At 34.0% G+C, this 72089-nt stretch overlaps 1 long non-coding RNA gene across 1 annotated transcript; it reads right to left on the reverse strand.

Moving 5' to 3' along the window:
* Positions 1-7554: 7554 nt before the first annotated feature.
* Positions 7555-34925, reverse strand: LOC149548177 (uncharacterized). Its single transcript, XR_016353999.1, has 2 exons — positions 34112-34925; positions 7555-7861 (listed from the first exon to the last, which is right to left on the reverse strand). It is a non-coding gene; the product is annotated as an uncharacterized LOC149548177 (long non-coding RNA).
* Between the last annotated feature and the right edge of the window lie 37164 nt (positions 34926-72089).

Below are 72089 nucleotides of genomic sequence, written 5' to 3' on the forward strand. Positions count from 1 at the left end.
ACCATGTAATAGAAGACTAGAATCTCTACAATTCTCAAACTCGTCAATAAAAATAGTCATTTGACCTTCGAAAGAAGAACCAAGAAAAATTTCCAACAATATCTTTTGAATCAATTTCTTAGTGGGTACTTCCTTTAATTCCTTAACACTAGTGTCTTTCTTTACAAAAAATTTATCCAATAAATTGTACCCAAAGTAAGAGAAATTAAAACTTACTATTTTCTGAAACTTCTTAAGGATGCCTTCAAACCTTCATCACCAGCTTGCATCTTAGCTTCTCTTGCATGTTCAATTATGAAAATACCCATTTTTCCCATAGCTATTATTTTTTATTTATTTTGCATTTATGATCCATAACTTTTCACACATACATTCGCTTCATAAATTGCCCAACTTGTCACATCATCCAAGTTATTTAAGTTATTTAATAATTTATCCTCTTAAAACCTTAATGAAACTCTTTTTCACTTTTTCATACCTTCATCTCAGGATCATTTCCAAAGTTACAATTTTTGGAACTTTGCAAGGCTTCTTCAAATGTTTTTTCTGAAATTACAAATTCATATCTCATCTTTTTAGTCGTAAGCAAAATTGTGATTTTGTGAACCTTTGAAAAGTTATAATTTGAAGTAGTGAAGTCATCACTTTTTCCCAAGCCTTATACTTTGAACCCTTTTGAAGAGCTGATATTTTCTTTTTTGCTTACACCATAATTTCTTCTCTCTGAAATGGTAAAAATATATCAAATCATTATCTATTGGACAAATATTTTTTCTAGGCTCCATTAGTGGTTCTTTCAGGGGACATATATCTACTTGAGGCGTGATGAGATCCTAGTTATCTTCTAGAGGAGAAAACCATGATTTTCAATTTCTACCTCTATCAAAAAATTTGTGTTGTAAGTATTGTTTGCAAGAAATAACACCCCTTTTAACATCAACTTCAAATTGTTTCCTGTGTACAATCTCACATTCTTTATTTTGGCTATCTTTCTTGGTGTAATGATCTTTCATCATAATGATTTATGTTTGACCTTGATCTTCAATCCTGAAGCAATTGGGATGCCTAGTTTTATGTGTGTGTAGATGGTGCTATTCTAGGCTGTCGCTATTTGAATTATTTCAATCATACACTAGATCACCAATCTATGAAATTTTTTTATCATCCTTTTCATTATCAAAGATTATTTCATCATATATTAGATCAATTATTTGTGGAAAGATAGCATCATTTTCTAGGACAATCTTTTGATATTTTGCCTCTAGCAACATTGAAATTTTATCTTTGTAAATGGTTTCATTTTCCTTTCCCATGAATTGATCTCCTTCCTATGTGTGTTTACATTGAGAATCATCTATGCTATCTTATTCATGGTCTTAGTCTTCTATGATATCCTTTTGAAAAGTCTACAAGAACCAATTTTCCATTGCACCAAGGATGAGATACTTCCAGAAGCCAAAGGTTCATATTCATTCCTTGCATCATCTCTTAATGATTTAACAATAAGTATCATTATGACAACCTTTTTGTATATCTGATTCTTATTTATAAATGTATACAATGTATTTAAATGGTTAACTATTGGTTGTTGCCATCTTCCATAAAGCTCTGGTATATTATTAGTCAAAGTTGAACATGAGTTGTAAATGAATTTTCTTAGGTCTAATGGTTTAATACCATTAGGTATTAATAATTTCCTTTGTGATGTCTACATAATTTTTTAAAATCTCTTTTCATTACTGAATGATTTGAATGAAGTCACCAACTTTAAGGAAAGTATTAATGGGACTTTTGGGCTCTTCCTTCCAGAAGAATGCACTTTGAAAAAAAGTTCTTACTTCTTCTCTGTCCTAGTCTATGAAACTTAAAAATCTGGGTATCTTCACAAATTGAGTTGTAAAATACTCTCCCTAGTAGAATCGCCAATCTGTTCATTCTCAAAATTGTTTGTTGAATTCCTACAAACCTTGCCTTCTTGATGCTAGGAAATCAACATAATTTTGGTCAATCAAGAAGACTAGATTATGACTATTACTCAATATCCACACTTTAGGCTCTATAAAACCTAGGTGGTTGTACCTATATTAGTATTCCTTAAGGAAAGTTAAAAGATTAATAATGCAGACTTTATAACTAATACTCTTGAGATGGAAAGTAATTCTCAAGGAGAAATCAAAATGTGTAAATGTTTTAAGTGTGAATGAGTTATTGCAAATAAAATTCTGCAATACTTGTGGATATAATTTCACCGATCTACAGCTGTAGACATCAATTTATAATAAGTATTAATGTTATAATTCTGTCAGATAAATTATATTATACATATGAGATATATAATATATGAAAAATATTATATATGGAATAATTAACTTATATTAAGAGTGATATATATATATATATATATATTTTATTATATAATCATTATAATATATTGAGGATATATTAATTGTGTTATAACTATAACTAATATAAGTTAATATATTAAAGAGACATGTCTCTTCAAGAGGCATGCCTCTTTATATCACATATATATTCATTTGTATAGTAATTTGGAAAACACATAAAACATATAGATGTGCTATTACAAGTTACGAAACAAATTAATCAATCCTATTTCATCAATATGGTATCAGAGCATATTCGAACCTCCAAGAATCTGAATGTTTTTGGATGAATTCCTATTGGAGAACGATCTAGAAATTACAAAATATTGGATCAGTTGAGTGCTTTTCTATTAAATTTGACTTCAAGTTCATGAATTGAGCTATAGCGCCTTTACATTACATATCATGCAAGGGAATTCATTATTGGATGAAAATTACGAAACATATTTCATAAAGCTTTGAACACCCTATTTTTCCACACCAAAAACAACAAAAGTATGAGATATTGTATAGGCTCCTGGGGCAAAAAAAAGTATTGCCCTAATTTCTTGAACAAAAAGATCTCAAAGAACAACATTAAATGCAAATGATCAGCGTCAAGCCAAATTGCAGACTCTACATTGATTCCACATCATTTGTGTTGAATATGGAAGTAATGAAACAAAGTATTGTTTCAGATTGATGATGTTGTTTAACAAGGTGTTGTGAGCTGATATGGTGTGCTACAATTGTAGGATAAGGCATCGTGGGTCAAACTCTATAGATGAGACTATTAAATTAAATTGTGAAATGTGGAAGTATGGGTAACAAAAGTTCAGTGCCAAACTCCTCTACTATTGTTAGCATCCACCTTTCTCCACATGAATGAGAATTTTATAAGTAGGTTGCATCCTTGGAGTGCCACCTCTACAAGTTGTGTTCATAATGGAGTTGTTAAAACAAACTTTGGGATGCCTATCAACACACAGACAAGGAGTCTTGTTCCACAAAATAGTTCAAAGGTTTGTCATCCCATGAAATTCAGATACTGCTACCAAATGCAACTGACAAATTCTGAAACTTCTTTTTCACCATATGCACTGCCTGTGGAACCAAAGTAAAGGTTCATTTGTTTGTAATGACAACACAAAAATGAAAAGAAACACAAAATATAAAGAGTGAAATGTCCTTGAATGACCCTTGAAATAGTAACAAATAAGGCACACTAGTTACCATATATGTGAGCCATAACCAGGGTATGAACAATGTGGTGTGGTAAGATGGTTTAAATTTTTTAAAACAAGTAGATGCAATTGGCATGTCCAATGCTAGAGCACTACATGTCAAGCCAACATTTTCCCTCTTGTAAGATGAGTTGATCTTATGCACTAGGAGTCTAAAGAATAATAGCCAAAGGTATGTGAATGGGTCAATGCCTCTTAAATGAGTTTGGGAAGAGTGATGAAATAGTACATTGATCAGGGAAATAGAGTATCGATTGATATATCAGAAGTGATGTATGTATAGATTGGGTGTGTCAAATCAGGAACATTAATACTTATGACTCTTGAAATTTAAATGGCTATCTTAGATAGAGATGTTAAGGAAAATCTATAATTAAAGAGAAGAAAATATTGTGAAAATTACTGGGAGATGTGTGAGTATTAATTCATTTAATATTTTAGTTTGGGAGAAGCATTTTCCAACAAAGATTTCAAACAAGGTTAAACATGTTAGCATGAGAGTGTCATTCTGGAAAAACGTTTTATGATACTATATCAGCTATACTATGGACAAAGCATAAAGGACTACAAGGTTGGAATGAAGAATGGTTGTAATAAAAAATCATCAGGAGATCTGACACAACCAACAGTCTCATATATAGATCCATATGTTGATCGGATGGAGAAATATGAATATTCAACTATAATTTGGAGATTGTTTGTTATCCATTGAAAACTATGTAATTTTAGCATCTAATTTTAGTAGCAGAAGGCATCATAAAATTTTATTATAATTTCTTGCAATCATCAAAATTCTCTAGTTGCCTCAAACCTAGAACGAGCATTATTGCATTATATCAATCAAAGATATGTGTAAACTATTGGTAGAATCACTTTTAGAGTATCCCTTGGAAATCATTATTGATGACTATTTCCTTAAGTGATCTATCATCTTTTGAGATTGGTCATAGTCAAAGAATTTGAATACCTTGAACATTGGTTTGTGAACTGTTATTAGCCTTTTAACCGCCTAGCACCATGCTTTCCATGTGTCTCACTAATATATAAGGACATAAGTCAGAGTTGTGTGTGTTTCTGTAAATGGGCAACCTAATAGAAACTAGAATTACTGTTGTGGATGAGTTCATCAGCCAGGAAGTTGCTCCATATAGGTGCCCACTCTAAACCACTATTGAGATGATGGATTGCTGGAATGCATGATATGATGTTAAGATAATTGATAGAGAGAAAAAAATACATAACTGCATATGAATCAAAGTAAAATGCTTGGTAGCTATTGAGATCAAAGAAATTCTTACGATAAAGGGATCTCCAATGAGAGGGAGTAGACTGTGATGAGATTTTGTGCACATATCAAAATGGTCAGTTTGTTCCTTGGAAGATGTAATAAGAAATTATGAGACTGTCATACATGTACACCCACCTTCAGTGATACTGATCAATGATTCAATGAATGTCGTGATGAGAGAAGTGCCATTAGATGCTTCATTTGTAAGGCATCTAGAGTGTTATGGTGGACTTAGGAAGCAACCCTTATGGAATATCATGATAATGTAGGAGGTTCCAAGTTTGAGATGTCTTTCAAATTTGACTATGCTTAAGCTATACAAATATGTTATATGTAAACTGCCAAATGTTGCATTTTGGAAGACAAAGTTCAAAAGTTTTTCCCATTTATCAGAAGTTGTGAGAGATTAGTTTTTTTTCATCCAATCCACATTAATGATGTGAAAGGGCTTCTATAGATGGAGGGCTGCTCTTTATTACAAGAATTTAAACCAAGTTGTTTTGCCACAATTGATTATTTGATGATGTAAGAGTGGAAATTTTACATTGTGGGGGGAGATATAAACCAATGTTCTATTCCCATTTTTATGTATATATATAAAAAAATGTTTCATTCTCATTGTTTGGCAAATGATTATACAGAGGCATTTTCTGACTTGATGGATATGGACCTTCATGTGCAGATAAGTATTTCTCATCTTTCAGTATTACACTTATCTACTCTTTGTAGTCGCTCTCTTATTTGTACTTCTATATGTGATATAAAGAGTCATTTGCCTTAATCTTTTCCTTTGTCTCTGAGGATTTCCTTGTAGGAAAGAAGATTGGAACATTAGGCATGCTACCAATATTGTACAAACTCAATCTTATGATAGTAGCTCCAAAGAAGCTATGATTCATTAATCATCTGATGATTATGTTGAATAATGTGAGGCTCTTGAAGAAAATATCCTTGATGATTATGATTATGAGAGGGAGTCTAACAATTCATTAGAGGTAGCCTTGGAGAAAGAGAGTGAGTAGAAAATAAATGCTTAAATCAAACTTTTGACGATCTTGGTCAAGAAGGAGTAGACCTTGTTGATGAATTCTCCACTAGTTAGAAACTATAACAGCTAAAGGACTATGATTCATGGGATAAAGTCTCATGTATGTAGGCTAGAAGGCCTTATGCTATCAGGATACCCATTGAACTAGGGAAGCATGACATGACTTGCTACCAAGAGGTTAGGATGACAAAAAATTCAGAGGAAGTCTGACACTTCATCGGATAGAACCTTGTGCTAAGAGGTTAGAAAAGTTGATATTAGACTAAGAGGGAGAAACCTTATGGTGAATGTTGTGACAACACCACATGATAGTATTCGTGGAGACTTCATGTGAACCTTTGATGTCATACATGTATGAGTCTATCCCTTGTGTACGTCATGAAGAAATGACAACTTCTAAATTATTATTACTTGTATTAGGAGAAGTTATTGAAAGGGGACGACCTTACAATTACTTGTATCATGATATACATTTTGTGTAAATGTTGAAATAAATCATGTAAGGCTTTATCTTATAAATCAACAACTAGGCATTAGATGTTATTAATTTAAGTATCTACAAGTTGTTTGTGTAGATATATTTTAGGTACTTGGTGAATATCATTTAGTTGGTGTTCTGATAGACCATTACTCAGCGTACTTGGTGAATATCATTTGATTGATATTTTGATAGGCCAATGCTCATGTTACCTAATATGATATCAAATAGTAATTGGTGAATATCATATGTTGATATTCTGATAGGCCAATACTTATATGATATCATAAATTGGAAATCTTCTAATCAAAGATTTCCTACATGATTATTTTTGAAATATTACCTATGGTGTAATATCTATATGTTTTATCCTTTTTCATTAAGAGGGAGTGTTAATGTTATAATTCTGTCAGATAAATTATATTATATATATGAGATATATAATATATGACAAATATTATATATGGAATAATTAACTTATATTAAGAGTGATATATATATATATATATATATATATATATATATATAATCATTATAATATATTGAGGAAATATTAATTGTTTTATAACTATAACTAATATAAGTTAATATATTAAAGAGACATGTCTCCTCAAGAGGCATGCCTCTTTATATCACATATATATTCATTTGTATGGTAACTCGAAAAACACATAAAACATCAATAAGTGCTATTACAAGTTACAAAACAAATTAATCAATCCTATTTCATCAACAATGAGTATACAGAGACCAGTCCTTATTCCATTTGGGAAGTATTGAATCAATCCCCACATAATCTTATCTTCAAACCTCAAAAAAAAAGTGTGCACCCCATCAACCATTGGACAAATAAGAAATAATTGCAATCCTTAGTCTAAATGCATATAAACTCCAATCAAAGGAGACCATTTAGAGAGATACCATAACTCAGTATAAAAATATCTAATAAATCAAATTCATGCATTAATATGATGCATAAACACAATAGTATAATCTCAAGGGAAAATGAAGAACATGGGTAATTAGGAAACCATATGTCATCATAGATATAGATGAATAATCATTATATTAACTTCATTCATAAGGAAATATAGTAGAGCGGTTTCATTACACATCCAAAAAAAGTTTCTGCATAAAATGGAAATTACTTCATATTGTTTCTTCTTTAAAGCATTATCATATATCATATATATCTTATATCATGTCTTGAAATTGTTTCTTCTTCAATAGGGGTCTTGGTACCTTTTTTCATAAAAATGAAAAGGTGCAACATAGCTTCAAACTCGTTCACAAATATAACTAACTACTAACTCAAAGCATAACTGCATAATACTTGAAAATATAAAAAATTTCTTAAGTCTCTTTCATCTCTTCAATAGCCATGACTTCTTCGAGACCATCTTCAGGAACCTTCGGGTAGACCTCGATCCACTTGGAAATCTGGACATGTGTGAGCCATACAAAGTTTTGGACTATTGGAGAAAAAGCTTGTAAATCAACCAATCTCTTCATCGAGAAATTTTGAAATATGTTAAAAACTTTGTAAATCTTTCCTCTATAACAATCATTTTGTTCAATACCCTATGGAGGAAATCTATTTGAAAACTATGTTCCTCCCTAAACTTGGTTATTAATGCTTGGGGAAATATTACAAATCTATGTCTCCATTCTTCTAATTTTTTTATTTTATCCTCTCCATTCTTGATGATGGGAAAACAAGGATGATCAACATAAATCTCTTAACTAGGTGACTTCTAATAGGGTTTGTTGGTTCCCAAAAAATTCTAGATTAGAGATTTAATAGATTTGTCAATTCTCCAATAAGATTCCTCAATTAGTTCTAGCCGATGAAAATGAATAACTTCAATTCCCCTGAACTTTAGGCTTTTCTACAACTAGGTAGGTAAAGCTTCACTTTGGACCTGATCACCTTGCACAAATATTTTATATAGAAAATTTAGTCTCTCTGTGTTATTCAGTTGGAAAAATCCTCAAACTCGATCAATATAAAGTTGTTTGTTTTCTTGAAATAGTTGAATGTTTATGTAATGTTATCAATAATTGATTAGATACTTGCAAGAAGGAAGTATATAGATTTATAACTTGAACTATAAATCAAATAACTATGTTTCAATGATTTAAAAGTCTGGTGCCTTTTTTTATTTGGGCAATAGATTCAACTACAATCAAGATTTTTATTTTTATTTATCAGTAAAAAGCTGAAGCCATTAATTTATATATATAATTTAATTACAAGAATCCTTCATTCAAACAGGCATTGTTAGGAAAGAATAGAGAAGAAAACCTTCAATGTTTCTCGAGACCATAGTCCTATATTATTACTTGAGTAAAAGGGGCATACCCAAGTTTACAAAGTCTCAATAGCAGTATTCTTGATACCTTTAATACAAATAAGTGTAATACAAGTAGTTTTTATAAATAGCTGCCTATCATTTTGAAATTATTGGTTGAAGGTAATACTTGGCTTTTCTTCAACATGGAATCATTCTTAGGAAAGAACATCATCTTCCATATATAAATACATCAAATGAAATGAGTGTTCTAGCAAGATTGCTCATGGTTGGTACTTCAATATTTCCTTGAATATAAGTTGCAGACTGAAAGGGATATGGAACTTTGCTAAAAAGATCATGTTAGGACATCAAGAAAACATGTACAAATAAACCATATTCAAGCTAGGGTGTAAAAGACTTCCTTTTTTGACCTCTTTTATCTTTCCAGTCCATTTCCTTAGTTGTGATTCTGCCTTGTAGGTTATAAATGAGAAATAAAACATTCTTCATAAAATATTCTACCATAATATATTTATATAACTGAACAAATAATTTTACAAAGATCAAGAAATATTAGTTAAAGTTAGGAGTGGATGCTAGAAATAGTAAGAGTTACCATCTCCCTAAAACACAAAAAGGGACAATATTCAATCTAAGAGAGATTATCACTTAAATTGTAAACCTAAAGCCTTAGATCCTAGTTAGAGGTCTATCTATAAATAAAAAGCAACAAACATCTTTGCTAAACTATCTAATCTAAATCTTCATTAAGTGCTTCCCTCAACTCTTGGACAACATCTTCCATTTCTTTGTCCTCTAATACCTCTTCCTCATTGAGATAACCATCAACTCAGTTCAGATTGGTAGGGTAAAAGACTCCATGATAATGAGCTAAGAAGCTCAAGTTCCTCTCAAAAAATGGGACGGGTGGCCCAGAAATCTTCTTCATCCTCTATGAAGATGATTTGATATGTGGGCACCTATGCTCCTCTAATGTAGATAATCTCATAGTCGATAGCCTTTGGAATAGTAAAATCATTCCTTATATTCCAAAGAGCCTCGTCAAGACCAACTTGAATGCTCGGGATGAAAGACTTGGCATAGAGCTCCACAATCAAATCATTATCACTGTAAACATAATAGGCTATGGATGCAAACATTGCCATTGTGTCACAATTTGATCTCAAATAGTTTGGGCAGTTTATGAATTGATAACCCAAAATCCTCATGACTGTTTGGATGATCACATTATCATTTTTCTTCAACATCAGCCTTAACCGGTCAACCTTGATTATCTCGTAAAAAGCCATAAGGTTAAAATTACAATAGAGTTTAATGGGGGTGTCCATACTTTTCTAATAGTCATGAGGTCTTGCCAAATTGGTGTACTGATCTGTGACTTTATCAGTTATCAATGTTACCTATCAAAAATGTTACCCGATAAGGCTACATGTTCGTATGAGAATCAAATCAAACAAGAGGCAACAAGAGAAAAATAAATAAGAGGTTTGAAAAAGGTCTCAGATTTGGGGTTAAGAAAAAGGAAGTGACATTGATAATATGTGAAAAGAAGACAAGTCAAATCAAGGGAGAGTCGAATGAATCTAACAGTATCTTCGTAGTACATTAAGATCATCATACCCTTTGTTAGCAAGTGAATATACTAGGGTATTACATGTTGAAATTATGTTCAAGTTTGTTTATTAGTGACTCACACTTAGTCAATTGGTTAAACTATTATCAAGCTTATCTTACAGTTTGTTGTGTTAATCGAGTAATCTAGGCTCTACCGAGTTCTATAGTTGCTACTGAGTTCCAGAATTAGTATTCAGTTCACATCGAGCAGTATCTACTGAGTTGATTAGTGATAGTGCAAACTAAGCTTCACAGTTGTTACCGAGTTGCACAGTATCAACTGTGGTCTTGAGTGTCTACTGAGTTCGCAGTGTCAATGATGTGAATCTAGTGTTGACCAAGCCAAGGAGGGTCAACCAAGTGATTCAGTTTATACTGAGCTCATAGTGTTAGTGTTGACTGAGCCATTGAGTGTCAACCAAGTGATTCAGTTATGTTGAGTTTTGCAATGTTCACCAAGTCACTAGTGTTCACTGAGTTCATATTACTATGAAGTGATTAGTATGAACTAAGCTTCTATGTATACCAAGGGCATGATGATGCCGAGTGTTGACAATGGTTGTCGAGTATTAGAACCTCATTGATTTTGTCTTCAAAACCTGAGTACCAATAGTTGGGTTGACTTTGTGATTCCTATTGGTAATCTATGTTGTAGGTGACTTTGATGAATTGTGTTTTGGATTGATATATATGTAATATATTGTATCATATCCAAATACCATGTAAGAAGTAATAATGCAAATATAGAGAGCAAACGTGCGAAGTAAAAATGCTACAAGTAGTATAAGAAGCAGAAAAGATTTATCTATTACAACAAGGTGATCATTATATTTCAAAAGAATCTCAACCAACAAATCAAAGTTGCAGATTAGAGATCAGCCACTGGTTCATCCTAACAGGTGTATCAGTTAGATCCTTTAACAAGGTAGACTTAACAATCTTTTATAAATCTTTTTACCAAGTTCATACTTCATTGTATGTTTTGTAAATCCTTTCACAAGGTGGATCTAGTAGTCCTTATTGCTCCTAACAAGGAAGATCATCGAAAGTGATCAATTGTAAGCCTTAACCGGCCAACTTTATACTACAGTACTAAAGCTTGTGGATATCACCCCCACCCCAATTTTACTTTCTATTTGGAAGGTTTTTGGGTCACCATATCTTGTGTCAAAGTGTTATGAATATTTTACTACTTTTAATTGTTCATGCATGTAATTAGATCAGAATATATATGAAAGATTAATTGGTGAAATAAGATTAAGTTTTATTCATTCATGATTCACCCCTCCCCTCTCAGTAACCTAGTCTATCCTATATTTCCAAAAATTGGTATCAAAGCTATTGTGGTTCTCAGAGAAAAAGTTTAACAACTTGAACAAAGATTAGAGGCAATGGAGGTATACAGGCTAGATAAGGCTATTGATAATGAAAAGTTGGATTTGGAATTGGCTATTGGGAAACTAACGAAAGCAAAGTAGCAACTCTCTCAATCATTGAAAGAAGAAAAGATTTTGCACTACAAATAAAGGACAATCTTTACACTAAAGAAAGAATTGAAGACATCTATCTAGAAAGAAATTTAGATGAAGTTGATGAAGTAATCAAAGATCTATTAGAAAAGAATTTCAATCTTCAAGAAGTTAGAAAGCTAAAAAGAGAATAATAAATCTAGTCAGTAAGATTATGTGAAGTCATAGAAGAAAAAGACAAAGCCAAAGAAGAGATAGAAGGAAAGAACTATGAAATTCAGCATATATCCCTTCAACAGACATACTTCATTGATTAGCTCACTAATGCAAATGAAGAAATCATGAATCTAAGGTCAAAGAATAAAAGATTGCAAAATGATCTAAACATTAAAAAGAAAACAAATGAGAGGATGATGAAATCTCAAGCACACATGAATCAGTTGAATGAGAAAAGCCAATACAGACAGAAAGGCGAAGCAGGAATAGGATACATAGAAGAAGGTGAATCATCCAAGCAAGGAGCTCAAAAGAATCAAAGGCCTAATTGCAATCATTGTAATAAGTTAGGTCATACATCAAACAAATGTTGGAGTAATGGTAAAGCAAAATTCAATGGAAAGTGTTACAATTGCAATAAGGTAAATGTCACAAGTGCAATAAACAAGGACACAAATCTTCTAAATGCAAAACCAAGATATTGAACTTAGTAGAATAGATTATGAAAGCTATATTTGGATGCGACTACAACACTTGGTGTAGATGCCACAATTGTGGAGAATTTGGACACATTGGAGCAAATTGTGTGAAAAATCACATGAGGACAAGAGACACCACTAGAAGATGTTTTATTTGTACAGAACTTGGACATTTTTCCAATTACTAAATGAACACTAGAAGGATTGAAGATGAAAATAAAGCCAAAGATGACAATATCAGAAAGAAGATGAGGCAACAATGGATTCCAAAATCTTTTGAGAATGCAAGTATGACTCATGAAGCAAATGTCACTCAAGAATTGGGTGACTCAAGTCAACTTGATCTCCCACAGGAATGACTGGAATTGAGACTCTAAAGTAGACATCTTAAATTAGTTCCAACCAGCTAGAAAGAAAGATCCATATCAGCATTCAAGATGCAAAGGGATCACTGAGTGATTGCGGAAAATCAAGACCTTACTAAGCTAGGTCAGGTTGCAAGACACCATCGAGTAAGGTTGGGATATACTAAAACATTGTGTGGACATGAAGATATGAATGACACTACCAAGCATTAAGGTTGAACCAAGTGGAAGATAGTCTGTAACCGAATGAGTGATCCTACCAAGCATTTATGGTGAATGAAAAGTGAAAATTTGTTAAAAGGAAGGAAATCAAATTCATTTTTCACCGTGAATTTTTGAACAGCTATTTGCAAGGGAAATTTATGTGCTTCCAAGTGATCTGTGTGTTTGTTGTTGAAGATTTTCATGTTTTCTTAAACTCTATTGAGCATGGCATCTTCTAGCAGCAAAACCAAAAAAGGATCCAAGATGTTGGTTTGTGGAATTAAATGGAAGGCACCAGACTTCAAGTCGAGTCCGGCAATTGCAAAAGCGCTTGACCCAACTAGATCTCAACCATAAATTCCACCCAAGGTAGTACTTGTTAACGATATCGGTTCACATTTTTATTGTTTGATCCAAGAAATTGGAACCCTATAGATGGATGAATCTTTGAACAAGTTATGTGTTAATGGTGTGTTGAAACTTGAGCATCAACATTTGCAGACAAATGGTTTGACACACATTCTACATATGCCCTAAGATTTTCAAATTAAATGGATCAGGTTTGTTCTCAGTCATGTTCACAATGGGCAATTATGATTAGAGCAGCCCATTCAAATCACAAAGAAAATGATTGATAGAATCACAGGGCTCCCAATGTTGAACAAAGCCAAGACTACCAAAACCCTAAGTCGAGTAGAACTAGAAAACAAGACTCTTGCCAAATGGGATGGAAGAGGAATGAAGATCAGCAGTGTAACTGACATGGAGCTGAAATTTGGAATTCATTCGATCACCCACAAGATCTATAGCTCTAGTCATCTCAACAATGTGTTGTGTAAGGTAGTTGATCTAGCTCTCAAGGTACTAAAGAACAACTTGTCTTTTTGACCTTGCCGAGCTAATGCTAAATCAACTCAACAAGAATATGGAGAGCATCAGAACTTCAAAGAACAATCCATGTAAGTTTGGTTCACTCTTAACTTGTTTATTCTTCTATGTGTAAAAGTTTTTCCCTTCTAAAGACTTAGTTGTATGGAGAAAAGATGTATCAGTATTATACCAAATTAATGAATATATAGCAGAGATGAGAGAGAACTTTGTCAGTATCATGGAAAATTATTTTGACTAATTCAAGAAAAAGATGAATAATAGATATAGAATTCCAAAGAAACTTATAGAAGATTACAAGGATGATGTTTGTTTCATGGTGGATTGTGACAAAGTGTTCATTCAAGAAGTCAAACCTAGAGTGGTGTGGGTTAAGCCTCTAAGCTATGAGGTTAACATTGATGACACCAAAGATCTCATTGAGGAACTATTGAATAAAACTATGGATCCCAAGGCCACATATTTTGGTACTTATGATAAATCCAAAGCTAGAATAGAACTTGAAATCAAGCTTCCTCAAGCAGTTAGCAAAGGAAAAAAGAGGATAGCAAAGCTGAGACAAGAAAGTTCTACTCTCATGTTGACTGAAGGAAAAGGAGATGATGTAGAAAAAGATGAAACAAAGGATGAAGTAGAAGAAACAAAGTCTAAAGAAGAAGAGCTAATTAGGAAGAAAGGTAAGGTTATCATAACCAGACCTACCAAGTCATCTACTGTAGTATTCACTACAAAAGCATCAAGGTCTAGAAAGAAACTAGAAATAGGTGAGGAGGATGCCGTGGAAGTCATTTTCAAAAGGCCTGCACCTACATTTCAAGAAAAAATAAAGGAAATAGGAGGAGCTAGAATGGAAAACTTCAAATTCCTCAGATATGAAACAAGGAATGTAGATGAGAAGAAGCAAATTGAGGACATGTTGATGCCAAAATTGGTTAAATGGAAATACTCTCTTAATCAACTTGTACAATAAATTCCCAATGTGCTTAAGCAAGTGATCAAGCCAAGATGGGAAAATGCTAAAAAGACTACAAAAGATATATTTGAACAGACTCTAAGGCAACTCATGTGAAGTCTTAGTAACAAAGAGGTGAAAGATTCCATGAAGAAAAATGAGGAGAAGCTCACTCTGAAGTTCAATACATGTTTTGTGCTAATGAAAGACATAGAATCCATAGTGAAGACAACTAGTACCACATGGAAGAACATTTACAAACTTCATCAACCAGATGATTTTGTTGTTCATGTTAGTGATAAGCAAGATGAGCAAGACATCAAGGAAGATGATGAAGATGATGTGTAAATTCAAGATGATGTAAATCTAGATGATGAGGAGCAAGAACAGGAAGCTACAGAGGAGAATCACCCTAAGATTCAAAGTATTGAGGAAACCGACCCAGAGAAGATTGCAACAGCAGTAATGGCCTCATTTCCTCATTCTCCAAGTAAAGCTCTAATGCCATCAAGCTCAGAGAAAGTTTTCTTCGAGTTGGTTGTGGCAACCATTGCAACACCATGCAGCCAACCAATCCTTGCACTTGCTCAGCAAAGTACCATATTGGCTAAAGTGATCATTGTAATCACCTAAAAATGGTCATCTAGACTATTAGCCCCCTTTTCAACATTTTGGCTAAATTAATTTAATCACTTACCTAAGCCAAATTGCTAATAATCAATTTATTTGATTATAACCTATAGTTTGACTATGCTATCCTAAGTTCATTATTTGATTAAAAGAACATGTCCCCTTTTAATTAAATAAAAGACCCCATTCTTCTAACCCACTTAAAGTGCACACATAAAGTCCTTTTTCTATTTTGCAATTAAAAGAAAAGGCTTTGTGACTTTTGTCTTATATGACAAGTCAACTTATATTCTATTGGTTGACTTGTGTGTGCACATGGATCACTCCTCTTTTTGAATTCTACCGTTGATCATCCACCATCTTCATCTTGATCTCCACTGTCCATACATCTTTAAAAGGGAGAGATTTTTCCCCCTCAAAGAATCCATCTTTTGAACATTGTTATGCTGCAGGTTTTCTAACAGGTTTCTTTGGAGCTTTGTGGAGAACTTCTATTTCTTGTCTACATTCTCTCATCCATGACATCATGGCATTCTAGCTTAGCTTAGCTTTCATTTTTGCATGTAGCTTAATCTCACATAGCTTAATATTTGGATTGTAACACTCTCATCCATGCTTAGAATAGCTGCACTTTTCATAGTCATTGTAGTTTAATCTTTAGTTGCATTGCATTCTTGAGGAACTCCTTGGGACATTTGCATTCTTGCATCTTGTCTTTGGAACCTCCCATTGCATGGTTTACTAGCAAGAAGAGTATCTCTAAGGCTCATCTGAGAGCCTTCTTATTCTTGAAATATACTCTTTTGCACTCCATGGATAGGGAACTCTAAGCCGGCATCCAAGCATTCCAAACTCATTGAATCGTTTGGATAGAAGGGTTTAGAGTGTGACACAAATCGAGTGTACATTTTTGGCGCCCACCGTGGGGCTTGAATCAAGTTCTAACTCCATTTGCTTTCATTTTTTATCTCTGGTTTTTTACAGTAGCATATTGGATCTAATCAAGTGCTTTTGTAGAATTATCACTTTGGTTTTAATGCCAACTCATAAGTAGATTGGTTTGAAGGCCAAAAATCTAGTTGGTTTAAAGATTTGATCATATCTTTTAAACCGCTTGGATTTTGGTTCTGAAATTTTTTTTGAAAATTGGGTATGTCTTCAAAATGTTTCAGTCCTATTTTCAGAGCATTTTGATGTGATTTGCGAAAGTTATGATATTTTCTTGTTTTTTCATAAAAAAGTCGTTTTTGGTCGCACATCAGCGTTTTTTTCAGAAAAACTTACATTTCTAAAAAGAGTTTTAAATTTTAATGGGGGTTCTTTCTTTGTGTTTTGAATTTTGAGGTCATATTAAGGATCAAAAACTCAATTTGAGAAATTTGGCCTATTTTGACAAAATCAATCTCTAGAGCGCAAATGAAGATATTTTTTTAAATTTCTTGCATTTTTGAAAAACTCTCTAATTTTTAATAGGGGTCTCTTCTTTTCATTTTTATTTTTGGATACGAAATCATAGCAAACAAGTCCAATCTTGTTGACTAGGTCAAAACCAAAGAGTAAAAATGAGAGCATTTGTGATTAACTTGCACTTTCTTTGCATGTACTTGGTTGGAAGATAAATTGAATTTTTGAGGCAACTATCCACTTTTTATTGCATATTTTTATGTTATTTCACACTAACTTTTGGTGCTAACAAGTTGTGATTATAGGTTGCCATCCTTATGAAAAAAAATTGAAACATTGCATAAAAAGAACACATGTCAAAGCTTCAAATGCACAAGGGCTACTAACATTGTTTGCAGGGCTGCCCAAAGCATAAAAACCCAAAATTTCTTATTTTTTTGTTTTCATGTGTGGCATTGACTAATTTTTCATTTTTCATAGGCACATAAAACTTGTGATTGGAGTCTTTTGGTAATAGGAGAGTATGCTCTTCACCCTTGTGGTGAATCAGAAATCTTGACTTACCATTTGGTTTCAAAAGAAAGAGGCAACTAAATCTTCTTGTTGTGTTTTGGAGAAAATAATTGGAATAGGAGAGTATGCTCTTCACCCTTGTGGTGAATCAAAAATCTTGACTTCCAAAAGTTGATCCACTCTTTGTGTAGTTTAGAATCCTTTAGAGGGCCTACTCTCGGACAACCTGAGAGGAACGACCCAAGTGGGGACAAGAAAATTACCCAGCTCTTCCAACCCACTATAAACTCAAGGCTATCAAGGACACAAAACCTTGGTAGACGTAGTGTTTATCTTCACCTAGTGTGATCGCTTATGGGATTTCGACCATAGGGAGATCACTAGGCAAGAATACTTAAGGTACTCTTGTGATCGCGAGATCGGTTACTCATTGCAAGGTGAGGTGTCTCGTAATTGGGAGCAAGAGGAACACTATGAACAGAAGCCCTATCTAAACACTCTAAGTTAGTAACTACCCTTTTTAGCCACTCAACTTCTTGGTGCAAGGATCGATCCTAGTGGACTACTTGGATCACCCCAAGATTTTACACTCACCATCTGTGTTCCCTTGGTTATGCTTATGGCATTTCTATGACAAAGCCAATATCTCTTGTGGGAAACCACTTGGTGTGAGGCAAAGGAGCATCAAGCATGGGCCAAGTTGTTGAGTAATGAACTATGTCCTTTAGGTAAATATTGCTTTATGTGTTCTCGAATGTGGTATACCTGTGAAAATCTTTTGAACATACACATGACGATAATTCTAAGAAATTCTTTTGAGACCTCAGATATGCTTGTATCATGCAAGGTTGCTTTGTCCCTTGCTTGATTGTTTGAAGACTACTCCATGTGTCACTATCTTGCTTGGAAAGAAATTGTTTTTGAACATCAAACTTGCTATGCTATCAACTATTGTGAAACTTTTTCAACCAAGTCAAAATGTCAAGTGCAAACATTTTCTTGTGTTACTTACTAAGGGAGGTTTCATCATTTGGCTGTGATTCGTTATGTCTCTAGTGCTTAAACATGCTTAAAGTAGCTCTTTGGTCTTAGTGCTCTTGGTCTTTCTATCTTCATGGTCTATGTCCACTTGCTAATTATCCTTTTGCTAAAATGGTTACCTTGATTTCTTGACTACACTCTTGGGTTGGGAAAGTTGTTCACTTGTCATCCTGCTTGCTCTATTTATTTGGCTATTTGGGCATCTTGCCTAGCTATTGACTTGAGTCATTCATGTCATAAGTTTCTTGGACATATTGTTTGACAAGTTGCTTTAATCTCTCTCTACTATCTTGGCAAGTGAACACTCTACCTCCTATAGTTTCAACATCAAGTTATCTTCTAGGCTCTTTTATGCTTGGCTTTGCATCTAAAACTATGGGATCTAAACCTTGTGCTACCAAACTTCAATTGAATCTAGATGATCATGATATCCTCCATGTCACTAAAGAGTTTCAAGATCTATATGCACAATACAAAGAACTAGAAGAGACAAATGATCTTTCTTACCTTCATCTCTCTAAGCGCATGATGGAAATGAAGTCTAAACTTGAGAAAAGGTTAGAGGAGAAGATTGCATCATTACATGAATCTTCCTTAAGGTCTTTACATGCATGTAAGTCACCTTCTTTGAGGTCATCCTCTTCTTCTAGGTCTACATACTCTACTTCAAGACATCAAATGTCTTCATCTTCTAGATCTAAAGACCTCTTTAGAGGACAAGCAAGTGATACCTACTTTGAGCCTATGCCAAAATTTCATGATGGACCTATCTTTGACAAAGATAATGATGAAGACATGAACGCATGCTATTCACTTGAGAAAAAACAAGAAGATCCTAGACATATTTTTGAGAGGACTTTTACTCCCTTGGAACATTCTTATGATGACATTTTGCAAACACTTCTTGAAACTAAGCTCATCATGTTGCCTAAGTCTAGCTCCTATGGAAATCCTTTCTTGGATGCTTATTGCGCTTATCATCAATCTAATGACCATGCTACTTTTGATTGTATAGAGCTGAAATATAAAATCCAAGATCTCATTGATGATGAGATTGTTGATCTTGGAACCTCTAGTGACTCATGTGCTGAGGATACTTTTCTTGAGCAAGATTACATTAATGAACCTATGTCTAGTAGCAGCTCTATTACATCTTCCACTTCTTCCAACACTCGTGCATCTCCCAACACTTCAAATCTTTCCAACATGCCTCCATCAAATAAAGAACCTAATGCTTTCCACATAGACTATGTGTATCCTCAAGGGCTACCTCTAAAAGAAACTCAAGCTAACCTTCACTTGGCTGCAAACCTTTTCCATGCTACTAATCCTAAACATCCTCAACCTTCATGCACTACTATGCCTAATCCAAGCACTACTCCACTCACTCTTCATTCTCCCTTGTCCTTAGAAGTGGCTCCATGTCAAGAGGGCTCTCAAAATGAAAAAGTTATAAATGTTAAAAAAGGTCAAGATCAAGCACCCTTTCATCTCCTTCAAAATGTCACTCCTCCATATCCTATATCTTGTCCACCCCTCAAGTATGATGAAGATACCACTTCCATTATCTCGCTTGAGCTTACTGAAAATTATGAGAAAAGTTCTCTTCATATGCTATCCAAAGCTACTTGTCAAGATCAAAGCATCCCCTCATGTTCTACTTCTCCACATCCACTTCAAAATTGTGCTCAAGCTTCAAGTGCTCCTATTAAAAATGGTGTTCCTATCAAAGGTACTCATGAGTCTATTGATGGCTTTGACCACGTTTCTCACTCTAAAGATGTTGATATCCCTTTTCACTATCCATTTGCATCTCCTAAGTCTATCCTTGGTCCTTATCCATCTAAGCTAAAGCATTCAAACCTTCCATCCATATTGGGGCCTCACGTTCCTTCATCTCCTACACTTTCCACTTCTAGCTCTCCCATCATACCTCAAGATCAACAAAGACACTCATCCTTGATGACTTTTCACCCATCTATCCATCTAAACCAGTCATATCAGCCTTATTCATCCACAAATCTCAAATCCTTTGGAAGTGAGAATAAACATAAGAATCCATTGAAAAATGAAGATCACTATGTCCCATCTAATCGACATGTGAATACTAAGAAGGAGAAAGCACAAAAGAGATTGCAACGGTCCACTATTAAAAAAGCTAAATCAAAGAAAATATGGGTTCCTAAACCCATTATTGAAGAAATGTGTTTTGAAGTATCCAAAGCAAAATCTAAAGCTATATGGATTCCCAAGTCTCTTTTAAAAGACTTGAATATTGAAAATACTTCAAAGTTGACATTCAAGCTTCCAAAGGCTTCCATTCCATCTTCTTCCAAAAATCTTTCTAAAAATATTCCAAAGCCTTCCACTCCACTTTTTTTCAAATCTTTTCTACCACCTCATACATCTAAATCTCAAGCTATTTCATCCATGATTCCTCCATCATTCCAATACCCTTCAAGATGTGTCTCAATGTTGATCTTGTCCAATATTTCAGCTACCCTCATGAAATCCTCTAAAGCTTACACTTACTTTCTATACATGAACTCTTATCCTCAATATATTCTTCCTATTACCATTTCTCTTTCATCACCCTATCAACATCTTTGAGCATACCTTTCTATGGTATTGTCTTGTCATGACTTATCTTTCCTATAGGAGCACTATCTACATTCAAAAAGCTTGAGCTCTTTCTAAAAATTCAAAAAAAGAAAAAAAAAATGAAAATGTGCCTTGGTGAAAACCACTTCTTGTGGCACCTTGGTAGCAAAAGTAAAGAGAAATAAATCCATCCTATGATGAAAACTACTTCTTGTGGCACCTTGGATAAGTACCATGATGAAAACCTGGCAAACAGGCATCATGCGTAATTCTTTCATCATCCATCTATCCCCTCTTCTCTCTTTGATCTTGACAATGTTGAGCTATCTTTGCATATTGGTTATCTTATCCATGATATTTTCTATTGTGCTCTCTCATTCACTCATAGCCTCTATCTTGAGCTTTATTCTTATTGCTCTATCCCATTGCTGTACTATCTAGTTGACCCCTTGGTCTTGATCATAATAAATGAAACATGGTTCTCATAGGTCTCTTGACATGTCTACTCTTTTGGACTACATGCTTCATGCTATCTCACTTGTTGGCTTCACTACTTATCCTACATGCTATCTTGCCCATTTCCTCCATTGCTTATCCAAAACATGCTTCATATGACTATTTCACCTCTTTCCCTAGCTTGGGTACTCTTGAGGAGTCAATCCTTGAGGATCACTTTTACTTGCTTCATACTTTTTTCTTATCCATCTTTGCTTATCCACTGGCTCGTTGCTCCATCATATCCTATACCTTGCTAGAAATTGGGAGAAAATGATGTGATCTTCCTTGAGAACTAGTAATCTCTAAAACCTTCTAAAAAATCTAAAAAATCATATATGATCCTGAAAAAATTCCTAAAAATTAAAAAATGTCTAAAAAACAAAAACAAAAAAAAAAGAGTCCTGAAAAAATCTGTCAAGTGGTGAAAACCTGGAAATAGGCGCTACTTGACACCCTTGCACCTATGTCTATCAATCTCAATCATCCACTTCACTACACATTTCCTAGCTTGGAATTGTTTCTTGTCCTCATCTTGGGGGCATAGTTACTTAGCCTATTGAGGTATTCTTGTGCATTAGGGTTTCTTTGACAACTCACAAAATAGTGTTTCTCAACACTTCCCCCACTTTGACATCAAGTGTTTTTCAACACTTTACAGATAGTTTACCTACGGTCTCCGATGTCGCGATATTTCTCACTATCAGAATCAAGTCTAGAAGAAATGGCCAAGTGACTTACACACACGCACTTTAACATTTAAATGACTGGGCTATGCTGATATTTATCTACTTTGTGTGCTGTCTATGATGATTTCTTTGCCATGTGTTCCCTCCCTAATAGTCTTTCGAGGATGTCATTGACTAGAAGACTGGGGCCATGGGGCATGTCTTCTTGATTTTTGCTTGTGGGTATACTTTGTTTGTCTATAGTGTTTTAAGCATTTATGCTGGTCCTATTCAACACGTTGACTTACAAATGTATCATCCTTGACTATTTTGCAAGACCGCACTCAGGGTTTATCCTGGTGCTTATGCCTTGATACAGGTGTAATCTTGCTAAATTAAACTTAGGGAATCTAATCACGTAGTTATCTTGACTTACATGTCTCTGATGCTTAGATTGGATTTCCACATACCTATCTGATATCGATCATATTCATATCCTCATAGTTATACTAGTGATGGTTGTATGATCTCATGATGTCCCTAATAAATGCTCAATGATGAAATTAAGAGTCTAAATGTTATGCGCTTCTTGCTAGTAAACCACTTTGTATATTAGCTTGCATTTTAGGTTCATTTTCTAGCTTAGTCTTGCATTCTTGCATATGGGGAGAGCTCTCTCTTCATCTTTTTGTGGACATATCAGCTAACTCCTTTCATATATTTCTTTACTTTCTTCTTGTTCATGTCTTTTCACCTTCTTAATCTTTCGCTTCATCTCTTTTCTATCTTGTCATCACATTATATAAAGTTTTGACCTCTTAAATAATTTTGACGTCCTAGATTCATTTTCAGGATCGAAATCCAAATTTGAGTTCATCTTGATGATCAAAATTGTCTTTTAAAATTCTACTTTCTTCTGAGCAGTTAGCTGACCTTTTGAGGTCTAATCTCTGAATCATCACTGGGGCATCTTCATTTCTTCATGTCTTCATCATTTCCATACTTCATATCTACTTAAATTCACTATTTCATGTCTAAAATCACCTTTCTACTCATTTCGACCTTATTTTTATGTTATATCCTTCAAGGTCAACTCTAGTCAAACTAGGGCATTTTATCAATTTTTTTTATATAGTCATTCTTGGGTTCTAATCATCTATCTGTCATCTTGGACATTGCTATATTCTAATTTTCTCATTTCTAGCCAGTTTTTGCATCCCCTTACCTCATTTACATTTCGATCCCGAGGGGGCAAAAATACTCTATCACTGCTTAGGAGCATTTGTTTGATCTTCTCACTTGCTCTCACTCTATCTGCTTTTCTAAGTGTTAGTATTCTTATTGAATTTTGACATCATCTCTTCCTAGTGTTCAGTACTACTACTATCAGGCTGTACATTCAGGACTTGCTATCTATTTCTGCATTTCACTCTTCGAAATTAGACATCTATATCTATCATCACCTACTTGGCTTCAATTTTCTTTGACATAATGTGTTCCCAGATCAATCACGCATTAGTCAAAGAGGGGCAAATGTAATCACCTAAAAATGGTCATCTAGACTATTAGCCCCCTTTTCAAAATTTTGGCTAAATTAATTTAATCACTTACCTAAGCCAAATTGCTAATAATCAATTTATTTGATTATAACCTATAGTTTAACTACGCTATCCTAAGTTCATTATTTGATTAAAAGAACATGTCCCCTTTTAATTAAATAAAAGATCCCATTCTTCTAACCCACTTAAAGTGCACACATAAAGTCCTTTTTCTATTTTGCAATTAAAAGAAAAGGCTTTGTGACTTTTGTCTTATATGACAAGTCAACTTATATTCTATTAGTTGACTTGTGTGTGCACATGGATCACTCCTCTTTTTGAATTCCACCATTGATCATCCACCATCTTCATCTTGATCTCCACCATCTGTACATCTTTAAAAGGGAGAGAGCTTTCCCCCTCAAAGAATCCATCTTTTGAACATTGTTATGCTGCAGGTTTTCTAACAGGTTTCTTTGGAGCTTTGTGGAGAACTTCTATTTCTTGTCTACATTCTCTCATCCATGGCATCATGGCATTCTAGCTTAGCTTAGCTTTCATTTTTACATGTAGCTTAATCTCACATAGCTTAATGTTTGGATTGTAACACTCTCATCCATGCTTAGAATAGCTGCACTTTTCATATTCATTGTAGTTTAATCTTTAGTTGCATTGCATTCTTGAGGAACTCCTTGGGACATTTGCATTCTTGCATCTTGTCTTTGGAACCTCCCATTGCATGAATTACTAGCAAGAAGAGTATCTCTAAGGCTCATCTAAGAGCCTTCTTATTCTTAAAATATAGTCTCTTGCACTCCATGGATAGGGAGCTCTAAGCCGGCATCCAAGCATTCCAAACTCATGGAATCGTTTGGATAGAAGGGTTTAGAGTGTAACACAAATCGAGTGTACAATCATCACTTCATCTACCAAGCAACTAGTGCCTCCACCATCATCAAATTTGGCTACACAACAACTAGGTATTTCTACTGTTAGTGTAATATCTACTTTTTTGCTAGCCCTTCTATTTCTACTCTTGTTACAATTCCAAGTGTGCAAATAACAAGTACAAGGACAATTGAGATCAAGCCTCAACCGAGTACAAAAGTTTATAATAAGGATAAAGGTAAAGAAGAAGACATTGACCTTGATGAGGATATAGTTATCCCAAATTGGGATATCTCTACTCTGAATTTTGATCAAATGAACATAATGGGTGAATTATTGTAAAAGAGAGCTAAATAACAAAAGATTAGAGAAGAGAAAAGTAGAGAAACCAAGTGCTTGAAGATGTGAAAAACATACTCGTGGATGCACTAAGCACCCAAGTTGATAGTACACAACCTATTTTGGTTCAATTAGCAGAAGTTGTCCAAAAATTCAATGAAGATTGAAATGGACAAGAAAAGTTGTTACAAAGCGCAGAGAGGAAATTTGAGAACAATGTATTGGAGCAAGTTGCACATAAAATTGCAATAGATTGAGTAGAATTGTCTACTATTCTCACCTCATTGGAAACCTCTACAAATAATGTTACTTCATAATTCAACAAGTTGTGTGATAAATTTCTCTTCACTGAAAGAATCAAAGATAAATTATCTAAGATAGATGCAGACTTGAAGGCAAGTGCACACTAGTTGTCATTTGACCTGAGCTACAATTCTTCTCACTACAAGATTAAATTTTTGACAAATCTATAGGTAGAATTATTAAGGGAAGAAGCCAGGATCAGGGCTACACTTGTAGACATCCAAGGCATGATTCTTTCGAACATGGATGTGTTACAGAAATACATGGCACATGCCAAAATTCTCATCCATGACAATAACTTCTCCATAGCTGAACACATGATGGAGTTATCAGCAGAAGCACAGATTGCATGTCATGCAAGCAAAGTGTTACAAGAAAATTGGGACAAGACTATGGCATTGATTTTGAAGGTAAATTCTAACTTTTTGTCACATTTTGGGATTAACATGTAGTATACACCTTTGGCATTTATGTCAAAAGGGGGACAAGATGTGATATATATATATATATATATATATATAGCGGGGAGAAATATGTATATATATTGAGGAGAAGTATAATATGTGATATATTTATGGAAGAGAAACATAATATTATACAAATACATGTACATATAATCAAAAACATCTTTTACTAACTCAATTTTGAAAAATCTCAAAAACACAGTATGTTACCAAGTTGAAGACATAGGATGGAGACAAAAGAATGTTTTGGACTTGAAATTTTGAGAATTTAGTTTTGGATTGATAAGTGTTTTTGTCACTAATGCCAAAGGGGGAGATTATTGACACTATGATCATGTTTGTTTATTAGTGACTCACACTTAGTCATTTGATTAAACAACTACCGAGCTTATCTTACAGTTTGTTGTGTTAATCGAGTAATCCAAGTTCTACCAAGTTCTATAGTTTCTACCGAGTTCTAGAATCAATATTCAGTTCATGTCGAGCAATATCTATCGAGTTGATCAGTAATAGTTCAAACCAAGCTTCACAGTTGTTACCAAGTTGCATAGTATCAATTGTGGTCTCCAGTGTCTATCAAGCTCATAGTGTCAATGATGTGAATCTAGTGTTGACTGAGCCAAGGAGGGTCAACCAAGTGATTCAGTTTATGCCAAGCTCGTAGTGTTAGTGTTGACCGAGCCATTGAGTGTTAACCAAGTGATTCAGTTTATATGCCGAGTTTCACAGTGTTCACCCAATCATCAGTGTTGACCAAGTTAAGACTACGTTGAAGTGATTAGTATGAACCAAGCTTCTACGTCTACCGAGGGCATAAAAATGTTGAGTGTTGACAATAATTGTTGAGTATCAGAACCTTGTTGCTCGTTTGTCTTCAGAACCTGAGTATCAATAGTTGAGCCAAATTTGTGATTCTTATTGGTAATCTATGTTGTAGCTGACTTTGATGAAGTGTGTTTTGGATTGGTATATATGTAATGTATTGTATCATATCCAAATACCATGTAAGAATTAATGGTGTAAATATAGAGAGAGAAAAAGTGCAAAGTAAAAAGGCTACAACAGTATAAGGAGCGCAAAAAGATTTATCTATCATAGCAAGATGATCATTACATTTCAAAGGAATATAACTAGTAAATCAAAGTTGTAGATAAGTGATCAGCCACTAGTTCATCCTAACAGGTGTATCAGTTAAATCCTTTAACAAGGTAGACTTAACAGTCTTTTGCAAATCTCTTTACCGAGTGCATACTTCATTGTATGTTTTGTAAGTCCTTTCACAAGATGGATCTAGTAGTCTTTATTGCTCCTAATAGGGCAGATCATCAAAAGTGATCAATTGTAAGCCTTAATCATCCAACTTTATACTACAGTACTAAAGCTTGTGGGTATCATCCCCACCCTAGTTTTACTTTCTATTTGGAAGGTTTCTAGATCACTATATCTTGTGTCAAAGTGTTATGAATGCTTTACTACTTTCAATCTTTCATGCATGTAATTAGATCAAAAAATATATGAAGGATCTTGATTCACCCCTCCCCTCTGAATAACCTAATCTATCCTATATTTCCAACAACTACCCTCCCTAAAAAAAAGGTTGAAGGTCACATTTTCAAGTTTCGTAATAAGGTTGAGGGAAAGGCTAAGGAAACTAGTCAATTTCTAGTTAGGGGTAGATCTATTAAATAAAGCATTGATGATGATTGAAGAATCACCTTCTATGGCTACTTTTCAAAAATTTAAGTAGATACAAAGCCATAGACCTTCCACCAAGGCTTTGAACTCTGCTACATTATTTTTGGTTGGTTCAATATGTAAAGATATTTCTACTAATGTTTTTTTCCCAAATTGTCCCTAATGCAACATCCAATTCCAACAGGGCCTAGATTGCCTTTAGAAGCCCCATCAAAATTGAGTTTAACCCATCCATCTTCTAGGGGGTCTAGACACAATTTTTCCCCATGGACTAACTTGAGCTTTCTCCTTTACCAATGAAGGGTGGAATTCTAAGTCCAATTCACCTATTTCTTATGGAACCATCCCATGATGTCATTTTAACACTACTATGATTTTATTTTCTATTTAGGGTTTCAATTGTCAATGCGTCTATTTTAAGGATAACTTGAGTAGTAGGCATTTCCTAATTCTTGAAGATCTATCTATTTCTCTCCTTCCATATCTCCCAAATGATAATTGAGGGTGAGATAATTCATAGTCCTTCGAAGATGTTATTATAATGGAATCTAGGCCATGCTAACAAGTGTTTTAACATTGATTCTTGTGAAACCATGGATATGCCCATTCTTTTATAAAACCATGTCCAAATTCTGTGGGAAAATTTGTAGTGTAGAAGGATATGGTTTGGATCCTCTTCTACTTCCTTGCATAAGGGGCATCTTGATGGGCCCTCATACCCAATCATTTTGAATTTTTTTGTAGTTAGAATTTTATTCTATAAGGCTGCCATGAAAAGGTTCCTGGTTTTGGAAAGCATAATGGATGCCAACAAAGATAAGTCGGTAGTAGTTTCAAAGTATGCATATTATGTTTGGATAAGTAACTGTAACCATCTTTTGAGTTATATTCTCCAGTCTAAGATCTAGTCCATATAAATTATTTTTTGGAGGATGATAGCGTAAAGGATCTTGTAGCTAGGGTTGACTCTAAGATTGAAAGTTCTTCTAAGGGAATGTTAAAGTTTCTAAGGCTTTTCCATTGCCACCCTTTAGTTGTGGAGGTGCCCTCTTCCCAATAATCTAGTAAGAGAGTTCTTATTGCTTTAGTTAAGATAGCCATAGCTTGGGATAGCCTTGGGATTTTACATAGGGGTGGGAATCCTTCCCAAGAGTTTCTCCAAAATTTAACTTCCTTTCCATTGGATACCTACCATGTTACTTTGTTGAAAATTATGTGTCAGCATTTTAGCATAAAATTCCAAACCCCTAAGCCTTGAGGGGGGTATTTGGTTATGAGGATACTAAGGGGATCCATGGAGGTTGGATATTTATTTGAAAGAGTCCTAATCCATGATAAGTTTGGATTACGAATCATTCTCCAAATTAGTTTTTCTCCAAAGGCTTGAGCTTGGAGCTTAATGTTTTGAATGCCAAAACCACCTTCCTCCTTAGTTTGACAAATCTTGTTTCAAGCCATTACATTAAATTTCTTTTTGTTATCTAATCCTTTCATGAAAAATTCTTTGAGGATTTTGTTTAACAAATTCTCTGCACTGGTTGGAAGGTTTTGCATAGATAATTGGTAGATGAGCATACTGGTCAAGATTGATTTGAGCATAGTAATTCTCCCTGCTAGAGAGATTCATTTCCCTTTCCATGATTGAATTTTCTTTTTAATTTTACCCAAGAGGGGTTCCCAAAGTTTAGCAGGTTTAGAGAGGTAGTTTAATTGGAATCCCAAATATCTACAAGATAGGGATCCTATTTTAATATTAAGGATCCAGCTAATCTTCTTTTGTGTTTCTTCCTTTGTGTTAAAGAAGAAGGTTTCCAATTTTCCCTTGTTAATATCTTGACCAAATACCTTAATATAATCTATTAGTGTGGTATTTACAATATTAGCTTCCATTACACTAGCTTCTCTGTAGAGTAGGGTGTCATCAAAAAATTGTTGGTGAGTTTCAGGATTATTGTTATTGGAGATCTTTAGACCTTTAAGGAATGATTATAACTTTTGATGTTTGAGGTATCTTCCGAGGGCTTCTAAGAGCAGGATAAATAGGAAGGGTGAGATTGTGTCCCCTTGCCTTATCCCTCTAGAGGGGAAAGAAACCTTCCAAAGTTCCATTAATTCATACACAAAATTTTGATGTAGATATACATTAAAAAATTAGGTTAATCCAAGGCTTTGCAAATCCAAAAGTCTGCAGGCATTTGCAAAGGAATCTTCAATTGACTTTGTCGTAGGCCTTACTAATATCTAGTTTAATTAGCATCCTTAGATTATTACTTAATTTCATTGAATGTATGGTTTCCTAGGCAATAATCATTCCATCATAGATTGATCTTCCTTGGACAAATCCAGAGTGATCTTCACTAATCAAGAGGGGAAGAAACTATTGGAGTGATGATGCTAAAGTCTTAGTTAAGAGTTTGTAGAGAGTATTGCAAAGAGCTATAGGTTTGAAATCTTTAAAACTAGTATATGGGTCAGTTTTACAGATGAGCACTAGAAATATGTGATTAATTTCTTTAAGGATACCTCCGGAGTTTCTAATACTCTTAAGGGCTTCCATGATTTCATCTCCCATGAAATGCCATCATTTTTTAAAAAAGAAGGTTGGGAAGCCATCAAATCGTGGGGCTTTATCTAGATTCATTTTAAATAGAACCTTCACTACGTCTTCATTTGAAATTTTGTTGAGTAGAATCATGTTTTCCTTATTGTTAATAATCTTAGGGATTGTTTTCAAAAACTTAGATTGGTCCAGACAGGATGATTCTTCATTTAGGATTGCCTCAAAATATTCAAGGGCTTCCTTGGCGATGTCCTCTTTTTCTTCTAGAATTTTCCCCTCTTGTGAGTGAATTTTAGTTATGCAATTGATCAATCTTTTGGCCTTGGTGCAGTTATGAAAGAATTCAGTATTCTTGTCTCCTTCCTTTAGCCATGATTCTCTGGATTTTTGTCTCCAGTAGATTTCTTCTTTTGCAAGAATATCTTCTAGTTTTGATCTTAGACTTTTTTCCCGAGTATATAGATTCTCATCTATACCCTTGCTCATTACAATTTGATTAATATTCATTAAGGCTTCTTCAGTTTCTATTTTAAGGTCAAAAATGTTGCCAAAGTGGTGTTCATTCCACTATATTAGGTTAATTTTGATCAATTTAAGTTTCTATACTATTCTATACATCTTGGAACCCTCCACTTTGATTGTGGTCCACCATTCTTTCAATAGGTCCAGAAGTTTTTAATCTTTGAACCACATTTGCTCCACTCTGAAGGGATTCTTCTTTGAGGTGGTTTTCGTTTCTACTTTTAGAGAAATAGGGAAGTGGTTAGAGTGAGAGTATGAAATTGTTTTAGAAATAATTAGGGATACTATTGTTGGGAAGGGACCAAAAGTGATAAATCTATCTAGTTTTTCTGCAACCTAGGAGATTCCCTAACTTCTACTATTCCAGGTGAAGGCATTATCTTTAGAGGGGACCTCATTTAATTCAGTTGTTTGGATTCAGTTATTAAAGTTAGTTGTTTCTTGTAGTAATTTAGATGCTCCTCCTAGTTTCTCCTGTAGAGTTTTCATGCCATTTAAGTCCCCCGCAATATAAGAGAAGAAATTTTCTTGTTGAATATGAAGATTGATATCTTTCCATACTACTTTTTTGTCTGATTTGGCAGTTGGTCCATAGACATTAATCAAATTAAAGGTTAAGGAATTACTCCAATCAAGAACTTTCACACTTAACCATTTTTTTTCTATTCGTAAGAGTTCAACATGGTAAATTTTTGGGTTCCAAATGATTGCCAAGCCACCTGAAGCTCCTTCTAAAGGTGCTCATATGATCTTCCTAAATCCAATTTTTTCCCTAATCTTTTCTATTTCTAAGTAGCTTAAATTTTTTTCTTGAATTAATAAAATATTTGGTTTATATTTGTTAATGTAGTTATTTAAAAGTTGCTTCTTGCTAGGGGAGTTGAGGCCGCTAACATTCCATGATAGTATTTTCATACCTTTTTGGGAAGGTGCTTCCCCTTCCCTGCATCATAGATATCTGTGATCTTTGTTTGTCCTTCTGTTGTGGCAATTTTTCTCCTTAATTCCTTGTGATATTTTCTACCTCTTTTCATGTGTTACTTTGTTACATTTGGAGTTATTAAGGCTTGTTCTATATGTTTTATGCCTCTTGTCTATGTTTCCTATTCAAAAACTTCAACATCTCTTGTTAGGTCTTCAAAGGTGTAGTCATTTCCTCCAAGTTCCAATAATTTTTGGACTAGTTCAGCTTTATGTTTGTCCAACTCTTCCTCGTCTGCCTCTTCGTTGAATATATCATTGGTTCTTCTATTAATTATTCTAAGTAATCTATTTTGTCTTTTGCTTCCTCTGATATCTCATCTTCCTGTAGAATTTCCTCTAACCTTATCTCTGTTTGATCAATTTCTTGTTGAATGCCCCTTACTCTATTTTTTCCTTTTACTTCCACATTCATTTGTTCAAGTGTTTGCCAAAGTTCTGTTAGCTTTCTAGTTTTATTAGTTGGTTTCAATAGATTGTCTTATGTTTCCATTACTGTTATTTTTTTATTGTACAGTTCCTTATTTGGGAAAATGTTAGAGGCTTCCTTTCCTTTGTTCAATGGGTCTATTACTGAGAATAACCAGACATTCTCAGTTTTCTCTGTAGTTGGAGGGATTTCCATGTTGTTAGTAGTTTCCTTTATTGGCTTCGCCTATTGAATTTGATTGTGAACCTCTTCTTGTTGGGTTCTTTTTAACTATCTTTTTTTACTCTTATTATGTGCTCTCTTCTGGTGGTTTCTAATTTTTGATAAAAAAATATTCATCATTTTTCCTTACTCTTATCTCTTCTTGGGGTTTTCATTGAACTAATACTATTTGATCAATAGTATCATTGATCTTAAGTGTGGTTTCCTCATTGAGCTACTTTATGCTAGAGATGTTATCTTTAATTTCTACAATTTCCTCATTCATTTCTCCATTTTCTCCCTTCAAGAGCAAGGCTTGTTTGTCTAGGATATTGAGTAATTCAATGGGCCTATTACTGAGAATAACTAGACATTCTTTGTTTTCTCTATAGTTGGAGGGATTTCCATGTTGTTAGTAGTTTCCTTTGTCGGCTTTGCCGTTGAATTTGATTGTGAACCTCTTCTTGTTGGGTTCTTTTTAACTACCTATTTTTTACTCTTCTTATGTGTTCTCTTCTGGTGGTTTCTAATTTTTGATAAAAAAATATTCATCATTTTTCCTTGCTCTCATCTCTTCTTGGGGTTTTCATTGAACTAATTCTATTTGATCAATAGTATCATTGATCTTAAGTGTGGTTTCCTCATTGTGCTACTTTATGCTAGAGATGCTATCTTTAATTTCTACAATATCCTCATTCATTTCTCCATTTTCTCCCTTCAAGAGCAAGGCTTGTTTGTCTAGGATATTGAGTAATTCAATGGGTCTATTACTGAGAATAACCAGACATTCTCTGTTTTCTCTATAGTTGGAGGGATTTCCATGTTGTTAGTAGTTTCCTTTGTCGGCTTCACCTGTTGAATTTGATTGTGAACCTCTTCTTGTTGGGTTCTTTTTAACTACCTTTTTTAACTCTTCTTATGTGCTCTCTTCCGATGGTTTCTAAATTTTGATAAAAAAATATTCATCATTTTTCCTTGCTCTTATCTCTTCTTGGGGTTTTCGTTGAACTAATACTATTTGATCAATAGTATCATTGATCTTAAGTGTGGTTTCCTCATTGAGCTACTTTATGCTAGAGATGCTATCTTTATTTTCTACTATTTCCTCATTCATTTCTCCATTTTCTCCCTTCAAGAGCAAGGCTTGTTTGTCTAGGATATTGAGTAATTCAATACATTCTTTGTATCTCTGTTGAGTGATTTGATTTAAATCTTCCCCTGCTATAATTTTGGGATTCTTCTTCATACTCTTAAGAACACTCTTAAGGATTTCTAGTTCTGTTATTTCCCCTTCTTCCGACACATCCTTGTTTGTAGAAATAATAGAGCTTAGAACTCTTGATGTTTTGTGCAATTGGCTGACCTTATTCCTTTTATGGGGATTGTATTGCATTTAAGTTGCTAATCCTGAATATTATTCCTCTGTATCAGTTTCCAACCTGATTTCTTCAAAGTCTGAGGAGTAAGTTGCTACTTTCTTCTTATCTGTAAGGAGTAATATGTGTTTGATTTCCCCTTGATAAACTAAGTAATTGATACTATATACAGACCTATTTTTTATAATTTTGATATTGTCCTAATGATAAAGGCATGGTTTGAGGTTAACCAGGAGTTTTACTGAGTTGGAACCATTATGATGAGGTTCAAAACCCTTAAGACCTCCTAAGGATTCTCGGATTTGGATGAATATTTTAAGGTCACATAATTCAACAGGATAATTGTTTAATGTTATCCATACTAACACATTTAAAGATGTAATTGATTTTTTATTACAGTTGGGTACCATTTTAAGAAATTTTAAATTTAAGCTATGTCGCTTCACATAATTGAGAAGCTTTTTCAATAAAGATTGCCTATTTCCAAAATCTTTTCAATTTAAGAAACTTAAATAATCAGAGAGAAAAGTGATACCTACCTGTTCATTATCCATGGATTTCTAGAACTATATGAGTTGACTTCGGTCCAATCCAGATAGCATAAACTCCATTATTTTTGTAGTTAAACCATCAATCCTCTGTCACCTTGTTACTGATGATGATAGTGGTTAACTCATTTTCCTCCTTTCTTTTCTATTTGGTGCGGTTTCGGGATTGCTTTGTTTGGTTCTTGATAGGCAAAGTTCCCAAATTGGGAAGGTAAAGTTCCCGAATTGGAATAAGGGTTTAAATGGGGGATTATCCTGTTGAAGATATGATGGGACGAGTTTATAGGGCCAAGGTTTTACTGGGATATTGTTTTCCTCTGAGACTTTGGGGGGTTTGGGGTTGAGAGGAATGGCGGAAGGTTCTGCAGGGTACGTGGGATATTCAATTTCTTTGGGCTACGGAGAGTAGGAAGAGTGAGAGGGGTATTTGTTACCTCCTTCAAAGAAAGGATTGTGTATTTTTTCTTTCCAAAGAATGCTACTTGCTTCTCCCTTCTCTCTCTGTCTCTTTCTTCACTGGTCCTTACCTCTTTTCCGTGGAAATCTAAATCTAAATCTAAATTTTTTTTGTAGGTCAGAGATTCATGGTGATGGGTTTTCGCTATGACTCTCTTTCCACCCTGATCGTTGGATGTTACTTTGGCTTGATTTTTGACTGGTTTTACAGATTGGTCATAAATGCCCCGCCTTTCGCATCGAGGGTTTGTTGCCAAATGTCTTTCATTTTTATTTCTGCTTGCGCATATTTTGTTGAATTCATCATTTTTTCTGATTTGAATTCTCTTCTTACATTATAATAATTTACAATCAAGATTATTATAATTAACCTTAGAGAAAATATCATCAATTGCTTCTCTGCTCTACAAAAGGTAAATCCAAAAGGAATTTAGTTTCTTAGGTGGGAAGTCCGATTAGCGAGGAAACCTATATATTTTTCACACTATCTTTATTTGTTGAGCAAAGAATGTAGAGACAAAATCTAATAAATAATTCAATAATTGCTTCACTAATCGAAGGACAAATCTTAATCACAATTTTAACCTCTTTGCCTTTTAAGAAAACATGAGCAAAGATTTTTTATTTTTCATTAAACAATAAATTTAAATTTATACTACAAATAAATTTTTGTAATTCATATTTCTCCTTACAAATAAATATATATAATTTTTCATTTAGCTTCTCAATATGTCTTATTATTATTAGTTTTTCCAACTTGTCACTTATTTATACCTTTCTTTATTTAGAATTATGACTTTTCATTCAATAATATTTCCTTTTAATTTAATCACACCTGAACTTCTATATTTTTGGCCATGATAATATTATTTGAAGTCATTTGTACATTAAATACCATTTCCAAATAAATATGGGTAGGAATATTATAGACACTATTAGAATGGGGTTGTCATTGCACCAAAACATTGATCTATCAATGCTCGATACAACCATTCAACTACCACTCAACTTATAGTACACAGGAGACGGTTAAGTCCTTGTCATGAATCCTGAGGGGAGTGATGAACAAATTTCTAACAATTTCCTCCTCAACATTACTCGAGGGTTTAAGGATTTGAACCTATGACCAAGCTTTAATACCACTTGTTAGAGTGGGGTTGTCGTTGCACCAAAAGACTAATTTGTCAATGCCTGATTCAACCACTAAACTTATAGTAAATAGGGGGTAGTTAAGCCCTTGTCACAAATCCTGAGAGGAGCGATGAATTTATTTTTTTATCAGACACTTCTTATATCTTTCTTGATAATTTATTGAGTTTGGTTTAAACACAATATTCATTCTTAACCAAACTCGTTTGCACCTTAGCTACAAGAAACTTATTTGCAATATAAAGATAGGTGTATTGACATGGATATCAGAATGACCTATATTCTTATACTTCAAAATCGAACATCTTCTCAACATATATTCATCTCCTTGTTGGAATAGAATCCCAGGCAATGTTCTAAACTATAATCAAATAGCGACATTAAATTTACACCTGTGCTCCATATTGCACGACATCGAAAAGGAAGTCTCTATTAACGAGCACATTCATCAAAATATGGCACATATTCTAATTCATTTCAACATTTAGTACTTCACATAACACTTTCTTTGGTTTGCCGATGCACATAGAGGTGTAATCTTGGGCTTCCAATAGCACCATGCCCAGATAGAGAAAAACATGCTTTCTTGATCATTTCAAATATAGAGAAAAACTTTTTGTAGTCAAGAGATACCTTTTATTGAGCTAGTTCCATGTATTATGACATCTTCTCTTTGTTTCACTGTGTGTATTGTTAGAAGTTCAAATGATAACTCTTCAAGTGGAATATACAAGTCTAGTGTGTGAGTGAAGGATAACTCTCAACATCTTTATGGTGCGTTCATATCCTATGTTTATATATTCATATATACTGGGCTGCCTGTATATGTATTTCTTTGTCTTATACAAGTTTAATTGTCTTTGTAGATTCTACATTGTTCTTCTTTATTGTTGCCACTCTTTTAAAAAATAATGACATTCTTTATTCATTGGGAACCAGAGTCATGCTTGAATCACATGAGCACAACATTCTCAATTTTTCATCAGTTCATCAATGACCCTTTTGGACAATGTTTTGACTCTCATTTCTTAGCAAATGTTTTTTATCCTTTCATTTGATCTTTTAAATTTAATATCTTGGTATGGAAAGATTCTTCAACAAACATTTTCAAACATCCATGGTTGTAGGCCTATTCAAAATTATCTCAATGGTCCCAGTGAATTATAGTCTCAAATTCTGATAATATAGCACAATTCTGAACCTTCAAAGCCTTATGTGTCATTTTACTTGCAATGCACAATGAGTCAACCACAAATCATCTCCAACACTTCTACTATCCATGGTAGTAAAAAAATTAACATCGTGTGCAAGTGTGATCACATGTGTGTGTACGTGTGTAGTGCCTGCCCCTAAGTTGCATTTCAGTCATCCTTGCCAAACTCTTTTAGGCCAGTTTTATACTTGATATTTAGTAGCATTACTTTCAGATTTTAGAATATTATTTCAGACTTAGTTGATTATATGATGAGATTACTTGGTACTCTATATTTCATGCATGTATGATGATTATTCAATGTTTTCAGTTATCGATGATGATTAGTTAGATGGTTTACTATCACATGTGCTTTCTTATGGATACTTACCCCATACTGCATGTGTATGGTGTGCGTGTTTGTTTTCTTTATGTATGGTGTTTCTGAAGTGGTTAAGGAAGGGAATCGTAGTCACCTGCTAGTCGGGATCTACACGATGCACCACTTCCTGCCATTGTCTGTTTAGCTTAGAATATTGTGTTTGTACATGCGTGGATTTTATGCAGGTTGCAGGTACCGGGTATCGACTTCCCTGAATTGCCAGGATGAGCATACCTTATCGCATTATCTCAATGGTAAGAGAGGGGAGATTAACTCTTAAGTCCAAATCATAAACCCTTTAGCCAATTGTCCTAATTGATAATTAGGACAAGTATATGAGTTACGTACCCTCTGAATGCATCAAATGATGTTATTTCGTGATTATAACCCTTTGTTGCTTTAGTATGTGTTTTGCTATGTTGGGTTTTCGTATGTTGTCTTTATGAGTCTTTGGTATATTTTTCTATTAATTAAGTTTAATTAAAAGATTAACTAATGATTTAATTTAATGAAAAATTAATATAATATATTTTTAATTAATTGAGAAATTAACTAAATAAAAAGAATTAAAATTTGGAGATAAAAGTTTAAGGATAAATTTGGAACATGATAATATTAATTTAATTTAATAATAATAAATTTAGAGTTCATTTTTAAATAAATGCTAAATATTATTGTTATTTAATTTAATTAAATATTTTATCAATTAAGTTTCTAAAATAAATTAAAAGTTGAAAGATATTAAATTATTAAAGTTTCTAGATTGCATGATGCGAGCATGAGTTGAAAATAAAAGAAATTAATTAAAAGATAAAATAAGTGGAAATAATAATGTTATTTTAATTTCATAAAGTGCGCATGGGTTCAAAAGCAATAAAGATTAAAAATAGAAGTCAAGAGGGAAACTAAATTAAGTTATTTAATAATTCATTTAATGTACATAAAAGATAAAGCAAAGATTAATACAAGTTAATTTTAGAGTTAACTCAGTTGAGCAAGGAGTCCTCTCGGGTGAACACACAATTAATGCCCTGATTTGAGGAGAAAACTCCTTATCACAACTTGGCGGGGGGGGGGGTTCACTTTTCCGAAGAGCGCAAATTTGGGAAAGAATTGTGGAGACAGGAATTTTGGGACACATTTTTTGGCAGCGAATTTTAGAAGGAGAATTTTAGGAAAGTTTTTTCAGAGGAAAGTTATTGAGAGGAGCGAATTCTCTCATAGTTTTTCGAAGTTTTCGAATTAGCATGAGGATCAGGTAGGGTCTTGTGATCACTGATTAATTACGCATTTTTCCTACTTCTTGTCTTCTTCGTGCCTGTAGATTTTCTGTGATGAAAGTTTAAACATTCCAATATTGAAAATTAATAGATGCTTGTTAATTAATCTTCTGTACACGTAGGGATTAGAAAAGAGGTCAGAAAAATCTCGAGCTTCTAAATCAAAGAACATAGAATTTAAACAAGAAGGGTTGAATCTAAGACTGAAATTCTAAAATTGAATGGTTGGAATCCATATTATTTTCATTGATAGTGATGGAAATTTAAATTATATATATATATATAAATGCTATTGAGAAAAAAAAATGTCTTAAGTAATATATATATAGAGTAATTGTTCAAAAAATAAAATAAAAACGTTATAGTGTATTGAAAAAAAAACATTTTAAAAAAAAAAAAATAAAAAAAATATGTAATAATTAATTATTAATGGGGAGGGGCGGATTAAACCACCCCCTACGCCCCGTCGTCACCTGTCTATGTGTACAACAAGCGACTGCTAACGCAGTCATACCTGTTGATGCAAGACGACTGCGACAGCAATCCCTACGTCGCAGTTAAGACCGCAGGATAGCGATTAAAATCGCTTGTCTATATATTTTTTCTTTAAAAAAAACTAATGTATGCCATTTCAAAACAATTTAATTCGGTGGTGATTTAAATTTTTTATAATATAAATTGCATTTAATTTTTATAAGTTTTAATTAAATTTTAATTTATGTTATTAATATTTTTTATTATTATAATTTTATAATATTTTACAATTTGATAAATCAATAATAAATGTTATATATATAAATAAAATTTTTAATCAATTTAATTAAATATGTTTCAAATAATATTTTATTGAGAATAGATGATTATATTGAGGATTAAAATATTAATTTTAATAAAATCATAGTTATTTTATTTAAAATTATTAATGGTTAGTCTTTATATTTTAATAAAATAATAGTTATTTTATTTAAAATTATTAATGGTTAGTCTTTATAATTTAATAAAATAGAGATCATTCCAGATTAATTAGGAAAATTGACCTTTGATCTGAGAGTAACTTTATATTTATGATTAAATAATCGGATTAAACTATAAGGGTAATAGTGAGGAACCTTTGCATTAGAAATGTACATTGAATCACAAATTGAAACTTCAACTTAAACCCCATTGTGTAATTTGAAATCAAACCCAAATTATGAACTATATTATTTTGTTTATGTTATCCGTGATTGGGGTTTGGGTGGTCTTGGAGTGTTGACCAGTTTAGGTTGTTACCAAAGGCTTGAGGGTTATGCGATTATGATGGTATGATGATTTGTTCTCGATCTTTCTAAACCCAACCATGGTGATGTGTTGATATGCTCTATGATGGATGTGTTTACTGGTTGTTATTGCTTTGCAGCTTCTTGAGAGGACTGAGGTGTTTTAAGTGATTTGTTCTTGATGATGTCATGCTGTGACATGTTTTGACTTGACCATTTTGGAGTCTTCGATCAGTATCGTGATTTATTTTGGAATACTTTCTAGTTGCTCATTGAGAACCATTGGATATTGTGACTTATCAATGATGCCTTCAGTTGTTGATAGAGAACTTTTTTTTGTGATCATTATGATTATGATTTGATGCTTTCCAGTCACTTGTATAGGACTGAGGTGATTATGTGATTTGTGATTTCATGAGCCTAGGGTAGGTTATCTATGTGTAGTGTCAGGAAGTGGCTTGCAATGAGGGACGGGAGACCCGAAGTGGCTCTGGGGATGACTCATTGTAAGTTGTTTGTTTTAATAAGTGAAAACATCTCACCTAAATACTGACTTAAATGAACCTAATAAGATAATTGTATGTTCTCTCCCATGCCTTGAGTGCTAGTACAGACTAGGATGGGGTAGAGAGAACGCTTGGTTGCAACCTTGCATTCCATAGTATGCCTCGTCAATACGAGAGGATACTAATGGCCATAGGATTACTGGGGACCCGAGATTCCTGAGGGATTGCTTGGGTAACTTCCAATGTGATTCATGTGATGACACTTTCCCACTTGCATAGTAGGTTTTCTACACACCTTTGTGTGCCTCTGGGTCTAGATGTCGATCTATGTGTTGGAACCTTTGAGTTAGTATACTTTTAGGATTTTCCAAACTTAGAGAGTACTTGTGTTTTGTGTTTTGGTATCCTATTTGGGACTTGAGACTATCTCCTCAGCGCGGTGGGAGTGGACCATTTAGGTTCCACATGGTCGGGTGGTAGCGCTTTTTACTCTTACCATTGAGATCCGTCTGTGATCACCGTGGCTGGAGCTTTCTTGGTTGGCATTTACTTTCATTCTGTTCATGGATCGTTATGATGGATGGTTAGATTTTATGATGAATGTTTTATCATTATTGATGTATGGTGTATCATGTATGGTGGATGGTTTCATTTATTTTACTATACTTTGGATCATGGATTTGAGGACGATGTATCTTTATTGTTACATATGTATATTCTTTTAAGCCTTTCATACCCTGTGACATGTACAGTGGATGATTGAGCATTCTGAATTAATTTGCCAAGTGGCATTCGGGAAAAATGTATATTATATGGACATTGGACTTTCTAATTATTCTTTCATGTGGATGTGGTAGTTGTTAGACTTAGAATTAATTAAATTTAAATGTGACTCAATGTCTTGGGATCCTTAAGGAATGTAACCTGTTATGAATGTTTGTGGATGATTACTTGTTATTGCTTCCGCTACTATATGTTTGATGTGTATGTTATACTTTCTTACTTTTAAAAAAAAAAAATGTTTAGCAAACTTAGTAAAACTTTAGGTTAATTCTTTTGGATCCCTTGGCAGGGCATTACATCTAGTATCAGAGCCAGGTTTTCTACATTGGGAGCTCTGGGTATATTGGAACGCCACTAGTGTTAACTAGTTGAACAAAAATGAAAAAACTTTAAACTATTATGTGTATCTCTTTCAAACTGAAACTTGAAACTAGTTGAACTAAAACATGATGTAAACTATTAGTTGCATATTTTTCATACTTCAACACTTAGACTTCAAAACTGAAATTATACGTAAACTAAAACTATAGGAAAACTAAAAATTGAAACTATTCTATTTGCAAAACATGTGTCTTTTATCTATGTTTTTCAGTAGTATGTTTCATGGTTATTATAGTATCTTGTATCTTGTTATAGGATGGTATCTAGGATGAGGTCTTCCATTAGAGGTCATGGTAGGGGTCATGGCCGAGGTAGAGCTATTAGTGTCCATGAGTCTGTCCACGAGGACCTTAATCAGGAAGAGAATAGGGAAGAGCATGTCAGTGAGCATCATGAAGAGAACCATAGAGAGGAGCATGCTGACTCAGAGGAGGTTGATATGAGACAAATGATGTGAACCATCATTGATCACCTACCTCCTGTGCATGATCAGGATAGAGCACATCAGGCAGGACATGAGCATAGACCTAGGTCTAGGAGCCCTCCAAGGGATCGACATAGATCCATTGTATCTTCACAGATGAAGGACCTTCAAAGGTCCAAGGTCAAGCCCTTTAATAGGCAGGGTTCTGGATATGTAGCTGAGCAATGGCTTATTGCTCTAGATAGGATTTTTTCTATGCAGGACTTTGACAGTAATGTCAAAGCGAGGTTTGCTATCACCAACCTAGAGTTCTTTGGGGCCACTTGGTGGACAATCGAGGAAAAGAAGTTGGGCTTAACCATGAACAGTGTCACATGGGAGTTATTCTTAGAGAGCCTCCATGAGCGATTCCTACCAGAGGAATGGAAGCAGCATAGAGCAGATGAGTTCCATAACCTGAGACAGTACACTATGACTGTTATAGAGTATGAGTGCAAGTTCTTTGAACTCATTCCCTTTTCAGGATTCAATGAAAACCCAACACAGTTGACACAACATTTCATCAGAGGTTTGAACAACCATTTAATTGGGGGTGTTAAGGTGTTTGAACCTAAAACCCTCAAGGATGCAGTACATCGAGCCATCCTTGTAGAGCAGAGTGTGAACTTAGGACATGGGGGTTTTGTAGGAGCACCTTCAGCATCAGGATCGAAGGGTGGTCAGGGAGCAGGTGGCAATAGGAAAGCTCCTTCTAGGGGTAATCAGCGGTAGGAAAGAACTTATCCTCCAGCACAGAATGGTGGTGGTGGTTCCAATTCTCATCGCAAGAAGCCCAACCAGTATGATCAATCATCTCTGAGTGTTCAGTCTTATCCTAGTGGGGGTAGTTTTCAGTAGTCTAGTGCACCTAGAGTTTAGAGGAGCTTTGATGGAGAGTGTTTCACATGTGGTCAATGTGGACACAAATCATCTCATTGTGCTCAAAGGAAACCATCATTCTCAGGCCAAGGACCCGCAGCTTCTGAACCTACAGTTGGTGACATGGGTAGAGCCCAGATAGTGTACTCAGTGGAGTCTTATCCTCCTACGGGGGGAAAGGGTCCAATGGGACCCGCACAGTGAGTCCTTAGCTTTTCTGTTCTTGTAGGCTTCTAGGAGTAAGCCTAAGTCTAGGGGGGTGGATGTAGTGTCTGCCCCTAAGTCGCATTTCACTCATCCTTGCCAAACTCTTTTAGGCCAGTTTTATACTTGATATTTAGTAGCATTACTTTAAGATTTTTAGATATTATTTTAGACTTAGTTGATTATATGATGAGATTACTTGGTACTCTATATTTCATGCATGTATGATGATTATTCAATGTTTTCAGTTATCGATGATGATTAGTTAGATGGTTTACTATCACATGTGCTTTCTAATGGATACTTAACCCATACTACATGTGTATGGTGTGCGTGTTTGTTTTCTTTATGTATGGTGTTTCTGATGTGGTTAAGGAAGGGAGTCGTAGTCACCTGCTAGTCAGAATCTACACGATGCACCACTTCCTGCCATTGTCTATTTAGCTTAGAATATTGGGTCTGTACATGCGTGGATTTTATGCAAGTTGTAGGTACCGGGTATCGACTTCCTTGAACTGCCAGGATGAGCGTACCTTATCGCATTATCTCAATGGTAAGAGAGGGGAGATTAACTCTTAAGTCCAAATCCTAAACCCTTTAGCCAATTGTCCTAATTGATAATTAGAACAAGTATCTGAGTTAAGTACTCTCTGAATGCATCAAATGATGTTATTTCGTGATTATAACCCTTTGTTGCTTTAGTATGTGTTTTTCTATGTTGGGTTTTCATATGTTGTCTTTATGAGTCTTTGGTGTATTTTTTTATTAATTAAGTTTAATAAAAAGATTAATTAATGATTTAATTTAATGGAAAATTAATATGATATTCTTTTAATTAATTGAGAAATTAACTAAATAAAAAGAATTAAAATTTGGAGTTAAAAGTTTAAGGATAAATTTAGAACATGATAATATTAATTTTATTTAATAATAATAAATTTAGAGTTCATTTTTAAATAAATGCTAAATATTATTGTTATTTAAATTAATTAAATATTTTATCAATTAAGTTTCTAAAATAAATTAAAATTTGAAAGATATTAAATTATTAAAGTTTCTAGATCGCATGATGCAAGCATGCGTTGAAAATAAAAGAAATTAATTAAAAGATAAAATAAGTGGAAATAATAATGTTATTTTAATTTCATAAAGTGCACATGGGTTCAAAAGCAATAAAGATTAAAAATAGAAGTCAAGAGGGAAACTAAATTAAGTTATTTAATAATTCATTTAATGTGCATTAAAAGATAAAGCAAAGATTAATACAAATTAATTTTAGAGTTAACTCAATTGAGCAAGGAGTCCTCTTGGGTGAACGCACAATTAATGCCCTGATTTGAGGAGAAAACTCTTTATCACAACTTGTGGGGGGGGGGGGTGGGGTTTACTTTTTGGAAGAGCGCGAATTTGGGAAAGAATTATGGAGACAGGAATTTTGGGAGACATTTTTTGGCAACGAATTTTAGAAGGAGAATTTTAGGAAAGTTATTGAGAGGAGCGAATTCTCTCATAGTTTTTTGGAGTTTTTGAATTAGCATGAGGATCAAGTAGGGTCTTGTGATCACTGATTAATTACGCATTTTTCCTACTTCTTGTCTTCTTCATGCCTGTAGATTTTCTGTGATGAAAGTTTAAACATTCCAATATTGAAAATTAACAGATGCTTGTTAATTAATCTTCTGTACACGTAGGGATTAGAAAAGAGGTCAGAAAAATCCCAAGTTTCTAAATCAAAGAACATAGGATTTAAACCAGAAGGGTTGAATCTAAGACCCAAATTCTAAAATTGAATGGTTGGAATCCATATTATTTCATTGATAGTGATGGAAATTTAAATTTTATATATATATGCTATTGGGAAAAAAAATGTCTTAAGTAATATATATATATATATATATAGTAATTGTTCAAAAAATAAAATAAAAACGTTATAGTGTATTGAAAAAAAACATTTTCAAAAAATAATAATAATAATAAAATATAATAATTAATTATTAATGGGGAGGGTCGGATTAAACCATCCCCTACCCCCACCGTCACATGTCTATGCATACAGCAGGCGACTGCTGATGTAGGACGACTGCGACAGCAGTCCCTACGTCGCAGTTAAGACCGCAGGACAACGATTAAAATCGCTTGTCTATATATATTTTCTTTAAAAAAAACTAATGCATGCCATTTCAAAACAATTTAATTCGGTGGTGATTTAAATTTTTAATAATATAAATTGCATTTAATTTTTAAAAATTTTAATTAAATTTTAATTTATGTTATTAATATTTTTTTTATATAATTTTATAATATTTTACAATTTGATAAATCAATAATAAATGTTATATATATAAATAAATTTTTTAATTAATTTAATTAAATATGTTTCAAATAATATTTTATTGAGAATAGATGATTATATTGAGGATTAAAATATTGATTTTAATAAAATCATAGTTATTTTATTTAAAATTATTAATGGTTAGTCTTTATAATTCAATAAAATAAAGATCATTCCAGATTAATTAGGAAAATTGACCTTTGATCTGAGAGTAACTTTATATTTATGATTAAATAATCAGAATAAATTATAAGGGTAATAGTGAGGAGCCTTTGCATTAGAAATGTACATTGAATCACAAATTGAAACTTCAACTTAAACCTTGTTGTGTAATTTGAAATCAAACCCAAATTATGAACTATATTATTTTGTTTATGTTATCTGTGATTGGGGTTTGGGTGGTCTTAGAGTGTTGACCAATTTAGGTTGTTACCGGAGGCTTGAGGGTTATGCGATTTTGATGGTATGATGATTTGTTCTCGATCTTTCTAAACCCAACCATGGTGATGTGTTGATATACTCTATGATGGATGTGTTTACTGGTTGTTATTGCTTTGCAGCTTCTTGAGAGGACTGAGGTGTTTTAAGTGATTTGTTCTTGATGATGTCATGTTGTGACATGTTTTGACTTGACCATTTTGGAGTCTTCAATCAGTATCGTGATTTATTTTGGAATACTTTCTAGTTGCTCATTGAGAACCATTGGATATTGTGACTTATCAATGATGCCTTCAGTTGTTGATAGAGAACTCTTGTGATCATTATGATTATGATTTGATGCTTTCCAGTCACTTGTATAGGACTGAGGTGATTATGTGATTTGTGATTTCATGAGCCTAGGGTAGGTTATCTATGTGTAGTGTCAGGAAGTGGCTTGCAATGAGGGACAGGAGACCCGAAGTGGCTCTGGGGATGACTCATTGTAAGTTGTTTGTTTTAATAAGTGAAAACATCTCACCTAAATACTAACTTAAATGAACCTAATAAGATAACTGTATGTTATCTCCCATGCCTTGAGTGCTAGTACAGACTAGGATGGGGTAGAGAGAATGCTTGGTTGCGACCTTGCATTCCATAGTATGCCTCATTACTACGAGAGGATACTAATGGCCGCAAGATTATTGGGGACCTGAGATTCCTGAGGGATTGCTCGGGTAACTCCCAATGTGATTCATGTGATGACACTTTCTTGCTTGCATAGTAGGTTTCCTACGTGCCTTTGTGTGCCTCTGGGTCTAGATGTCGATCTATGTGTTGGAACCTTTGAGTTAGTATACTTTTAGGATTTCTCAAACTTAGAGAGTACTTGTGTTTTGTGTTTTGGTATCCTGTTTGGACTTGAGACTATCTCCTCAGCGCAATGGGAGTGGACCATTTAGGTTCCACACGGTCAGGTGGTAGTGCTTTTTACTCTTACCATTGAGATTCGTCTGTGGTCACCATGGCTGGAGCTTTCTTGGTTGGCATTTACTTTCATTTTTTTCATGGATCGTTATGATTGATGGTTAGATTTTATGATGAATGTTTTATCATTATTGATGTATGGTGTATCATGTATGGTGGATGGTTTCATTTATTTTACTGTACTTTGGATCATGGATTTGAGGATGATGTATCTTTATTGTTACATATGTATATTCTTTTAAGCCTTTCATACCTTGTGACATGTACAGTGGATGATTGAGCATTCTGAATTAATTTGCCAAGTGGCATTCGGGACAAATGTATATTATATGGACATTGGACTTTCTAATTATTCTTTCATGTGGATGTGGTAGTTGTTAGACTTAGAATTAATTAAATTTAAATGTGACTCAATGTCTTGGGATCCTTAAGGAATGTAACCTGTTATGAATGTTTGTGGATGATTACGTGGTATTGCTTCTGCTACTATATGTTTGATGTGTATTTTATACTTTCTTACTTTAAAAAAAAAAAATTTAGCAAACTTAGTAAAACTTTAGGTTAATTTTTTTGGATCCCTTGGTGGTGCGTTACAATGTGTGTAAACATAACAATAGATCTCACTAAGTGCAACCTGCATAAAGATAAATAACTTCAACTATAAGTGACTCCCAAACTAATATAAATTAGACATTCATTTCTTTGGAAACTCTTCAATTTCTACAAAGAAGGCACACCCAACTCATACCCTTGTGTCAATTCTTACACTCTTTTCTTTATAACAAATTCTGGAGGCCTATAAAGAAATCAAAATGCTTCCATCATTGCTCACAACATATTGTATGTGTTGATTGAAATTAGGTTGAGTGAACAATTCAACAATAAATGGATATGTTTCTTTACATAATCAATAATGGAGACCAAAATTCTAGGCTCCATTAGTGGCTCCTGCAGGGGTCATATGCCCCCTGTGGGCATAATGAGTATCCTAGCTATCTCTGGGTGAAGCAAAGCAAGTATTCAAGCTGACCCAAAATGAAATTGGGTGACCTCCCCCCGCACCAAAAAATAAAAACATTCATTCTTTGCTCTATCAAACACCCTATTCTAATCATGCAACAAATTATTCCTTTTGATCATGATATTGTATTGTTCCTTAATATGATTAGATTTATTAGAAAAATTTAGACAATGACCATTACATAACATGTGCTTTTCATTCATCTCTTTGGTCTTTTTTTCATATTTCAAACCTATATTAGTCTCATCCTTATGGATAATACTTATAGTTTTTCTTCATTAATGTGGTGTTTGTTGTATGGAAGATCCCTTGAGTCATATGTTTGATCATTCATACATGTATTTAGATTTATTTTTTCTCCTTGGATACCCTCTTGTACACAATTTTTTCTATACTCAAGATATATTTCCTGGCAAGAATATTTTGAAGATAAGTCATATTCAGGTAATATTGCTTCACTTTTATCAAGATTTTGATCAAATAAAACACTTGGGAAGTTTTCAAAACTATTCCTCAACATATTCTCCTCATCATGCCTAACTGATTTCATCTCATCTTCATATGTTTGATACAACTTCTGCTCGTAGGATGTACTAATTCCTGTCTCACCTTCTTAATACTCCTCTCCATACATATTTTGAGTTTCATCATCTTCAAAACTAACACTAGGCTTGTTATCTTCATCATATGCTCATGGACTCGATTGCATAGAAAATCCTCTTCAAATAATGGATTTAGGAACATAGAGAACTCATATCTTCTTTTACTTCCTTTTCAAATGATGGATTTAGGAATATAAACATTTCAAGCATACCTTCATGACAACTTTCATCCTACTCTAGAGGTGTTCTATCATAAAAGATTTCAACAAATTGTATACTAAACTCATCGTTTTGAGAATCATCACTTGCTTGGTCAATAAAATTGATATATTCATCAATATTATCTCCTAAAACTTCCTCATGTTCATTCATATTATGGATTTCTATATCATCTTCACCTTTTGATTCCTAGGAATTATTGTCTCCTTTATCAAGTACCCCCTGAAAATGTTCTAATCCATAAACTTGTTTATTGTAGTGGATTGAACAAAAAACTAGACCATTTTCCTCAACATGTTTATGATATTCCATGTCAAACAAATTTCTCCATGCCGAGAAATTCATCCATTTCCTTTCTACATCTAGGAACATTTTTTGTCACATAAGTCTCATCATGGGTAGATTCTTCTTCAGACTGTCCAATAATTTCTTTTCCATTGAAATCTGAAACTTCATCATGCTTTTGTCTCACTTCGGTATTTTTTTTCTTGTATTCATCATCTTCTTCTAATATTTGACTAAGATTTTTTCCCATTAGAGTCCTTTGGCGAGATTCCAAACAAAAAAAAATTGCTAAGAAATTCCTCATATGGAGGCATGGGGTTGGATGGTATCTCATGATAAATGTTTACCATCCTTATGTATAAATGTGCCAATGTCTCACCTTCATATCTTTCTAGATTTTTAAAGGAAACAAGTGGAGACATGTTAAGATCCTCTTTCATGTTGTAGCTTCAGTCTTCATACCATTCATAACACATGTTATCTTCCTCGCTTGCATCATCAAATTCATTTAAGAGCCATTGTTCAAAATCCTTCCAAGATTAGATACATTATGTAGGCAATGATTCATATTCTTGTCTTGCATTATCTTTCAATGTCCTAACAAATGGCTTCATCACCTAACCTTTTGCACAAATTTCGTAATCCTATATAAATATATAAAATATATCAAAATATTTAAGTTTCAATTCATCCTATTCTCCATGGAACTTTGGTACAAGTTGTGAAAGCTTCTGGAACAACTTGTTAGGTTTATAATGAAATCTTCTAAGAGCCAATGGTCTAATGCCATCTAGAATAAAAGGTTTTCTTTGAAATGATTGATACATTTGAAGAAATCATGTACCATTTCCTTTAGAGTCTTCTCCCTTAGCAGAGTTACCAACTAAAATTTTAGTGAATACAGTTGCCACCTCTTTCAAGGAATGTATTGATTCATTGATCTTTCTAGTTCTCATTTCCAACATAGTACACTTCCAATCAAACTAATACATTAGCTTTTTTATTGTGATCAACAAAATCTGAAATTATGGGTAACTTCACAACATATATTGTGAGCAACTCTCCAATAGAGTTTCCAATCTGTTGGTTCCCAAAATTGCAAATTGGAAATCCAAGAGCTTTTTCAATTGTCCAATAAGATTCCTCAATCAATTTTGGCTAACAAACAAGAATAACTTCAATTTCTCTGCACTTTAGGCTTTTGGTACACCTAGGCAAGTAAACCTTGAATTTGAAGTTGGTCACCTTGCTCAAATTTTTTATATAGAGAATTTGGTCTTTTTGAGTTATTAGGTTGGCAAAATCCTCAAACTCGATCAATATAAAGTTGTGTGATTGCTTGAAATGGTTGAATGTTTATGTAAGGCTATCAATAATTGATTAGATTCTTTCAAGGAGGAAGTATATGGATTTCTAACTTCAACTATGAATCCAGTAACTATATTTCAATGATTCAAAAGACCAATGCCTTTGGTTATTCGGGCAATAGAGTCAACTACAATGAGGATTATTATGTACAACCTTATGTGACAATATTCATCAAAATATCATCAATTACTCTTGTGCTTTGCAATGAACAAATCTTTATATGCAATTCAATGTTAATCCAAAATGAATTTAACTTATTAGGTGGGGAGTTCGATTAGCTACAAACAAGGAAATACACATATATTTCACACTATCCATATTTTTTGAACAAAGAATGCGGCAAAAAAATCTAATACAAAAGCCTTATCTAGAATAATTCAATAATTTCTTTACTGATCATAAAGGACAAATCTTAATCACAATTTTAATATCTTTGCCTTTTAAGAAAATATGAACAAAAATCTTTTATTTTTCATTAAAATAATATATTTGAATTCATAATACAAATCATTTACATTATAATTCATATTCATCTTACAAATAAATAAATATTATTTTTTGTTTAGCTTCTGAATATGTCTTGTTACTACTTTTCTTTTTCTAGCTTCTCACTTATTTATATCTTTCCTTATTTAGTATTGTGACTTTTCAAAATCAAGGTTTATATTCTATAGAAATAAATAATTACAACCTTTCAATTATAATTCCTTTTAATTTAATCTCACCTTTATTTCTATAATCTTATTCTTGGCGATGATAATATTATTCGATGACATTTGTATATCTAAACAAATATGGATAGTAATGTAATCAACACTTATATCTTTCCCATCAATTTCTCGAGTTTGCTTTAAACACGACATTCAATCTTAACCAAATTGGTTTGTACCTTAATTGAGAGAAATTCATCTCTGATATAAAGAGAGGGACATGCTAATCTCTAGACAAAATGTACTAAAGACAAAACAAAGTCAAATTATTATTTTTTCCAGATTCACGAAAAACTAGTGATTTTTTCCAATTTTTTTGTTATTTTTGACTACAAACTATGTAGATGATGAAGATCAAATGCTGAATTTTTTGGAAAAATCTATCATGTTTTTTATTTTTTGAAAATTGGTCAACTATACAGTTTGTAGGGAGGATAGTTGCATCTATAAAGAAAGTTGTTTTGACTTGGATGTTAGAATGACTTGGATTATCATATGTCCAAATCGAACATCTTCTCAAAATATATTCACCTTCTTGATAGACTAGAATCTGTGACTATGTTCTAAAGTGTAATCAAATAGGGACATATTAAATTTACACCTATGCTCCATATTGCACAACCTGGAAAATGAAGTCTTGCTACAAGAGCAAGTGCTGGGCACAGGAATTTTTGGTTTGCAAATGTGATGGTGTTTAAATATTTTTTGTTATTATTAAATTTTAGGGTTTGCATTGCATTTGGGGTGGTGTTTAATTTTAGGTCTTAATTTAATATTTTGTTATAACTTTAGTAAAGGTTTAAAGAAAACCTTTACAGGTCTAGTGGTTGCCAAAACCAGTTCTTAATTGTTTGGCTTTGTTTATAAATTCTCTCCGAAATCTTTTGGGAGAGTATGATTTGAGATTTTCTTTTCTTTGTGAAGAAGGACTGAGATATTGAGAAGATTATTATCTGGCCTTGAACAGATGAAATAAATAATATTTGTAGTGCTTTCTTGCTGCTTGGTTTTGGTTTTATTTTGTTCACTCTGCAAATTGATTAGCGATGCATATCATATCTATTGGTTTATGAATAAAGTAGAAGTAGTATTGGTTTTTTGGTTTAAAAGTTATTGTTGTAGGAAGCCAAACTCACACAAGAACTTGTGGAAGTTTATTTGGGCAAAAATACCTCTTGCTTGCGTGAACACGATGTGAAGTGGCCTGAGTGTGGTGGAGAGCGGGTAGGAGGAATGTACATTACTCTCTTCATGGCCATTTGCAAGAATGGGCTACAGTTTGAAAAAACACGTGTTTGGTAAGGCAACATCCCTATGTGCTTGCCATGAATGAACACATGTAACCTGTAAGGTGTTGTTCATATTTGGTATTTTCCATGTATTTTTTTTTCAGTTTCTTCTTTCCATCCAATATTGAGCCTATTATAGGCTTTTTCCTTGTTATCTCCTCATCATATTGGTATCAAAGCGAGACAAGATCTTGCTAGGAAGTGTATGTCTGCAGAAGAATCACACACTAAAGCTGAGGCTCACACCATGCCTCCAAAAAGTATGACTCCAAATGCCATGAAAAAGATGATGGCGGAACTTCTAGAAGAGAAGTTGAAGGAGTTCAAGGAGTCCAATAACAAGGATAAGAAGAATGAGGTGGAAGAAGGTGTCTAATCAATATAACACCCTTTTAGTTGTAGGATTGGACATCCCTTACCACCAAAGTACTATGCTAATTTTCATTAAATGTCAATCCAGGAGCGTGAACTTGAGATGATGTCTGCAAAGTATATGCTCTAGTTTTCACTAAAAGTCAATACTACTTTGAATGTAATAACCGTTAAGAAAATCTAGTTTATTCAAAGGAAAGATGACTATCGAATGCTTGGAAGGAAATTTTAATTATTTAGCCATACATCTATGCACCTACTACTGCATGAACAGTGACTGGTTCTGTTTCCAGTGGTTGCAGGAACAACAGTTTTAACTTTAACTTAGAAAATTGAGTTTAACTCCTACTTACTAAAGTAAAACTCCACCTTCCGTGTGGGCCCCCATGGAAGAATGAAGGAAAGACAAACTCAAATAAAAGTGTAGAAACTCAGCAAAGGCATGTATTCATCAAATATGCAGTATTACAATAACTTAAGAAAAATAGTAAGATGTCTATCAACTCTGTCTGTCTATTCACTACTTAACCTTGTAGATACAGATGAGGTCTTATTTATGGGGAAGAACAAAAAAATCCTAAAACTATGACTTCCTCATGAAGGAAAGTCAGTTACAACTTTAAGACTGCAAACATGCAATTGGAAAGACATTAATTCTCCCTTAAATTCCCCACAAATATAGAGATCATAACAAATGCTAGATTTGTTCATTTATTTGTCTTCAAATAGCTTTCTAGGAGTCTAGGTATCGTTCTTTGTATGTTTAACTGATTGCTTTGATGCTTACTTCCTTTCTCAGCCGCTTTATCAGGTCTCTCTTGGTTATTCATTAAAATAGGTCCCTTTTGACTTTGCCGCCAAGTCTTCTAGCTGCAACGGTGTCATAATGCTTCTCCTTAATGTCATCAATGCTTTAGCGCTATTCCTTCGTAGTTCATTTAACTCCCGCTCAGCTTGTATCCTACGATCAACATTTAATACACAAAAGACTTCCTGCAAACATTTATTTTCATTTATTAGTTTATAAAGAAAAGACATTAATTATTCAACTAACAGTTTTTACAATCTCTTCAGCTGCAGGAAGATCTACCCATATCAAACATTCATGAAGAAATATTTTTACCAAAAAATGAAGCCCTTTTTAAATATAATTCCGATTATCATTTTATGCCCTATGTCCATACTTTATACATTAGAAGTTCAAAACATTTATACTAAAGGATGATAAAGTTCAGTATGTTATAGACAAATGTTCACAAAAAGGGCTAATAAAACTTCTATTTCTTCATGTCATCATTTTTCCCCCCAACCGTCCTAAGGCTGGTCCCTTCAGCATCTATAGGTTTCTGATCCTCATCTACAGTCTGAGGTCATTGGCGATTTTCTCTCCTAATTCATGAGCTCTATAATTGAAATATCCATGATTTTGTTTCAATCTTTCCCATTTCTGTTCTTCATCAGTCATGTTATATTCAGCAAAAAAATCATATTTTCCAAGCATAAGATGCAAAAGTATTGGCGGTTGGAAATGAAGAGGTACCCAATAATTTTTCTAATTTCTTCCCAACGTCAGATACCTGGGCATCCTGCTGATAGCTAATTCTAGATTTTGGAGAGAGTGTAACTCCCTGGTTTTCAAGTCTTCTGGCAATCAAATCTATCTTTGAAGAGAAGCTTGTATAGCATCAGAGGCATTTTTAGAATAATGTTGCTTCCAATCCAGAAATGCCTGTTCGCAAACAGGGTGGGTTTTGGCAGCAGCACTTCGATTATTGCTAACGGAAAGCCAATCGAAAAATACTCTATAAGTGTTCTGTATTTCTGGCCAAATGTACACTGGTTCAAACATTTATTTTTCCCTGTAAGGAGTAGCTTGGTTCTCTCGACTGATCTCATTCTGCGTCCATGGCATAACAACCCTAAACTATAAATCTCCCACATATAAAAATGAATTTCAATCTTTATCATCTGGTACAACAAGATTATGAACATATAATTCACAGAGGAGATTCTTTAGAGTCATTGGAACTGAATTGAGTGTTGCATAAAATTCTTGAGGAGTATGTAAGGAAGGGTTCAACCCCTGAGTAATTCGAGATAACTGAAAATTAATCATTTGCTCTTTTAGGAACAGTGTGTAAACTGGAGATGGGGACCTACAATTTATAAGCTTTGGAATGAGCTCTGTGATCTTTGTGACACATTTCTGCAAGATCTTAATTTCATTATCCTTTTCTTCAATTTGCTGTGCTTGTTCCCTGATAGTTCTGAGCATTTATTTCTTCTCTAAATCCCAATTTTCTTTTTCCCATTGAAATTGTTGGTACAAATTAAAGCTGGCTGTTAACGAAGTGGAAATGTCTGGTGGTGTATGACGATAGACAATAGGTCTATAATCTTCAAGGAAGTACTCAGAATTATGGTGGTCAGTAGTGCTGTCATCCTGAGAATGCTGTTGTTCAACAAAATTATTATGTTGACAAGCAACAATGTTATCAACTTTTTCTGAAGGGGCAATGGCTGTAGGATGGGGTGCAATAGTCATTTGATCTTGAAAAGTTTCAAAAATTTCCTGAACCATTTCTTGTGCAACAGATGGATATTCCTCCGATGGTAGATTATCAGTTTCCTCTGTTGGGTGTCCAACCTCGGGCACTATTTCTTTTGAGGACTCTGTGTCACTATCAACATTAATAGGACTATTCAATTTTGCAAGAATTTCCTCAAGATTATTTTTATGTTCAGGAGTAGGTGTTGTGTGCTCTGGTGACTATGCAGGTGTAGGTACTGGAGTTTCAATATCAATAGGTGGTATAGGAGGCTTAGCAGATGGCGCAGGAGGTTCAGTTCTTATATTCACCCCAGACATTCTGGTGACTTGTTGTGGGGTAGAAATTGGTTTCTTGCCCTTATCAATAGATTTCCCTTTATTCGGGTTAAGTGCAGGTTCTTGTGATACTGGAGGTACTTCTTTTGAACCTTCCTTTGCGGAAACTATGTGTGATTTTCTCTTCCTAGGAGTTGAGGTTTCTATGGTCAAAATTTTCCTCTTTGTAGTTTTAGGCATAGAAGTAGAAGCCGAAGCTTCTTGAGCCATTCTATATACTACTTTTTTGACTCCTACAGTAGTTCTCTCTTGTCCCTACTCCTTACCTTTTAGGTCCACCCCTTCTAGGTCCCTCTAACCTTAGCTTTACAAAATCATCCCATGTTCCCAAGTGCTGCCTAGTCAACACCTTTTCAATTATAGCCCTAATCAAGAAATGGTGCGATATCGATTGGGTTTTGCCTTGTTGTACATAGGTAGCTTGCCTTTTGATGATATTATAAAGGAAACTTGGAAGATTTACAGGACAATCCCCATGCCGCAAACCACTCAAAATTTTGAAATGAATAGCATGCAAATAGGAATATCTTCCTTCACAGGTAAAATATCTTATGATAAATTCAGTAGGGTGGATGAACTGCAGAGGGAGAGATAACTGTAATGTACCTTGCTTTTTGTTTTCCTCTAGCTGAGGATCTCCTGGTACTGAGAATTTCTCTTTTGCTTGTCATTCATCCATGTCCTCTGTCCAATGTTCTCCAATTGTGGGTAACCCAAAAACTTCTGCCACCACTTCTTTGGTGAATTCTACCCGAATGCCCTTAATAGTTGCATATCCATCCCTCAATGTATTATGAAATTGGAGCGCAATTTCTTGATCAAACTGCTTCAAACTAAGACAATAAGCCAACCAACCTCGTTGTTGAAACAAACTACATGTTGCTGGGTCTGCCAGTAAGACTCTATGATCTGCTAGTTCATGCCGCTGAGGTTCTCCACCCATATTTTTGAAAAAAAATGCTAGTACAGGTGATTTGACTGCAAGTGATTTTGAAAGTATGGGCGGTGATAGCTACAAGGGTTTCAACAAGGGGAAATTGCAATACTTCAATACTTTCTAGACATCACACCCTTCAGTACTTCATGACGACATTTTAATCATCAAACCATAATGGGAATAAAGCTCGTGCTCAAAAACATACGCCATATTAATGAGGAGTTATGCGAAATCATGATTTAATATCATTTCACACATTTTGAAAGTACAAAGGGTTGCCAGTTCATTACTAAAATGAGCCTTCCCCATACATCCTATATGCTAACTTAAGATTTGCTTGATTTTACATTCATGATTTCGATTTCCCCTCCCCCAACCTAGCAGAGACTGGGTCCCACTAGACCGTAAAGATTGCAAATTCCAAAAATTGAAATATCATGCTTTCCTAAATAAATAATAAATTAAATAAATGCAAAGGGGGTCAAGTGTGATTGACCTGAGGTGCCACTAATACATTAGGGGTCAATTTGGGACGGCAAGAAAAGATAATGTGGTTTTGGCTTTTTTTTTTTCAATTTTAGCCCGATAGCTTCGCAATTGTGATGGCAGGCATCGCAATTGCGATGCCAGCGGGATATAAGAGAAAAAAAAAGAAGCCAAAAACCCTCATTTGAATGAAATTGCACGACATAGGGTTCTTCTGAAAGGCGCGCGCAGGAGAATATCAAAACTCATTTGCATCAGGCATCCTTAAAACTAGTTCCATGGAGTTCATTTTTTGAATGCAATGACCCATTCTATTCTTTATGTTTGGGTGGTAACTTGAATGAGCAGATTGTTTACATATTTCTAATGCGTGAGATCTCCATTCACAGGTGAGTCCCAATGACTCAAAAAGATTTTAAGGCACCGACGTTTTGCGCACTTTGAGGCTGCATTTTTTCAAGGCACGGCACTGTTTGCAACCTACGTGGATGTTTTATCAAATGGGAGCAGCTGGTTGAAGGAAGGGTGATTAGCAGGAAGAAGGATCTCACTGCCAATGTCTGGTATGTACATGTAAATGTGATAAATTTGTTTATTATTTCTATTTTTTTTGGATTACTGATTATACATACCTCTATCGATGAACACATTTATTCCACCAAATTGGAGTCGACATCTTAGGGTAAAGCTGATGTGCATATTTTGTTACACAATGCAATTGTTCTTTATTAATTCTCAGCTACCGAAAAGTAGAAAATATTTTTCTTTACAAATATAAATCATTTTAAACAACGTCCCCCTACTAACTATTGACAATTAAGTGCAAAATCACATATCAACATAATCAAAATTTCAAACAAGAAAAGTTCAGTGAAATGAATGCCAGGATAAGCATCATTTAGGGCATCCAAAGCTCAACAATTAGAATAGTTAAAATGCATAAAGAACAGAATAATAATGTCACATATTGTTTAGGCGGGAAGGCCTTTTTATTTATAAATATAAACTTAAGATGATGAGATAACCTACATACCTTGAGAAATTACCTAGAGCTATACAACAAAATTAGCCACTTAAGTGAACCTTATAAGTTAGTTTTTGTTACTTGGAATAATACACACACCTTGGGTGACCTTATAGAACGTAGCATTGACTCTCCATCTCCCCTATTAATGATAACTTCAGCAAGTCCAACAAGATCTCTAAAATCGAGAATTTTAACCTTAAACAACAAGCTGCCCAAATCTGTTATCTGGTAATGGCTTCTACAATATCAACTTCAACCATCCTATCCAACTTGTACCATCAAATACTCTACTGATGAATCTCAATATGTCTATTCATGGTGTTTAAAACCCAATCACCCTTGCTGTCAGAAAATAGTACCACTAATTACTTGGAGATTCATAACCCAATACTCACAATAATCTCGAATCAATGCAATTGTGGGTTTGTTCAAATTTGTGACAGGAAATATTGCAATATTCAGAAGAAATTATTCTTTCACTAAAGAGAAGGCACAGGAAATGAAAGTTACTTCGATACCATGATAATAATATGAATAAATTGATAATAAAAAATTATTAATTTGAAGGCCGATACTTATATTTCTATTGCTGCCTGTTATATATTTTCTAAGTCAGCCCTCATACTAATATATATACGGACAGCCACTTAAAAGTCATACTTTATTAGTAACGACCATTCATTGAAATGGTGATCATTCATAATGAAAATTAATTATAATTATGTTTATAACTTTATATATATGCATGCATGTATGTATGTATGTGATGCAGAGGAAGGGTGGTGAACTTCAAATGCACAAGAAGATTTATAAACTTGAGAGGTTTAGGCACTCTCACCTACCCAATCCCTTAAGTGACTTGCAGGTTTCACTTCTTAAAATTATCTCCTAGATTTCCCTGTGATGTTTTGGACTCAATATATTCCAATCCTCTTGGATTTCAAGACTTTTAGAGTTCTAAGTTAATACCAAACTCCCACACTTCACAATCTCCTTTAATCTGTCCTAGAGACCTGACTGGTAGCCTAGTAGCCCAAAAACCTTTGTATAACTATTTTGGGCCAACACCAACATATTTCTATGGCAGATGCTCTATTTTAATTGCATAAATTCACTAGATTAACAAAGGAACTATATGTAAGACACTTCCTAACACCTTCAACTCTTGGAAAATGCCTACTTATACTATCAAATGGTCAATTCCAAAAGGAATTAGCCCCAAGAATTTTGTAACACCCGAATCCCCAAATCTAGACTCCAAACCCCTATTTTAGGGCCTCCTTGATCTCTTGTCTACACATACTCTTGTAACCAATTAAAGATGGGTTCACCATCTACTGGACATCACATAATATTCCCAATCACCACCTATCTCCTTTGCTTGGCAGATTAGCTGCTGCTACACTTTGTCACACCTTTACAACACATGGTCGGACTGTTCTCAACAATGATCACCTCTGTCCCAATGAATTCTACATATGCATGGTCAATATTAAATAATACATGTTAAATTGATTCATTCCATGAATATCAGGCCTACATATTCATGGAATGATCACCATTTCTCTTAAAACCCGACTGTGGTAAAAAAATAGTTAAAGAAAATTACTGTTACTTCAACAGGCACCGCAGTAGTGAATTCAAAACAATATGGAATTCATCAACTAGTAACTGCAATAGTTAAAGAAACTCTTGTCAAATCCTATGAACTCCAATGAATCAATAAAGAATTCCAAAAACCAAAGAATAGTAGAAATCTTAGAGTTTTTTTATTCACCAATGTTACAAACCCGCACACCAGTCTCATTCACTATCGCATAACAGAGACTCCACAAGATTAAATAAGTTAAGAAACTATCTCAACCAACTTGTCACTGAATTGAGAATAATTCATTAAACAAAGCACAACTAAACTCTAACTTCACTCCAATCCCAAACTAGCCGTTTATGTTTAAATGTTTGAATATTTAACTAACAAAAGGTTTTATTTGAATATTCACCCTTAATTTTAATGTCTTGAGTTTACGTCCTACCCAACCTAGACTTAACAAACATTATTAAAAGCATTATTAAACATTACATCCCAATACTTAGTCCTTTGTGGACATGACCAACATTACACAATGAAGAGTAGTCCGTTAAGGACCTTGTAAATATGCCAATGTAGTGTACTACTTGAAGGTCATGATCGATGCTAGGTTCTTCCAACTGATCCTTGGACTCCGCTTATACATTCCACACCTCTGATTTGCTTGGAGAGTTTTGAAGGTCTTCATGATCCTTAAGCCTAACTTGAGTGTTTGAGGTGCTCTTGCACCAGTATATTTATTATTTCCACATATATATTAAATATACAAATATATATTCAAACTTATATCCATTCCAAATAATAACCAATATAGTTCATATAGAATTCAAGATTAATTCTATATTAATCCATTACTGATCTGACTGAAACTATAACATTGACAGCAATATCATAGATTCATGAATTCAAATACAATTGGCCACAAACAATACAGGCTTATAGAACATACAGGTATATACCTATGCTCCACAGTATAATGGCCCAACTAGGAAAGACATGAAAAATAGCAAACTGCATTTTTTCAACCCAAAAAAGATATAATAGACTATACATTGAATGCCCTCAAAAGGCTGTGAAACACTGTGGGAGTTCAAGAAAATGGCATGTTTATTCAAGAAACCCTAGTTCTAGCAGTGAACAGGCCAGTGGGTTTGGAATTTTATTACATTGTGCCAAACTATTCACAAAGATCTACCAAAACATATAGAGCAAGGAATCAAAGCAAACTAACTAAGAATAACAAGAAATTGTGAATTTCAATTCATATTAAGGTAGTTTCTCGAGTTGCAAGCCAAACTGTGACAAAATTGCAGTGTAAATGTTATTGCTTGCTATTAAGGTTTGAGAAAAACCTCAACCAATACATACACCAGGCCTTGGATGACCTTATATATCTCCATATGCCATGTTCCAACTATTGGAACTGACCCATAACCACCTTTGGAGATTTTGTAAAATCTTTCCCAAATGTTGAAGTTAAAATGACAACTTTACAACTTTTCAGCATCTTGACTCTATCAACCTACCATCACCTCAAATCGATGTAGAATGCCTTCCTCAGCTACATGAACCATGTCTCCATCCTTTTCAAAAAATTATGCTAAAAGTGTTAGATGATACTCATCAATGGCAAGTTAAAGTAATGTAAAGTTCTTCTTTGCCTGCAACACATATAACAGCAATGTAAACTTATCTTGAAACTTCTTCTTTTCCTGCAACACATATAACAGCAATTATAAGTGCTTGCAAGGTATATACTTATGAATAAATATTACATCCTGATTTAAATGTATGAAAACAATTTTCATTCCTTTTAAGCTTCATTCATCTCGAGGTGCAATTCACAAACTCAAGAATAGTGGCTTTTGTTCTTCAGGATACCTTTAGGGGAAGAGTATGTGAATGCCCCCTCGTGTCTGGAGTCCAGTTTAGAGGAGATGGCTATTTACACTGCTAAGGTTTGTTGAATCTAATTCTGAATAACATTGCTTGCTATTGTATCATGACAGAAATGAAAGCAAATGATTTAAGAGTTAAAAGAACAAAATGGATTTTTTGAAAAGGCTTTAGATACTTTCAAGTAAATACTATTGCTAATGATTTATTGCTGCTCTATTTTGGTATTTGATGATTGTCCATGCTTAAACATTTAATGTCATTATGGTTATATGAATGGATTCTTTGCCTTAGAACACTATCATCTTCAAAATCCCATATGAAATCTATATGACCATATCATTTCTTCAATATGCCCTATGGATGTCCCTATCTAACTTTATATCTTTTAATTGCATATAATAACTAATTTATGTGCTTTTTCATGACTATGTTTGACTCATATAATTGTGATCTCTCTAGCACTATGTTGTCATTTAATATTTCTTGCTAAAGCTTGTAAATTTTTTTCCTTTTGCCATGTCATGTAATATGTCTTGCCTTGTAGCTTATATGTTTTGAAATTTTTGTTAGGCCTTGTAGCTTGTATGATTTGATTGTTGGAGATCTTCTACAACTAAGCAAGAAGGTCGTTGCACAAGTTATAGCCGCGCGTTCGGGTATGAAAATTGTATATTTTTTAATCTAATGTATATTTTAACTAGACTTGTAGCTTATATATTTTGAAATTGTTGTTAGGCCTTGTAGCTTGTATAATTTGATTGTTGGAGAGCTTCTATAGCTAAGAAAGAAGGCTATTGCATGAGTTATAGCCGCGCGCTCGGGTATGAAAATTGTTTTTTTTATATTCTAATGTATATTTTAACTAGAATTTTAGCTTATATGTTTTGAAATTGCTTTTAGTGGCTTAATGTTGTAAGGTCTCTTGAAATAAGACCTTCAGGCAGTTGGTCAAAGTTTTACAAATAATCTTAGGAATAAAGTCAAAGAAAGTATTTTTAAAATATTAAATTATTTAGCTAGGTCTAAGAAGATTTGTGTACTTTCAACAGTTTTGCTTAGTTTTTGAAAGTTGCAGTAGACCAAAGTTTTCATAGCCCAATTTTTGCTTCCTGCAAAGAACGATCATGTCAGATAATATAAGTGAAGAACAAAACAGGGAGACAATCACTAGATTGTGGTCTAACTTGAAAAGAAAAGGTGATGGAAAATGTTACTGTCCCTGCAATATTTGTAAGGGCTTAAACCGTAGAAGACTTCTGATCAAAACAGTTAAGTGACATTGTAGGGAGAATGGTCACATTGAAGGGGGGCATGAATATCATCCACTGGTAAGTCATTCATTATATCATTTTAACAATTTATATACATATGAAATCACTTGATGATGAGTTTATGATCATGGTTTATTTATGTTAATCAATTTTATACAGGTTGATCTTCCCAGGGAAGTACATGATATGAACCACAACAATCCGAAGAATATGGTTTTTGAAGTGGAGGAACATGGAGGTGCAAATATCCAAGGTGAAGATAATGATCCCATGGAAGATGATGATCATGTGCCAGAAAACACAATTGAAGAGGATGGTATAAATACATTGATCCATGACACATCTAGTCCAAGTGTATCTGATCATGATGATGATGATAGCCTCGATGTACCTCTATTTCAGAAGACATACGAGCCCCTATACAAAGACTCCCAAACAACTCTTCTCTCTGTTGTATTGTTGTTGTTGAACTTGAAGGTTATGAATGGTTTATCCAACATAACAATGTCACGTATGTTAAGGTATGTCATATATGTCTTTATAGTTAACAAAGGGTGAATAATGTACCACTAATATTGTTTGTATTAACAACTTATATTTTTTGTTGTAGATTGATAGGCCAGTTTCTGTTACCATCATCAAATATTCTACATCACTCATATCGAGAATTAACTACTGTTATGAAAGATATTAGAATGGAGTATGAAGCAATACATGCTTGTCCCAATGATCATATTATATATTATAAAGAACATGAATTTGCAACACAATGCCCTGTATGTCATACGAGTAGATATCGAACAGATCGACTAACAAAAAAGGTGCCTCAAAAGGTTCTTCATTACATCCCCATTATTCCACGGATGCGACAATTATTCAGGTGTAGTAGCTTGGCTCAATTTATGGATTATCATGCACGCAATAGAAGTTGAGATGACATTATTCGAATCCCTACGGATGGTTCGGCATTTATGCACATAGAGGAAAAGTGGCAACACTTCAAAGAAGAACCTCGTAATCTCAGGCTTTCATTGGCAGCGGACGGTGTCAATCCATTTGGAGAGATGAGATCTATTTACTCGATGTGGCCTATTTTTGTTATCAACAATAACATTCCTCCGTGGATGTCAATAAAGAGGGAGCACATTATGTTGGCAATGATTGTTCTAGGTATCTTATCATTTGATAGTTATTAATTTACACGTACTTACAAATCTTGCAGTAAAATGGTCACAATAACTATGTAATGTTACTGTTCATTCAAGTAGGTAAATATCAAGTAAAAGATATGAATGTATATATTGAGCCTCTTATCGACGAGTTGGTGGAGTTATGGAACAGTGTCACTATGTATGACGTGTCTAGACCAATACGACAAAGACAATTTCAATTCCATGCAATACTTGCATGGACAATACATGATGCCCCAGGGCTAACACATTTTTGTGGTATGTTATAGTGAATTCAAGTTGCGCACAATAATTCTAATTATAAAAATCAACATATTTAATAATCCAATTACATCATTATCTTGTAGGTCTTCAAACAAAGGGAAAATTTGCATGTCCAGTTTGTGGTCCAAAGATGAAATCTCGTCATTCAAAAAGTTTAGGAAAGCAGGTGTTTGATGAGTGTAGACACTTCCTCCACAGGAATCATAAGTATCAAAGTACAAAAAAAATCTTTTCAATGGGAAAAAAGAGACTACATCAAAGCCACGAAGAATGATACCTCGCCTATGGAAGTTGGAATATAATAGAATTAATCGTCGAGGTAATGTCATTCCACCTAATGGTTTATGTTTGTAATTTATATATTTCTATTGTGATTTTTGTTGACTAATTGTGTAATTGATGATCATGAAGGTCGTCAAGGAAATACTGACAACCTTCCAAAGGGACTAAAAAGCTATCCCAAACAATTTAGTAGGTTGCCCTACTACGAGCACTTACAAATTGTGCATTTGTTTGATACTATGCATATTGGAAAGAATATAATAGAGACATTGTGGAAAATATTGGATGGAAGGCATGACAAAGAAAAAATTGTCAAAATTTGTAATGACATACATGAATCCAATCATATTGCATTGAAAAATTTCATTCACTCAAATAGCAATAGAGATCAGATTAATATAAGTGCCCTTCCATGGTTATTAACGGAGCAGCAAAGTGATGCCATAAAAGAAGTCATACGAAAAATTTGATTTCCCACAGGATTTTCTGCGAACATAAACAATCTCATATAAAAAAAAAGTGAATTTGGGCCAGGGCTCAAAATGCATGATTGGCATACTTTCGTCAAGGTAAGTTATGTTTTTCTGTATTTACAATATATTCATAAACTACATGAATTGTTCGTTATGTTATGTTAGAAAATAATGAAATGATTGGTTTATAATTACTGCAGTACGTGCTTCCTCTATCTCTCCCAGAGCACTTCAACAATAACATCAAACAAGTGATATACGATCTTGGAAAATATATGAGGTAAGCAATAATATCTGTTCAATTTGTTGTATATATTTATTATATTCGTGATTTGTTTTTCTTGCTATGTAATCTATTGTATATTATTTTGTAAAGTCTCATATCTATATATTTTTTGTGACTTGAATCTCTTAATGTAGGTGGTTATCATCTAAAGAAATCCATAAAGAAGATATAAACTATTGGAAGAGAAGAATTCCTCATTTACTATGTGAAATGCAAAAGTGTCTACCTCCAAATTTTTTCAATGCACAGGAACACTACCTCATACACCTAGTTGAGGAGATTGAATTGTGTGGACCTGTACACACTAGGTCAATGTGGATGGTTGAGAGGCATTTGAAATCTTTGAAGGCTTTGGTTCGACAAAGAGCACATCCTGAGGGTTCTATGGTAGAGGGATATATGGTATACTAGACTATGGTGTACATTACTGAATATCTTCCTAAGTTTGCATCAAATATCCATGTAGATTGCATTTGGGATCTCGAGCCTTTTAAAAAATTAGAAGGGAAGTACTTGATGGGGAAAGGTACATTGAGGAAAGTGAGAGGTAATAAATTATAAGATGTTATTGTAATAAATTATTTCTTAATCTTCAAAATAAATCAATTGTAAGTTGTCTATTTTTTTTTTGTACAGGTGCTCGAGAGTGGGATGCACTACATTTGTATATTGCAAACAATCTTGATTGGATGACAGTATGGATTGAACGATGTCAACATTCTAGTCGCACATTAACATGGGAAGGTGTATCTTCATTGGTTAAAGAAGCTCATCGTAATGGAGATTCCAATGTTATGCAAAGGGAAATAGATTTAGCACGTGGTTCAAGAGATTTTTAGGTACGTACAAATTTATTAATCACCCATATGTTTATCAACTCACGATACAATAATTTTGATATGTTTCACATATTATTGCAAGTTAAACACCACAAGGCTATGTTTTGTAATGGTCAAAAATTTTGCGTCAAAGTGTTGGATGACACGAAGAAAACTTGTGATTCAGGAATAACTGTAGTCTTTCAAGTGACTAATATTTCATCTAGAAATGACTTACATCCTCAAGAGTCTGAAAATCGATACTATGGCATTTTGGATGAGATAATTGAGTGTGACTTTAGTTCCTTCAAATTAGTACTCTTCGTTTTCAAATGGTATAGGCTACGACTTAATCCAAATGATCCTGATAGAATTGTTATTGAACATGATAATGGATTTACAATGGTTAATACAAGGTCGTTTGAACCAGTTGGGGATGAGCCTTATGTTCTTCCAAGACAATGTGAGCAGGTATTTTACTCAGAGGCTCCACATAAATCGGGTTGGTCATTTGTTGTTAGACATGAACCGAGAGGAAGGCCAATAAAGTAGAATGCGATGGAAGAAGAAGATACCGAAGAAGTAGAAGATGATGTAGATGGTGATCACGATCGACAGTTATTGGATGATGTTCCTGACACAAATTTTCATGAAGAAGAAGAAGAAGATGATGATGATGATGTTGCTACTAATGATGATAATGAAGATGATGTTGATGTTGATGATGATGACGACGATGAAAATGACGATGACAACGACAACGACGATGATGGTGAGGAGGATGATGATGACAACGACGATGATGATGACGAGGATGATGATGATGATGATGATGATGATGACGATGACGAGGATGATGATGATGGAATTTAGAGGTATGCCATCAATCCTTAATCTATTTAATATTCATTTCTTGCTAGAAATATATTTGTCTTATATATATGGTTACATAGTTTATTCATTATCTATTTAAAAGCTACAAGTTTCAACTACAAATAGAATACTGCTAATCCATTTTAAAATTATTATAATGGGTTTTGGAAGAAATTACAGTTAATTAATATAAAATATCTAACTGAATTTCAAAATGTTATGCAAGTGGCTTTAGTCTAGGTGTTTCCTCCACCTCCACATACATCAAACAACTTCAAATAGCATGTCCCCAAGGTGACTAAGCCCTCAACTCATCAGCTAATACAAAAACCCAGTTTTAGCCCTTCACTAGGCCTACTTCCCTAGTAGGCTTATAATGTGAGCCTAATTTAAGTGTTTTATTGTGTACCTTTTAATGTTTTTAATTTTTATGTGATGCTAATGATGGATGTGATTATGATTATGATGTGATTATGCTCACGATAATTGAATTACATTTTCAGGAAATTGAACCCCTTTCAGGAGCATCCTGCACAGTCTCATGGATCGACAGGTATAAGTCAATACTCCTTATAGACAGTCTATTTAATACACTTATCAATAGTAAGATTTATGTCTTCTAAGATCTCTCCCATTTGCAGGTACCAACGAATAGGTATTTTTCAGAAGTGTCTTCCTCGAGTGAGGGAAATATAGGAATAGAAGAGGAAAGTGAGACATGTAGTTTATCTAGAATAGGGAGATTAACTAGAGGTCAAAGGACTAGAAGGAAATTCAATAAATGCATGAAATTTTTCCTTGCTCAAGGGGGGTCATGTTCTTATGATGATGAGATGGAAGGCGACATCGAGGTGCCCTTGAGGTACCAACATCTACACAAACATTGGGTACCCAAGTAACTTCCTCCAATAAACACTAATTTTTGTGTTAACGAGAGGATATATCACATAGCACCATCATCACTACATGGTTTGGGCCTATTTTCTATGGACGGCATAAAGGTGTCTTACAACAAAGTTTCTGAATTGATGGAGTATGTTGGACCATGTTACGATTATAAAAGTTGGATGCATATTGTTAAATATAAAAAAAGTATGCTTAGGTATGCCCTCTCGAAAAATTATATACAATAGCAAGACAATAATCAAAGTAAAAGTGTGGCTATATACATTGATGGAAGGCCAAAAGCAATAGGGAATATTGTGGGTTTTATAAATAGTACACGACCTGGGTCAACTATAAAGCAACCCAATTGCATATTTGAGGTGCGCGAGGGAAATCATGTATTCATCTGTGCGATAAAATCAATATGTGCAGGGGAAGAGCTCCTTATTGATTACAATTTGAACCGCATAGATACAAACGAGGCTACTATCATGGGGGTGGTACATACTATTAAACCAACTTCTAATCAATGACTCCAACATACCATTTAGTCAATAAATTTTTGGCTAACATTTTTATACTTCATCTTTGACATAGGGGCACAATATGGAGCAACCACCCGGAGGGGATGCTAATGATGCTCCCGGCTCATCTACACATGAGCAGGTAAAACTCATTTGTAATTGTGCAAACTAGATAGAAGCAAAATGTTATTTTTTTAATGTTGTTTTCTTTATTGTTTTGGAGTAATTTTGATAATACTAATACTATTGTTGTCACAGAGAGCTAGTGGTCAGAGGGAGGGAAAGGAACCTGCAGTCCCTCAGCAAGCCCCCTCTGAAAAGGACCCTTTCTATATTGATTTAGCAGAGATCGATGACCCGATCGGTTCGATTAAAATTAATTTAAAGAAAATTAGCAAAGAAATTCTATGTTTGGCAACCATAAAGCCTATGACTCAACAAATAAAAGATAGGGCATCTAAATTGTTGCACACCTCTGAGTCCTTAAAAGTAAGTATTAATGAAATTTTTAATTATAACAAGAGTTCAATAATGGTTTTTATGTTATGCTCTTTTATGGCATTAATTAAAATATGGATGCATTGTCTTTACAGAGTTTTTTTCTTGATTTTGAGCCCCGTTCCCATGATGAGGGTGCTGCAGGTGGTTCAGGTAGATCGCATGTTCCATTCGCCACTTCTATTTTCCACTGAATATATATAGGAATGATCATAATCATTGACAATACATGCTTGAACAATCATTTTTTTAATGCTCTAACAATCTTGTCCATGCTAGTCCACGCATTCTATATTTATGCATGCTCTAACAATTTTATTCTTCAGCTTCACATCAATTGAATCCTACGATGATGCCGCCTCCATCCAGGACAACCAAAAATCTCTTTCCAATTGCTGAGTCAGCAACACGCAGCTTACATGCATCGACTGTTGCACCATCTGCTGGTACACAAATCCCTCTTTTTCTCTCTTATGACAACAACAAATAGCTTCTTTTTTACAACTTTATAACATCAATTATCATTTGTTCTTTTATACTTCGATCGTGACAAAGACTTATGAAACTTATGAAACTTTTTGCAATAGGACCTGCAACATCATTTCCTGGATGTTCCTATGTTCCTAGTATGGGAATGGTGAAGGATGTCACATTGATTGTCAGCGACGATGAAGGCATTCCATTAAAAGTAGCCAAAGTTCCAGGTACTTTAAAGTTATTATTATTCTATAGTGATATAATAGTAATTTAGTTTTTGATCACTCTTCATCGACTAATGATCCCATGATTGTTTTGTAGGGAATGATCTTTTTTGGAGAAAACTTAGTGATGAGTGTTTGCGAATATTTGGGCCCACCATGCATACCTGGTGGAACATCATATCCTAACTAAAACCCCAAACCACTATTTTGATTTCATATCATTTCTATAATAGTTTTCCTTTTCATCCATTTCTTGAACTATATTAAAGGTAGCTTCACTTCATTTATGAGTCTAACATGTTTTTTTTTACTTAAAAGGTGGAATTAGCAACGCAAACCATTGAAGGATGATCTTATAGAGAGCATGACCCAACTCTTTGGACCTCGTGCATTCAAGAGAAACAAGATCCTTAAAAAAGTTGGTTGATGTTTGAAGTATATTAGGGACCAGTACAGAAAAAATTTACGGGATAACCCCAAGTATGAGCGTCCGCCCTATGTTCCTGAGGCTGAGTAGCATGCTCTGATTTTGGATGGAAAGTATAAAGCTGACAAGAAAAATAATATTACACCAGTGGAGAGTACAGCAAGGTATGTGATACTATTGAGAATCTAATTATGTACTAATTAACCTCCATATTTATACTATCTAACATATTTCAAAATTTTCATAGATTGCCTGACACATCAAAGGCAACAAAGGCAAGACTAGAAAAGCACGGGACACACAAGCTCGGCTTTGGTGGTTTTTCGAAACTTCAAGCAAGAGTTGTAAGTATTAGTAAATGAAAAATTGTATCAAATTTTTTATATAATGTGAAGGGAAATGCTAGGACTCCCTTATTTAGCTCATCAATTATAAATAGGTCAATAGAATATAATAACAGTAGTGGATTTTCATATTCAATATAAACAATTCAAAAATTGAAGTCAAGACTCTGCAATCTAGATTAGTGAAGAAAACTTGTGATTCACTAATATGACATTATTTAAAATCTCACCCTTGACTGAATTTTCCTCCAATAGTTGAGAATAAAGGCAGTGATTGAAAGAATGAGGGAATGTAGCAGCACTTGCAGCCATTTTTATTTCCAAAGAGCTGAACTAACTCTTACCCAACTTAAGAATTTGGAGAAAATATGTTGGTACAAGAAAAGCATACAAACACACAACATTTATATAGTAGATTCCTCCATCAAAATTGCTCGATTTTTGTCCTATTATATTGTGATGGATATAGATGATTTTCTGTTGATATTTTAACTACCCTCCATTGGTTGATGAAACAATGCAAGTAAAATTCACCATACCACGCAAAAATGCAGGGCTCAAAGTTTAAGAGATGCCTCACAGAAGACGATAAGAGAATTGGCTTCCAACAAGGCTATAGAGTCGTGGCTAAATGGCTACAAGCTAAAATAAGTGTGGAAGGTTCTAATATTGATGCATCTCAGCCACAGGTAAATAAGCTAAATGAAATTTATTTCAAATTGAATACTTTACGAATTAGTCTATTTGATGTTAAGTTCCAATATAAAGTGAGTATATCTGTTTTAAGCAAGCAATGATAACAATGCGTAGGATGTTGGAATGCAGCCTAACAATCCTTCTACACAATTTGTGGATGTCAAAGGTTCGCATGATGTGCAGCCCAGTGGTGGAGGTATACATTTTCTATTAAATTTTTTATATGTAATTGAAATTGGTGTTTGGATTAACATAACATTTTGTATAGCAGCTGTAGAGGATCGAGGGGTCGATGTTCATGACCATGTTGACATTGAGTCCAGACAAAATGATGTGGTCAGATCAGGTAAAGAGACACAGTTATGTTATTTAAAATGATTAAATACTTCTAAATATGATGACACTGATGCTCCTCTTAGAGCTTACATAGAAAAAAGAAATAGAAAGAAAAAAAAGAAATGATTGTCACTACATACCTTAATTGATAATGACTGTATTTTATGTCTCAATGAATTTAATTATGGGCTAATGAATGTTCATGAATTATTGTGTTAATGCAGAATATTGATGAATGTTGCATGTTAATGAATCTAATGTGTTAATGAATGTTATCATGTGATATTGATTGAATGTTACATTTTATTAATGGTTGAAAGAATGAATGAATGCTAGATGTTAACGAGGAATGTAGAGTGATGTTAGGGGGAGGGGGGTGGGGCCAAATGAGCTTCCACCTTCACGTGGTTGGCCCTGTTTAGTAGAGAATATTAAACTATTCTCGAAACAAAGTGAAGCTCAATAAGATGTAAGTGAAGCTCAAATTGGCACAAATAGGGAGTCTATATGATGTAAGGGGTCATTTGAAGTCCTAGGGTGTCCTAGGAAGAGTTATGGGTGGATGGTAGTGTTTACATGATGTTATAGGCTATTAAAGCCCCTAAATGATGTAAAATGCACTCAAAGTGCAAGATCCATTATTTCCCGCTCCTTCCCCAATATCAAATGCTTTAATTTTGATCTCCCTGAAGTCATCTCAGAGGCTCCCAATTAAACCGATAAATGGATGCAAGAACACTA

This window comes from Cupressus sempervirens, chromosome 7 (genome assembly GCF_028749045.1).
Source record: "Cupressus sempervirens isolate cs-2001-9-10 chromosome 7, ASM2874904v1, whole genome shotgun sequence".
NCBI classification, from domain to species: domain Eukaryota; kingdom Viridiplantae; phylum Streptophyta; class Pinopsida; order Cupressales; family Cupressaceae; genus Cupressus; species Cupressus sempervirens.